At 41.9% G+C, this 60,948-nt stretch overlaps 1 long non-coding RNA gene across 1 annotated transcript; it reads right to left on the bottom strand.

Annotated features, from left to right (window-relative positions):
• Window positions 1-681: 681 nt before the first annotated feature.
• On the bottom strand, window positions 682-36,620 carry LOC149126460 (uncharacterized). Its single transcript, XR_016233712.1, has 3 exons — window positions 36,355-36,620; window positions 22,114-22,214; window positions 682-1,051 (listed from the first exon to the last, which is right to left on the bottom strand). It is a non-coding gene; the product is annotated as an uncharacterized LOC149126460 (long non-coding RNA).
• Window positions 36,621-60,948: the final 24,328 nt, after the last annotated feature.

Genomic DNA, 60,948 nt, shown 5'->3' with positions numbered 1-60,948 from the left:
GAGTTCTAGGAATTTGGTGACTGCCCATTTTAGGAAGTGTCAGAGGTGTCATGGCAACAGGCACATGGCGGGAGTGGGAATGTCAGCCATAACTTTACAATAATGGTGTTATCATGGTCTATGGGTCATCACAGGAGGCAGTCAGCAGCCATTTGGATGTGTTCGGCCATTGCCAGTTCTGCACAATGGCTTCCCTTACGACAGCAATTTCAGATTATTGGCCGTGGGAAGAGTTTCAGAGGCAGCCTAGGGGAGGGTGTGGTGACAGATTTGCTTCTGCTCTTTCTGGGCTCCCTATCTCCTTACCTATAACAGGATGACCTTCGGATACTTTCTGACCCTCTTGCAACAGGGTATGGACCATCCAGGGTGGCTGCTGATTGCATCTCTATATATATGACTAAGAATATGAGAGACAACCTTAGGGAACATCATGAGCTTTGATGGTTTTGAAATGAGCCTCGATAGAGACTCGTGAGTTGCTCAAGGCATTAGCCAACGACCACCCCAACAGCAAAGCCTTCACTGACTTCCTCAGAGAGTATTCGGAACTTGATCCACTACCCCCAGAACTTGGTAGGTGTGATTGTAAAAGTTCAGTATTGTGGTTGGATGGAAAACACCATGATTTTGAAAAAACAGAAACCTGGATTTCAGACTGCTTTGCTGCTCATTTTTTTGTTTTGTTTTAAAAGATTTATTTTATTTATTTGAAAGTCAGAGTTAAAGAGAAAGAGAGAGAGAGAGTCTTCCATCCGCTGGTTCACTCCCCAGATGGCCGCAACGGCCGGAGCTGTGCCGATCCAAAGCCAGGAGCCAGAAGCTTCCTCTGGGTCTCCCACGAAGGTGCAGGGGCCCAAGGATGCAGGCCGTCTTCTATTGCTTTCCCAGGCCATAGCAGAGAGCTGGATTGGAAGAGGAGCAGCCGGGACTAGAACCAGGGCCCATATGGGATGCTGGCGTGTCAGGCCAGGGCTTTAACCCACTGCGCCACAGTGCCAGCCCCTTGCTGCTCTCTGATCGTTAACTTCTTTGGGCTTAATTTCTTCATCTGCAAAATAAGTGTATATGCAAATGTATGTCTTCTATTTTATACAAAGCGAATGAAGGGATATATGAACAAATAGTAGCTCTTATATAATAGGTACTCCATATATGCTAGTTTTCTGTCTCACTAGTGAGAAAATTTCATCTTTGTTTCTTTAGCACCCTGATGTCTGACACTTTGAATGTTTGCTCAATGAATTAATGAGTAAAAAAGGGAAATATAGTGTTAAGTGTCTTGCTGTGAGATAGTTAACAAATGTCATAAATAACTATATAAATGATTCATTTTTATAATGATTTGTGAAGATTGTAAATAAGGATACAATTTGATACATTTTGACATATATATATACTCCAGTGAAACCATCAACCCAGCCAAGATGATGAATATATCCAGACTTCTAAGAGTTTCCTCAAGTACCTTTATATATAGAATATAAAATACCAAAGTATTCAAGTGTTCCCTCTCTCCCTGTCACTGCTTCCTCACATGGTTCCTGGCAACAACCAATCATCTTTCATCACTGTAGAGTCATTTGTATTTTCTAAAATTTTATATATAGTTAAAATCACATAACATATGTTCTTTTTAAAAATCTATCTTCATTCACTTGGCATTATTATCTTAAGATTCATCCATGTAGTTACCTAAGTAAGTAGTGTGTTCCTTTTTATTGCAAAGGAGCATTGCATCCTATGGATATGCCACAATTTGTGTTTCTACTCATCTTTGAAGAGATATTTGGATTACTTCCAATTTTGGCCGATACAAATAAGACTTCCATGAATACTCAGAGGCAAATCTTTGTATGGACACGAACTTTGACTTCTCCTGGGTAAACATAGGGGAGTAGAATGGTTGGGTGATATGATAGGTTATCATAAGCTTTTAAAGAAACCACTGATTGACTTTCTGGAGTGGTTGTACCATTAATATTCTGTTTCCTCCACATCCTTGCAAATACTTCATATAAAGATACTGTGTTTGCTGATGTTCCCATGGCTTCTTTGGTAAAGTGTCTGTTTGAATCTCTGGTCAATTTTTAAGGGGACTATGTTTTATTTTTCCTATTGAGGAGTTCTTTTCAAGTTCTGGATGCAATTCCTTTACCTGATAATAAATTTGCAAATATGTCCCCATTTATGTTACTTGTTTTAATTCTCTTTTTTTAAAAACAGATTTATTTTATTTACTCAAAAGGCAGAGTGACAGAGAAAGAGAGAGATGTCTTCCATCTCTGGTTCATTCCCCAAGTGGCCACAGAAGTCAGGAGCCAGGAGCTTCACCTGGGTCTCCCATGTGGGTGCAGGGGCCTAAGGACTTGGGTTTGTTGCTGCTTTCCCAGGAACATTAGCAGAGAGCTAGATCAGAAGTGGAGCAGCCAGGACTCAGAAACAGCACCCATATGGGGTGTTAGTACTGCAGGCAGCAACTTAACCCAATATGCTACAACACCAGCCCCTCTTCATTTCTCTTTTGAATAGAAGTTTAACATCTTTATGAAGACCAATTTATCAATTCTTGCTTTAATAGGTTGTGTGTTTTTCTATCTAAGAAAATTTTGGCCGCATCAAAGCTCACAAAGTTTCTAGTTTCTAAATTAAATTTTACAGTTTGGAGTTTTTCACATTTATCTTTCTGACACATTTTCCATTTTTTACGTGATATAAGGTTTATATCATAGTTAACTTGATTAATTGTTCCAGAACCATTTGTTGGAAGGGAGGTCATTTCTCCACTGACTGTATCTCCATCTTTATCAAAAGTCAGTTCAGTGTGGATCTGTCTCTGGACGTTCTGTTCTGTTCCACTGTTCTACTAATCCAATCTACCCTAATAACAGTACCTTGCTGTCATCACTACAGCAGCTTCATAAATATTAAAACAAGTAGTGGTATCCTCCAACTGTAGTCTATATTTTCAAATTCTCTTAGCTATTTTAGTTCCTTTGCATTTGCATATGAATTTTAAATTGAGGTTATCAATTATTACAAGTATTCCTTTAAAGAATTCAATTGATATTCTTTTGACTCTTGATCACTAGATCAATGTGGGGAAAACTAACATTTTACCACTGAGTCTTTCAACACATGGACATTATATGTCTCTCCCTTTATATAAGTTTTCTTTAATTTGCTTCAGTAATGCATACAAGTTTTAGTGCCTAGTCTTTAACAACTTTTGGAGATTCAATTGCAAGTATCCCATATGTATTTTGATGCTATGTAAATATTCTTTAACCCACAGATTGTATAACTTACATGTAATTGTATAAAATCATAGAATTTCATATAATTATATAAAATTATGTCATTTACATATTATTTGAATACAGTAGAAAATTGCATGATCTGAAGAGATGTATCAAGTCCATGGATTAGAAGAGCCAGTATTGTAATAAATTGGGAGAGATAATTCCATCACCTCAACTTAATACATATTGAATGTTAACCCAGACAAAATTCTAGCAGCTTTTAGTGAATATTGGCAGTCAGATTCTGTAATTTAAATAGAGATACAAAAATCCTAGAATAGGAGCCAGGGCTGTGGTACAGCAGGTTAAAACCATGGCCTGCAGTGCCAGCATCCCATATGGGTGCCAATTCAAGTCCCAGCTGCTCCACTTCTGATCCTACTCCCTGCTAATGAGCCTGGGAAAGCAATAGAAGATGGTTCAAGTCCCTAGGCCCCTGGACCTATATGGGAGACCTGGAAGAGTGCCTGGCCCAGCCCCAACCTTTGTGGCCATTTGGGGAGTGAACTGACAACTGGAAGGTATCTCTCTCTCTCTCTTTCTCTCTCTCTCTCTCTCAATTTAACTCTGCCTTTCAAACAAATAAAATAAATCTTTAAAAAAAAATCCTAGAAAAGCGAAGACAATCTGAAAAAAAGGATCAAGTTGAAGGACTTACACTCTCTGGCCAGATACTGCAGAAATTCAGAAAGAGAGTATTTCCATAGGTGTAAAGTGAACAAGAGAAGCCAGACTCTAAAGAGTATGTGCTGTTTGTCTGCAGTGATGAAAGTCAGATGAGCAAAACCATTCCATGGTGATGGAAGTCAGAGAGTGGTCCCCTTTGAGGTGAATATTAGCAGGGGTGGGAGAGCGAGAACTGAAAGGGGCTTTCTGAGATGCTGTATTGCTTTATACATAAGGGTGAGGATTATAAGGTTTTATACATAGGTGAAATTTTATTGTGCTATACATTTAAGATTCCCATGCCTTCAGACCTTCATAAGAGAAACTATTTTAAAAAGAAAAATGTGATGGTTATGCAAGATGACCCCTAAAATCCTCCACTTATTATCTTCCCATAGAGACAACGATTTGAAAGCTATTCACATCCCTTCACCAGGGCTGGGAAAAGGCCACAGTCCTTGGTTTTAATATAATAGCAAGAAAAGATGCATTGAATAAGTCAGGAAGGAAAGAGTTGCCTGCACAGTGTGGAGAGCCATATCTCCCACTTGAGGGACAGAGAGGGAATTAAGAAGAGGCCCAGCATCACTCACTATGGTGAAAACCAGTGCTGGGCAGAACCCATACACCCTAGCCCTCAAGCCAATATCCAGTCTCTGAAAGCGCCTTACCTAGGTGGCCAAGGGACTGCCTCCAGCACTCCTTCCCCAACCTCAGGCAGCACAACATAGAGGAAGACCCCACCCATGGGGAGCACAGCAGGAAGGCAAGCAAACCCAGCGGCGCCATGGCTCAATAGGCTAATCCTCTGCCTTGCTGCGCCGGTACACCGGGTTCTAGTCCCAGTCGGGGACTAGAACCGGGGCGCCGGATTCTGTCCCAGTTGCCCCTCTTCCAGGCCAGCTCTCTGCTGTGGCCCGGGAAGGCAGTGGAGGATGGCCCAAGCCCTTGGGCCCTGCACCCCATGGGAGACCAGGAGAAGCACCTGACTCCTGCCATCGAATCAGTGCGGTGCGCCGGCCACAGCACACTGGCCGTGGCGACCATTGGAGGGTGAACCAATGGAAAAAGGAAGACCTTTCTCTCTGTCTCTCTCACTGTCCACTCTGCCTGTCAAAAAAAAAAAAAAAAAAACTTAAAGTGACAGTTTTTTTTTTCTCTTTCTTTCTCTGTGTGTGTGTGTGTGTGTGTGTGTGTGCGTGTGTTAATCTGTTTTTCAAAAAAATATATATATTTTCAAAAATATATATATATTATATATATGTATATCCCTTCTAAGACATGTTATAGTCACACTGTAAAAAAATACAAAGAGAATTCTGAAAACAGCAATATAAAAACATCAAGTTGCTTATAAGGCTATTCCCATTAGAACAACGACAGACTTCTTGGCTGAAGCATTACAGACCAAAAAAGAATGGGATGAAATATTTAAGCCCTGAAAAAAATTACCAAGAAAAATATACCTGGGGCAAGTGTTTGGCCTAGTGGTTAAGACGCCCGTATCCCATGTCATACTGCCTGAGTTCAAAACCATGGCTTAAGTAGTTGGGGCCCTGCCAACATATATGGGAAATCTGGGTTTCGTCCCTGGCTCTTGGCTTTGGCCTGTCTCAATCCCAGCCATTATAGGCATCTGGGGAAGGAACCAGTGGGTGGGAGCTCTCTCCCTTTTTCTCTCTCTCTTTGTATGCCTCTCCAATTTAAAAAATTTCAAATGGGGCTGGCAATTCAGTATGAAAGTTAAGCTACCAGTTGGGATGTCTGCATCTCATATTGGAGTACCAATCAGAGTTCTAGCTGCTCCATTTCCAATCCAGATTCCCACTAATGCACCTGGGAAGGAAGAAAAGGGTGGCCCAATTGCTTGGGTCCCTGACACCCATGTAGGAGACCCAGAAGGAATTCTAGACTCCTGGCTTTAGCCTGGCCCAGTCGGCTACTGTAGGCTTTGGGGCTGTAAACCAGCAGATGGAAGATCTTTGACTCTTTTTCTCTCCCTTCTTTCTGTCACTCTGCCTTTCAAATAAATAAAATAAATCCTAAAAAAAGAAAGAAAGGAAAAAGAAAAACAACACTATACTCAGTAAAGTTATCCTTCAGAAATGAAGGGTTAAGAAAACTTTCCATGACAAGCAAAAAACTGAAGGAATTCATCACTGCCAGACTGGCCCAATAACATAGAATAACTTGGCGGATATTACATTAAGTGAAACAAGCCAAGTGCAGAAACACAAATACCACGTGATCTCACTCGTCTGTGCGCTCTAATGGTTGACCTCGTTGAAGTTGGGAGTATCACAGTGAGTACCAGGGAGTGAGGAAGAGAGAGGGTTGGCGAGTGGGGAGAGGTCAGACAAGTGACACAATGTCACAGTTGGATAGGAGGAACAAAAGCTGATGTTCTGTCGCACACTAAAGTGACTATAGTATTGTGTATTTTTAAATAGCTAGAATAGAATTTTTAATGATCTTGTCTCAAAAAAGCCATAAATATTTAAGGTGATAGATACTACTCAAATTTGAGCGTTGTACAATGTATACATGTATTGAAGCATCACACTGTAGCCCATGGATGTGTATACATAATCATGTATCTTTCAAAAAAATAATGAAAAATACGGTGAATTGTCGCTCCCCCTCTTCGTGGAGGAACGACACTAGACCCTGCGTTGTTCTTTTGTCTGCTCGGCCCTTCCCGGGTTTGCTGCTGGTCCTTCCCGGGTTGGCTGCCGATCTCTCCCACCTCCGTGGAAGGGCGGCTCCCCCTGCCACTTTCCCCACTTCCGCGGGGGAGCAGCACACCATCGGCCGGCTCTCTCGGGGGCTGCTCAGATGTTATCCGGATGTTCCCTTTAGATGTTCCTGGTGCATGTTGTCTCTCTCCTCCTTTATAGTCCTCTTCCACCAATCCCAACTCTGCTACCCACACGCCGAGCACGCTGCTCTCCTCCAATCAGGAGCAGGATCAGCTCCTGCAGGTTATTGGTCGAACTGGAGGCAGCTGTGTAAAAGTTGTTTACTCCTCTCCCAGTGCCATTTTGTGGGAGAGCAGATGCATAGAATAAGTCTTAATTCCAGTAACTTAGTCTAGTCCGAGTTGCTCCCCACAGTGAATAATATAAAAAAGTAGTAAAAATGCAAAACAATTTTTGAATGGAATTTTCATAACTATGTTTGATATGAAAATATAATTTCAAATATATATACAAGTATTTAAATGTTGCTTTTATGGATTCTCAATGTCTTTTTTAAGATATAAATAAAAACTATGAATTTTGATATATTTAGGTTAGAATTCATTTGCAATATATCAATAAATATTATAGATATTATAAGAATACAGTCTCTTTGCTATGTTTTGTTCAAAACAGGCCAATTACTGGTCCATTTAATTAAATTATAATATTTCTGTTGCTGTTAAAATGGTACTACCCATTGCCAGTTTCTTAATATTCATATGTGTTTTGGTAAATAAATTATAGTAACTTCTGTAGTCCATAAGTATCTTCTAAAAAAATAAATGAATTTATTTTTGTCACTAAGAAAATAAGAATGGAAGGGAGAGAGAAGAGTTGTAACTGTGATATAAGACAAAACCTTTAAGAAAAATTCTAGAGTTTTCTAATTAAATATCTAGAAAAAATACGGCTTGTGCTAAAAATTATAAAATGTCATGGCTAGGGACAGATGTTTGGCACAGTGCCTAAGCTGTTGCTTGGGACACACAAATGCTTGGTTCAAGTCCCAGCTCTGCTTCAGATTCACCTTCTTCCGAATGCACACCCTGGGAAGCAGCAGACGATGGCTCAAGTATTTGGGTCTCTGCCATGCATGTTGGAGAGCCAGACTGAGTTCCAGGCTCCCGGCTTCAGCCCAGCCCAGCCCTGGCTGTTGCAGTTATTTGGGAAGTGAACTATCAAATGGAAGATTCTCTCTCTCTTTTTCTTTCTCTCTCACTCTCTCTCTCTCTCTCATAAAATAAATAAAAATTTTAAATATTATCAACAAAAATGTCAAACCTATAAGCATTTGGCTTTATTTGCTTGCTAGTCTTCTCAATTAGCACTATAACTTTCTTTCTCTCTTTTCTTTTTTGTCTCTTTTCTTTGTTTTAAAGCAGGAGTCACCTGAGAGAAAACTGGCAAGATTCTATGAGCAGGTCCTGTACCAGGACAACGCTTTGCATCAAATGACTTGAGGCCATCCAGGAGTTCTGTGTTTGACAGACGTGCTGACAGCACAACTAAACAAACAAACGGGTATTCAGGGAAGCTGAAATGATCTTCAAAGAAGACTCAGTGGGTGATATTTCATTTCTGTGGGGGTATTATGGAGCTTAATGTAGAACATATCAAAACCTTGGGAAGGTAATGGTGGGGTCATGAACTTCTTAAAACAGAGTGATGCCTTACAAGATCAAAATAGAAATCAATGTGTTCTGTACTTAGACATGAACCCCTGAGTGGGGAATCCCAGGAAAACAATGTCACCGCGCAGAAACCTTGCTCCTGCAAAGGTAGGTTCTTTCAACCACCCATCCTAGGCTCTCTGCTGCCAAGCACGTTAGCATGAAACGCAATCATAAACATATTTCAGGAGTTCTTTACACGATTCACTTTTTCAAAAGTTCGTGGTGTCCTAAATGCTCTAGTAATAATTAATCCTCCATTTTAAACTCTTTCAATGGAAACATGTTACTTTCAAAATAGGTCCAACCCCTGAGAAAGACATAGTTCTGCTGTGATTTCATCACTACCTAGTTTCCCACCTCACCTGCCACCCCGTTACCGTCCTGCCCAAGGCATTGTGTGCTGTAGCTCCTGCTTTGATGGTTTCAAGTCCAGCCACGCTCTTCCTGCCCCAGGGTACCAGTACATGCTGTTCTTCCTGCCTAGAAGCCCTTCTACCCTCACACCTCCTTTGTCGCTCATGAGAGGCCCACCAGCATCACACATCCGGTGAAACCCTCCTGCACTCTGCCAAATAAGTGTCCCCTCTCGATGCTCTCAAAGCAACCTTTGTCTGCCTCTGCTATCACACATTTGAATAATGTTCTAAGTGTCTGTGGTTGTTCTTACTCCTCTCCACATCCCCAGCTACATAGAAGCTCCTCAATGGCAGAAACACTCTGGAGTTTTTCTTTTATCTCCAGCACCCCGTGTAGTGATGGGACAAAGCTGGAATAAATAAAACAAATTTCGCTGAGTGTATCTATGCCAAGTAAAATAAATATGTTTATGAGATTTAAAAAAATTATGACTTTGGAGATTCCAATATGAATAGGATTCTGGTAGAAAAAGTGGATAATTCAGAAATAGAGGTTATGAGTAGAAATTTCAAGGGGGCAGGCTCTGTAGTGTAGCAGGTAAAGCCACTACATGTGACATGGGGAACATATATGGGCATTGATTCGAGTCCCAGCTGCTCCACTTACCATCCATTTTCCTGCTAATGTGCTTGGGAAATCAGCGGAAGATAGTTCAAGTGCTTGGGACCCTGCATTCACATGGGAGACTTGGAACAAGCTCCTGGATATTGGCTTCAGCCTGGCCCACTCTGGCCATTGCAGCTATTTGGGGAAGCAGATGGAAGATTCTCTCTCTCTCTCTCTCTCTCTCTCTCTTTCAAATAAATAATCTTTTTTTTTAAAAAAAAGGAAAATTCTAGATTAAAAAGTCACTTTTTTGTGCCATAGCAATTCAGGCTGCCACCTGCTACACTGCCCGCATCTCATATGGGCTCTGATTCAACTTCTGAAAACTCCACATTCAATCAAGCTCCCTGCTAGTTGCCTGGGAAAACAGCAAAAGATGGCCCAAGTCCTTAGGCCCCTGCACCCATGTGGGAGATCCAGATGAAGGTCCTGGCTCCTGGCTTCCGTCTAGTACAGCCATGGCCCTTGCAGCCATTTGGGGAGTGCAGCAGCAGATGGAAGATTTCTCCCTCCCTCTCTCTCTCTCTCTCTCTCTGTGTGTGTGTGTGTGTGTGTGTCTCCCTCTCTTTCTCTCTATGACTCTGCCTTTCAAATAAATAAATATTTTTAAAATCAGCTTTATTTTAAAAATCTGCACACAAAACTTCTACTTGAGTGTTCATAAAAACATTAGTCATAATAATCAAAGAGTAAGAACATCTGAAATAAAAATAATACAGTAGAATATTCTCTCACAACAAAAGGATATAAAGTACTGAGACTAAGCTGCAGCATGGATGGACCTTGTAAATACTATGTCAAGCGTAAGAAGCCATTCACAAAAAATCACGTGTTGCACGAGTCCATTCAAATGAAATGTCCAGCACAGGCAAATCTACAGAGACAGACAGTGGATTCATGGAGGCCAGAGGTTGGGGAGATTGGGGGGAATAGGGAGTGGCTGCTAATGGACAGGGGAATTATTTATAGGGTGTTATTTTTTTCAAGGACTCGGTAAAACTCTCAGATAATCAATTTGAAGATGGAGAGTTTCTGTCACCTAAGAAACCTGGATCCACTGAGAAGCTTCTATATCTTCTGAAACTTGGAGATAGAAAAGGAAAGGTGTCTGGCCCAGTGGTGCTTGACTGTAGTGGTTGCAAGTCACTTGGCTGAAAAAGTCCTGCTCTGCCAGTGCTTAACTGCCTAATCTTGGGCCAGTTGCTTCTCCACTCAGCACCTTAATGAACACAGTGAAAAAGGAAATAGAAAACTTGAACTCTGAAACAGTTCTGAACATTTGAATGGCTGGATTCTCCAAAGCCCTAGCGCAACTCCTCACACACAGACAGCATTCCAGCAGTGCCTGGATTCTTCTCCAGCCCCACCAACAGCAAGGGGACAGGTCTCATCTGGTCCTTGACTGTAGTGAGATGGGGTGCATCTGGTTTGGTGCCTTGAACTGTACACTGCCTCCAGCCATAAGGCTCCCAGAAGTCCTCCCTATTTTGACAACGGATCTCTTGGTCCAACAGAACTTCTAGAACTTTCTTACCCCTTGGTTGGTCCAATGATTCTCTGGTGTTTCGGCTCTGTGCAATAGCATATGATACTCAGAGTCTGTCTTTCATCACTGCTCTTATCCCCTTCCCAGGCACTATCCCATCCTCCTGCCAGACACTCAGCATTGGATTCTGCACTGTGGCAAGTGCAAGATTTTTAGCCTCTCCAAGCTCAAGTAATCAGAGCGCAGCTCTCAATATTCCTGGATTCATCTAATCAATCTGGAAATCTTTGATCTAACTGCCTCCACCCAAGTACAAGAGAACTGTGCTTATTTCTGAACATAGTTTTCTCGTAGAAATAAAGTTTCATTGGACTACCTTGGTGAAAAGATGAAATTCTTATTTTCTGAGTCCATCCTAGTCTGAATCCAAGTTTGTTTGAGGAGGCTAAGTCATTCTAGAATATACAAGCTATCTATTTTGGAATATCATCTTGAGTACTCGCTGTACAACTTAGGGACACATGTGGCTCTTTAGCCACAGGAAAGAGATGTATTCTTGAAACAAACGCTCCAAGGCACAAAGGGACTATGAATGACAAATCCAAAACTGAAGCATTTTTAAATCCCAAGGGAAAATTCAAAGCAAAGAAAATATGCAAATCACATTTAAAACACACGGAAGCATACACATAAAAGGCAGGTTTAACAGGGTAAAATAGGCTCTCACTAGCAGTCACTGAGAGGGGGGACGTGTTGGAGGAATTTCCCTTCTTTTCCCTGTCATGCTCTGGTTTCTCTGGAAAGGGGGGAGATGGGGTATAGTGTCAATGCGCTGTTTAGGATCCTAAATCTGGGACAACTCTGAGAAGATGAAATAATTCAAAGCAAAACCATGTCAACCACTTTGAAATGTTTCTTATTTGATTTTCTTAAGAGAAAGCTGGAAAACAGGAAAAGTGAAAGGGAAGCATCTTTGTTCCTCACCTAAATCTGTGTGTGCAGTGTTGGAAGTTTTGCTCATCTTGGCTATTAGGGTATGAGACAGTCACACCAGGTACTGTCATGTATTTGACCACAAATTTTGTAAGCTCCATTAGCAGTTCTTAAAACAATTATACTAAGAAGAGGACAATTGATATGGATTACTTTTTTTAATAGTTTGGCAAACTTTTTTCATTTTTTAAGCTTTATTTACTTATTCAAAAGGCAAAGATAGGAGAGAAAGAGAAAGAGAGAGAGAGAGAGAGAATCCTCCATCCGCTGATTCACTTCCCAAGTGACCTCAACAGCAGGAGCTGGGCCAGACCAAAGCCAGGATCCAAACGCTTCTTTCAGACCTCCCACGGGAGTAGGGCTCAAACATTTGAACCATCTTCTGCTGCTTTCCCAGGCATATGAGCAGGGAGCTAGATCAGAAGTGGAGCAGCAGGGACTCATCAGTGCCCATACGGGATGCTGGCACTGCAGGCTAAGACTTAACCCACTGTGCCACAGTGCCAGCCCCAAAGGATTATGGGTTTTTGTTGTTGTTGTTGTTGTTGTTGTTGCTTTTTAAACTGAGGCCAGAGGAAGAGACAGAGGGAGATCTTGCATCTGCTGATTGATTCCCCAAATGCCCCCAATAGCCCGGGCTGGGCAAAGCCAAAGCCAGGAACTCAGTACAGGCCTCCAAAGTGGGTGGAAGAGACCAAAATAATTGAGCCATCACCTATTGCCTCCTACAGTATACATTAGCAGGAAGCCTAAATCCAAAGCAGAGCTAGGACTTTTTCCCAGGCAGTCCAACATGGGATGTGGGCATCCCAAGTGGTGTCTTAACAGCTGCCCCAAATGCCCACATCTGATACTGATTACTTTTAATGTAGTTTGAACAGGAGTTATTTAGAAGACTTCGACTCTCAAATTTCTATTTTTCTCAGGAAAGAAATAGTTCAATGTGATTAGTCATATTCTTTTTATTTCTTTCTATTTTTAGACAAGTAGAATAGATATTAGTCCTTTCCAAGTAGAACAATGAGCAGCAATGAGTCCCACAGATTTATCATCACTGAGACGAATTTTTTCTGAGATAGCCACACAGGTGTACCCCCACCCAACATGCTTTTCTGACTTTGTGATGCTGCTGCTTCTCCATTAAGAGATAAAGACACTCTTGCATTGAGAAATATTCCCTCTCCATAAAATTGGGAGGCTCTGTTGTTACTATATTGGAACTTTCTTACAAGCCTACTAAGGCTAAGCCATGAAAAAATGACACATTTTTCTCTTTGGAAGCTCATCTCAGAAGCCAGCCATCATGGTGTCAGGAAGCCAAACAGCCACACGGCAGGGCCAGATGTGGATGTACCAATGGTTTCCCGGCTGAGATGCCAGAAGACAGGCAGCACGTGTGGCCAAGACACACACCAGAACCAGTGCCCGGCCTTCCAGAAGCCCCAGTTAATGCTGTACGACATGGAGACAACCCATGTTGCAGTTTTATGAGCAATTATAAATGCTGACTTTATTTTTCTTATTTTATTTATTTTCTGGTTATTTATTTCAAAGGCAGAAGGATAGAGCCAGACAGAGATCTTCCATCCGCTAGCTCACTCCCTCAAAATCCCTGCAATAGCCCCAGCTGGATCAGGCTGAAGAAAGGAGGTGGGCACTCCATCCAGGTCTCCCATATGGGTAACAGGGACCCAGGGCGTGAGGCAATACCTGCTTCCTCCCAGAGTGCACATAGCAGGAAGGTGGAATAGGAAGCAGAGCTGGCACCCAAACCCAGGCGCTGCGATACAGAAGCAGGTAGCTCAGCAAGTATCTTAACTGCTGAGCCAGGCACAGGCCACCATGAACTTCTTGAAGTACACTCATGCTATTAATTGTGATCATTAATATGACAAAGTTTAGAAAGACTGTCTTAAGTGAGATTTTCTTTTGTCACTAGTCACAATTCTGAAAACTGCCTTCTAGGTATACCATGAATAATTCATTACAAAAGATTTTGTTCCATTCCATTGAAATATTATACTAAAGTGATTTAAAAAGGCTAGCATAGAAAGGACTTGATTCTCTGGAAAATTAATGTTATGCAATTCTGTAGTCCCCACTTTTACTTGTCACCCAACACACTAATTGCTTGGAAGTTTTAAGGAACAAGTATTTTATTCAAAGTGGCTGCTTTTTTCAAAAACCACAGCTCCACAATGAAACTTTTGATAAAATGTCCTCTTCCCTAGTGATGTTAAAGTGGGCCATTTATGATTTTTTAAAAAACAGTACAGTGTTACTTCATCTCAATTGCACTGATAATTGATTTAGACTTATCCTAAGGACTGTACTTCATATTATGTTTTGACTAGTGACTGAGAAAGAAGGCAGGGCATTAAACAGCATGCAATCAATTACATCATTAAGATAGTCCTAATCAAACCTAACAAACAGAACGTTCTCTGTAAGAATAATTTTAATTTTTTAAAGATTTATTTATTTATTTTGAATGACAGAGTTACAGTGAGAGAGAGGGAGAGACAGAGATATAGATCTTCTACTTGTTCACTCCCTAGATGGACACAATGACAGGGGCTGGGCCAGGATAATGACAGGAGCGGGGACTTCATCTGACTCTCCCACATGGGTGGCAGGGGACCAAACATTTGGGCCATTTTTCACTGCTTTTCTCAGGCCATTAGTGGGAAGTGGAGCAGCTGAGAGTTATACTGGTACCCATACAGGATGTCAGCATTGCAGGGGACAATTTAACTCTGGCCTCAAGGGTGATTTTAAACCTTTGGTACAACATTTAATTATTCCCTTCTAATTGTTTTAGAGCAGACAAAAGCTCACACAATTTTGTTCCCAAACTGAAAACATACTAGCATATGTATATGTGTTTTATCTACTCATTTGAAACATTTTTTTTTTGACAGGCAGAGAGGACAGTGAGAGAGAGAGAGACAGAGAGAAAGGTCTTCCTTTTTCCGTTGGTTCAACCCCCAATGGCCGCTGCAGCCGGCGCACCGCGCTGATCCGTAGCCAGGATCCAGAAGCCAGGTGGGTACAGGGCCCAAGCACTTGGGCCATCCTCCACTGCACTCCCGGGCCATAGCAGAGAGCTGGACTAGAAGAGGAGCAACCGGGACTAGAACCCGGTGTGCCACCGCCGCAGGTGGATGATTAGCCTATTGAGCCGTGGCGCTGGCCTTGAAAGTTAAGGAGGAAAAAAAAAAAAAAATAGACCTCCTGTCTGCTGGTTCATTCCCCAATTGCCTGCAAAAGCCTAAGCTGGGGCAAGACAAATCCAGGAGCTGGGGATTCAATCCAGCTCTCTCACAGGAGGCATGGAAACAGCATGCAATCAATTACATCATTAAGATAGTCCTAATCAAACCTAGAGCCATCACCTGCTACCTCCCAGGGTTCACATGAATAGGATGCTGGAATTGGGAGCAGAATCAGGCCTCAAACCCAGGAACTCCAATGTGGAATGAAGGTGTGCTAACCAGCTCTTAACAGCTATGCCAGTGACAACATCTATTCTGGTAAACAAATCAGTACTGCTTTATCCACTACTTGTAGCCTATTGACAATCAATGGAAAAGAAAACAATAGAAAGCTTAAGGGGAAAGTGATCTTGAAAATTATAGTTTTTTAGACAAGGCCATGGTCAAAGTGGAAGTTCTCTCCTCCCTTCAGAGAAAGGTACCTCATTCTTTGATGACCCATTCTTTCCACTTGGATCTCACTCACAGAGATCTTTCATTTAGGTTTTTTTTTCCCCCAGAGTGTCTTGGCTTTCCATGCCTGAAATACTCTCATGGGCTTTTCAGCTGGATCCACATGCCTTAAGGGCTGATTATGAGGCCAGAGTGCTGTTTAGGACATCTGCCATTCTATGGGTCTGCTGTGTATCTCACTTCCCATGTTGGATCATTCTCTCCCTTTTTGATTCTATCAGCTAGTATTTGCAGACACTATTCTTGTTTATGTGATCCCTTTGGTTCTTAGTCCTATCATAATGATCAATTGTGAACAGAAATTGATCACTTGGACTAGTGAGATGGCATTGGTACATGCCACCTTGATGGGATTGAATTGGAATCCCCTGGTATGTTTCTACTCTACCGTTTGAGGTAAGTCAGCTTGAGCATGTCCTGAATTGCAGATCTCTTCCCTCTCTTATTCCCACTCTTACATTTAACAGCGATCACTTTTCAGTTAAGTTGTCTAAATATGATCAGAGTCAGTGAACTCAGGAGGCTTCCATAGCCTCGGCAGCTCATGACAAGAGCCTAGGGTGATTACTGAGGCCATAAACAAGAGTGTCAATTTGTTAAGTCAACAACAGGAGTCACTGTGCACTTACTCCTCATGTAGGATCTTTGTCCTTAGTGTGCTGTACATTGAGATTTAATGCTATAACTAGTACTCAAACAGTATTTTTCACTTTATGTTTCTGTGTGGGAGCAAACTGTTGAAATCTTTACTTAATGTATGCTAAACTGATCTTCTGTATATAAAGAGAATTGAAAATGAATCTTGATGTGAATGGAAGGGGAGAGGGAGTGGGAAAGGGGAGGGTTGCGGGTGGGAAGGACATTATGGGGGGGAAGCCATTGTAATCCATAAGCTGTACTTTGGAAATTTATATTCATTAAATAAAAGTTTAAAAAAAAAGAATGGCAAATGTCCTAAATAGCACTCTGGCCTCAGAATCAGCCCTTAAGGCATTCAGATATGGCTGAAGAGCCCATGAGAGTATTTTAGACATGGAAAGCCAAGACACCCTGGAAAAAAAAAAAAAAGAAGAAGAAGAAGACCTAAATGAAAGATCTCTACAAGTGAGATCCCAGTGGAAAGAATGGGGCCATCAAAGAAGGAGGTACCTTTCTCTGAAGGGAGGAGAGAACTTCCACTTTGACTATGACGCTGTCGGAATAAGATCAAAGTCGGCAAACTCAAAAGGCTTCCATAGCCTTGGCAACTCATGCTAGAGCCTAGGGAGATTAGTGACGCCATAAACAAGAGCGTCAAATTATTAACTCAACAACAGGAGTCACTGTGTACTTACTTCTCATGTGGGATCTGTCCTTAGTGTGTTGTCCAATGTGAAGTAATGCTATAACTAGTACTGAAACAGTATTTTACACTTTGTGTTTCTGTGTGGGTGCAAACTGATGAAATCTTTACTTAATATATACTAAATCAATCTTTTGTATATAAAAATAATTGAAAATGAATCTTGATGTGAATGGAATGGGAGAGGGAACGGGAGATGGGAGGGGTGTGAGTGGGAGGGAAATTATGAGGGGGGAAGCCATTGTAATCCACTCACTGTACTTTGGAAATTTATATTTACTAAATAAAAAATAAATTAAAAAATAGTAAAAAAAAAGAAAATTATAGTTTTTTTTTTTTTAAATCACAATTTGGTTAAGAAGCACAGAGGAAGAGCCAAGCATAGACTGCCCTTGTATTTTTGTCTATTTTATCTTCTCAGCGCTGAACCTAGGAGTATTGACTAGATGAATTCTGTCCTCGTTTTATGGAGATCTTTGCCTCTGCTTTGCTCGTTGTGCTCAGGGAAAAGCACCCTTTGGGTGCATACTGATATTTAAGGAGAGAGTGTCCAAGAAGGAGAGAGATTTTAAAGTTCCTCTTATGCCTTAAGATAGACAGTCTAAAGTAAGAGGTAAAGAGGGAAGTTAGAAAGATAGATGATTGGGAGCCTATGACAGGGCTGAGTTCTGGTGTCCTCCAAGGCACCAAACATTTCCAACATTCGGTGTGTGTCCCAGGGAACCTAAACGGCCCTCTTTCACTGATATCAGCACTGACTGCAGAGAACTTGGCAATGATGAAATTCATGGGAACATGCCTTTGTTTTACTTCTTAAGGAGAAAACTGGTACAAGGTAAATCATCCGGTGTCAGAGTAAACTCGCTTTGCCTGTATCTGTTTGTTTATTTTTACATAGATTTTACTACATAACTTCTAAGTTTCTTTCCAGGTTAACCTTCCATGATACTGGAATCACAGCAACACCAGCATCTTTGAATATAAAACCAGAAAGTACATACAAGCATACAGGGTTTTTCACTAGATCTGAAAACATGAGCAAGTTTCTAGACTTGATACTTAAAGGAATACAACTTGTACAAAGCCAAGAACATGCTGCTGTGACTTCATCTTTCCATAAGGAAATTCTTATAGATCACAACAAATGATATACTTTACTATAGTTGCTGACTTCCCTGTTTAGAAAGTTGTGTGAGGGACTGGTACTGCGACGTAGTAGATTAAGCCTCTGCCTGCAGCACCAGCATCCGATATGGGCGCCAGTTCGTGTCCTGGCTGCTCCTCTTCTGATCCAGCTCTCTGCTGTGGCCTGAGAAGGCAGTGGAAGATGGCCCAAGTGCTTGCCCCTGCACCCGCGTGGGAGACCCGGAAGACGCTCCTGATTCCTGGGTTTGGATTAACTCAGCTCCAGACATTGCAGCCATTTGGGGAGTGAACCAAAGGATGGAAGACCTTTGTCTCTCCCTCTCTCTGTCTGTAACTCTACTTCTCAAGTAAATAAATAAATAAAATATAATAAATAAAATAAAAATGTCTCTTATCTTGATATCTATATTGACAGTTATTTTAGAATTGGAAATTCTGCTTTTAGTATGTTACACAAGTGAAATGAAAGGAACACCATTGTCTCTGTTCCAAAAGTGTTTATAAGGAATATGTTCAAATTTGCACATTAGAATGCAAATATTATGTAGCTAACCAAATAAATGATAGTATTGAAAGAAATGTCTCCTGGGAAACCATTGAAAGGAAAGATTATGAATTGAAGGCTTATTATATTCCTTCAAAATTCTTATGCTAAAGTCCTAAGCCCCAATGTAGTATTAGGAGGAGGGATAGTATTAGGAGGGGGAGACTTTGGGATGTCATAAGTCATGAAGGTAGAGTTCTTATTACAGGGATTAGTGGCCTTATGAAAGGTACTCCTGAGAGCTCTCCAGCCATCTTTCTCCCATGTAAGTACAAGTGCAGATGGGCAGATGGCTTTCCCTGAACAGAAAGTGGGCCCTCACCAGAATGCTGTCTGTTTACACCTTGACATTGAACTATAAGAAATAAATGTTTGCTGTTGAAGCCACCCTGTCTCTGGTATTTTTATGGCAGCCCAAACATAAGACAGAGAAGCATGGAATCATATGATTACAGAGGGCGTGAAGACTGAGAGTTAAGGATGAAGATGATATAAGAGTATAGTATAGGAAAAAATGACTGAATGCCTTGGAGTCAACATCCTAGAGGAGAGAAGACCAAAGGAAGACAGGACTGCTATCATCAAAGACTTGAAGAACCGTCCTCTAGGTTATGGGATCACTTTGATTTCTGTTGCTCTACAAAGGTGGGCATTAAAAAGAGAAGACTTTCTGTTCAATAAGAACACAAAATAAACAAGGTTTTCCAGCAACCAAATTGGATGTTTTAAGAGACAACAAGTTTCTCATGATGGGAAATGTCCTGTTGAAAAAAATTTAAGAACATTTCTTCATTTGGAAGAGATTGCACCAGATGTCCATTTAAGAATTCGTGGAACTCTGTGATATTTTGTTTTTAATTAAATGGTTCTCTAAGGCAAGAAAACATTGCAAGCATAAAATTGAGAGTGAAAGAAAGCTCAGCGTTGGTATAATAATAGGGTTTGAATGTGGAATTAAGCAGAAAAAAAAATAGTATGGAATAGGAAAAAACAAGATCAGAGAAGAGATTTGGCCAGGCATAACACAGCATTTTGACCTTCAGGGTGAAGGTTGAGTCTTTGATCCTAAATGCAACAGGAAGTTAACAGATGCATGAGAAAAGAAAGAGGACAGATCAACAAGAGGATACGGCCCCTAGAGAAGCATGGTTAGTGACTGTTAGAACATGCCCAGGACTGAGAATCGACAAGCATCCAATGACTTTGAGATCATAGCAGTTTAAATGGGAAAGACAAGCATGCGGGCTAACCCCATGACCGGTTGTGTCTGTGTAATTGATGCCAGTGACACACGTGGTAGGGGAAGCCAGGGAAGATTCTAGATGGGGAGAAATGGGTAGGAGGTGAGATGTAAGGGGCTGGGGTGAAAGTGAAGGGGAGAACTTCCCAAAAGGCCTGCAGAGTTCTACATGATGTTCTTGTACAAGACTGCTTGTCCATCCAGCGAAAGGCAATCCCCTCCTGGAAAAGCAGGTAAAATTGGCCCTATATACATTTGTAACTACTAAAGATTGCACACTGTTTCAAGCGGAACAGGTGCTAAGAGCCCCCACTTCATGGTTAAATTTCAAATCAAATAGTTTTATTCTAGTAATCTAAATCCTCTGCAGGTTAATCGAGGGAAATCGTACTTCAGTTAAAAGCTAATAAAGTGGCCGGCACCGCGGCTCAATAGGCTAATCCTCTGCCTAGTGGCGCCAGCACACCGGGTTCTAGTCCCGGTTGGGGCGCCGGATTCTGTCCCGGTTGCCCCTCTTCCAGGCCAGCTCTCTGCTGTGGCCCGGGAGTGCAGTGGAGGATGGCCCAAGTACTTAGGCCCTGCACCCCATGGGAGACCAGGAGAAGTACCTGGCTCCTGGCTTCGGATCAGCACGGTGCGCCGGCTGCAGCGGCCATTGGAGGGTGAACCAACGGCAAAGGAAAACCTTTCTCTCTGTCTCTCTCTCTCACTGTCCACTCTGCCTGTAAAAAAAAAAAATGCTAATAAATTGCAACTGGATTTGTTTGCACTATGATTCTACATGATACAGAGTGATTCTTAGCTTTTTAAATGGCCACAAAACCCTTTATGTAACTCAAAAAGTTGTTAGCATTTTTCCTCAGAAGTAACACTTTGGATCTTTATTTATTAACATATATTAATATAATGTCATGATTAAGAAACATAATGTAACATGCTTTTTCTTATATATAGCAATGTGGCATCGTTTATAAAAGTACACTGATAGGATGCATCTTTCCAACTGTTCTTGTATTTTAAATGGTTCTGTTTGGAATGCTTTTCAGGCTGACCTTAGAAATTGTCAGTTTCTGCTTGCTTCTTTACCTCTCAGTTGTCAGGGCATTTTAAAAAATTCTTTATATTAAGGCAAGACCTAACTTGGCCAGGTTTTGGGAAAATCCTAGCACTATAGGACGGAGGAAACATGGCACTAATCCAACAAACTTTCATGATAACACTCTTTCAGCTTCATTTTGGTGGCTTAATCTGATAACCAAGAAGAAAAGCACCCTTAACAATATGTCAGCTTACTATCTAGTTTGGTTCACACGTCGAAAGCATAAAATTCTATCACCCATTGCTAGGATAAATGTCATATCTCACAAAGACTAATCTTGTTCAACGGATGCACTTTTAAAATGTATAAATCTACTTGAAAACCAATCTGATAACAAAGACAGGCCTGCAGAGGGATGATTCAGTTGTATCAATGTACTTGTCACTCAGACCTCAACCAAAAAAAAAAAAATAATGTGATGGGGCTGGGTGGGTGTTAAAAGCATGCAAAGTCTTGATAATAGGAAAACATTAGCCACAAAAGGAACAGAAGAAGCATTCTTATATGTACCAGGCAAGGGGTTGCCTAATGAGTTTTTTTAGACTTTTTGACATGAGTACAAAGAGACAAACTGTCAACTTGCCTGAAAAATTAGTAAATCCTATTTTTAAGTTGAGATATTTACACGTTATCCTGACTCATTCTCAAGTGAGGTTGGAACTATAGCTCTTGAAATGGGAACATCATTTTTGTGTATTTGTGAATATATTTGTCACATGATTTTCCTTGTAGAAACCACTGACCAAATTCAGTAGCCTGTAATTAAAATTGAAAGCTGTTTTCATAGATTCTTTAATACCTTCTTAGGATCCTTTAACTATGTTCAATTTCACATGTGAAACCATTCCTTTGAAATCTAATTAAACAATTCCAAGGTAGGATATTTGACAAATTTGGAAAGTGTAGCCCTCAAAAGCCATATTTTTCTAATTAATTATACCAGTTCCTCCCTACCTCAGAGAACAGGTTCATGCATGCATAGGCAAACAAAAGACATAGATTATCTGATATTCAGGTCAGGCGCTCTACTAATCCTGAGACCCAACTCATTTTTTAAAATTATACTAAATTAAAATCTCTATTCTTACTTTGTAATAGATAATTATTGCTCTGCACTCTACTTTTCTCACCTGTTCCTGACCTTGAGTTGACTTTACTTCAATACTTGGAGGCAAGAACAGAAGTTTTTTTTCCCCTTTCCTTAACTTTCTTCCTTCCTTTCATCTTCAGTCTGTCAAAAGACAAAATTACAATTCAGTTTTAAGATCTTAGTTGGCTCTGTTGCCCTGGGATGGGCAACTTTTCATTCCGTAAGACAGAGTCAACATTCTGATAAGCCGAGCAGAAGAGGTTGGTTTTATAGACAGAAAACGGCTTGAAGAAACCAGAAACAAAACACAAATGTTGGTTGGTCATTTCAAAGCTGATTTGCTGGGACTGATGTCTGACTCAGCAGTTATGACGCCTGTGTCTGATTGGAGTGCCAGGTTCAATACCTGCTTCCAGCTCCTGACTCCAGCCTCCTGATCACCTGCAACCTGGGGAAAAAAGACAGTGGCTTACCTAGTTGGGTCCCTGCCACCCACATGGAAGACTTGGGTTGTGTTTCAGTCTGCCATCTTCTGCCAGTTTCTTAAACTGACCCAGCCCTGGCTATTGCAGAATTTTGTGGCGTGAACCAGCAGTAGGAGATTCTCTCTCTCTCTATTTCTCTCTCTCTCTCTGTGTGTGTGTGTGTGTGTGTGTGCGTGTGCGTGTCTTTCTCTTCTCTTTCCTTGTAAGGCAGGGACAGGGAGACAGAACGATAGGAAAATAACTGATTAGTTAACAGGTTATTTTAGGTCACTTATTTTGTTTAAGGATTGAAGCAATAGGAAATTCATTATGCCAATCAAACAATTGAAACTTGCCTGTTAGGAAATTTAGTTGTTAGCCTTCTAACCCTTCTTTCTTTCTTTCTTTTTTTTTAAATATTTATGTATTTATTTGGGAGGCAGAGTTATAGACAGAGGAAGAGACAGAGAGAGGGGTCTTCCATTTGCGGATTCACTCCCCAGAAGGCTGCAACAGCTGGAGTTGAGCCGATCTAAAGCCAGGAGCCAGTATTTTCTTCTGGGTCTCCCACATGGATGCAGGTGCCCAAGCATTTGGGCCATCCTCCACTGCTTTTCCATGCCATAGCCGAGAGCTGGATTGGAAGTGGGATTCCAGCATCACAGATGGAGGCTTTACCTGCTAGGCCACAACACTGACCTTAACTCCATTTTTATTTTTGGTCTGATTTGTTGGGGCCCAGGATAGGAACTTAGTCCAAAACAACTATAATTTTTAACTCCTCTTTTCCTTCTTTCTTCCCTCCTTCTTTTCTTCCTACCTGTCTCCTGTGCCTTTCAAATAAATAAATAAATCTTTAAAAATAAATTGGTGGGGCCAGCGCTGTGGCATAGTGGCATCCTATATGGATGCCAGTTCAAGTCCCAGCTGCTCCACTTCTGATCCAGTTCTGTTATGGCCTGGGAAAGCAGTAGAAGATGGCCCAAGTCCTTGGGCCCCTGAATCCATGTAGGAGACCCAGAGGAAGCTCTTAGCTCCTAGCTCCGGATTGGTGCAGCTCCAGCCATTGTAGCCAATTGGGAGTGAATCAGCAGATGGAAGACCTCTCTCTCTCTGCCTCTCCTCTCTTTGTGTAACTATGATTTTCAAATAAATAAATAAATATTTTAAAATAAATAAGTATGTAAAGTAATATTTAAATTTATTTTTGTTTATTTTATTTATTTGAAAGGCAAAGAGAGGGATGGGGGAGGTAGAAAAAGAAACCTTCCATCTACTGGCTTGCTCCTCGAATACCCGCAACAGCTTTGTGCCAGGCCAAAGTCAGGAGCGAGGAACCCCATCTTTGCTTCCCAGGTGGGTGGCAGGGATCCAACCACTTGGGCCATCGCTTGATGCCTCCCACAGTGTTCATTAGCAGATAGCTGTAATCAGGCTTGGAGCTGGAACTCAAACCCAGGCCCTCCAACATGCAACTAGCGGACAGCTGTCCAAGCCGTAGTTTACCCACTATGACAAATGCCTGCCCCCTCAAAATATTTTTTAAAACAAAGATAAAAACCCCATGGTATCATGACTCCCGTGTTCTTTCTGCCTACTTGTTGGGGTCCACATGCACTTTCAGGTCTCAGCTTCAAACCCATTCTTTTTAGCCTGCTTTGCAATGCTGGGAATGAGATTCTCGGGGCACATTTCTTCTTTGTCATGCCTTATGCTCAGGAGGAAGGGTTTCCGCTCCTTCCTGTTGGCCTCCTGCTGTGTTAGCATTGTCTCCGTAAAGGTCAGCTGGGCAGCCGCAACAGATCTTGGGTCCTGAGTTTCCCGGAGTTGGCCCTGTGGTGCCCCGGCACTGGCATCACCAGAGGCCAGTCAGGAAAGCAGACACTCCATCAGCTGTGGCAACAGAGCCACTTACTGTAACGAGTGCACGATGAATCAAGTGTTGCAGAACTGTGAAAGCAAGAAGGGGACCCTGAGGTAACGCAGAGAGAAGGGACCCCCAGGAAGCAGCTGTCACACAGCGGGCTTCTCAGAACCTGGAAGCCTAGAGCGAGGATGCACAGGGTGGGGCTCAGGCCTTGAAGAGGGGCCACTGCCTGGCTGCTGCTGATGCCTGGGAGTTCAAAGGGAGAGGCCCAGGGAGCACGCAGACCTGAAGCAGGTGCTGCTGCCTGCATGGTTGGAGCCCAGACTACATCCTCCACTGTGGTCAGGAATATCTAAGTGATATGGTTGGAACATGCAGGCAGCTAATTTGGCCTGGCTGAACTGGAATCCCACAGCCCCACAACAGAATGCCACCTGTTTGCCTGTCCATCTAAAATGCCCAACTTCCCAGGATGCATCTGTGTCTCATTGGGGACCAGGAAAGGGGAGACACCATGATGACCATAAACTCCATGTAGAGGTGCTGTAAGATTCCCAGATGGCTTCACACAGGCCAAGGCGCCACTCCCTACCCTGTAGAAGTGGCTGAGAACAGGGGAGAGCCATCTTTTGACCCTGTCCATGGTTATGGGTGCTAGTCAGGCTTCTTCTCTCTTTAAGTAACGCTCCGGGCCACTCACGATGGATATTTCTCTGTGAAGGGCAGCCCACATTCATGCACGAATGTGCACTCACTCTTTTAATTGCTAAATGAATCCTGTTCCTACCTGTGCAGCTTATTATGCTTCTGCCTAGAATTCTTATCTCTGTGAGGGCCAAGATACTGGATGAAACATTAAGGTGCCAGGCCCATGTCATGAGGACATGGACTGAGCCTGCACAACTGGCCCTGAAAAGCCAGTTTTTGTCTGGTGATATATTTGTTATTTTGGTTGTTTACTTATTTGTCTATTTGCTTGTTTGTTTTAGTTCAAGAAGGAGGAACAAAGTGATCAATGCCTGGGTAGAAAGATTGGAGAATAAAGAACACAGGATGGCATTTAATCCCCAGCCTGATCTCTGATGAATTGTGAAACATAAATGGAGAGAGGAGAGAGGAGAGAGGAGAGAGGAGAGAGGAGAGAGGAGAGAGGGGAGAAGGGGAGAAGGGGAGAGAGGAGAGGAGGAGGAGAGAGAGAGAGAGAGAGAGAGAGAGAGAGAGAGACTGTAACTAGGCAAAGAGACCATTTCCATGGGGACCTTTGAGAAATCCAAGGCTCTAGGTATATTTCTGAGATTATGTATGACAAAGTATTTCTCCACCTGTGGCAAAGACCTTCCATCCCTCACCCCATTGAAAGCACACATTGTCACATCAGCATGATAAAGGGAAGTTGCATACAGTGGTGTTCAGCAGCCAGGGCTGCCATGCAGTGCTAAAAACTGGAAAAAGCAAATATCCAACATGGAAGAAGCAAAGGCGTAGCTCAGAAGACAAGGTCTTACACAAATGCTCAATGCTTCTCTCATCAATAGCTACCACACAACAGGATTTTGAATTCATATCTCGATTTTTCATTGCCTAGCTGTTGATAGTCCCAACTTGCAGCACAAACTCTTGAAGGAGATTCGAAACTTTTTTAGGTGTCCATTAATAGTACATATACCTGCTATAAAATTTTGATTCAATGAAAATATGTGTTGATTGAATTAGGCATTACTAATTATGTGAGATGTGAGAAACGTAAGTCATAACTATTAAACTAATTTAATACTGTGCTTATATTCACATCAGCCGTTGTTTTTCATGAGACCATCTTTGACCATTCTTCCAACTAGCCTTTCAGATAGGGAATCGGGAGGGTCAGAAACTGCCATATATTAAGCATGTATTTAGCTGTAAAAACAACAACAACAACAACAACAAACTGGTGTACTCAGCTGTCTAAAAAGAAAAAGAGGTTGTGCCACCAAATTTTTGCCATAAATTTTCCTTAAAACCTTTTCATCTTAAATTACATCTAGTGTGCTTTAATGGTTGCTTTTCATAGTGTCTTCGAAAGTTTTACTAATTCTAAAGCATATTAAGCATCTAATCATGCACTGGGATACACACAAAAAGCCATCAAATGTAACAGAATATTTTAAAATGTTCTGAAACATCTCCACCCCCTATGCTGGAGGGCACACTGCAGTAGGAGAGTGAATTGTTGGAGGTGTGATTGCACAGTAACACTGTCCTAACAAAGATATTTAAGCGGACTGTCTGTTCCAAGCTTCTGCCTGCTCAGTTCTTTACCCTCTGAGTCTGATGTAAGTCTGCCACATCTATTTTTGTGAACAGCCGTACTGTACTGAGGAAAGCAGTTATTTGCAAGCTTTGCCACATGCTCCTTAGGATGTTTGAGCACAGTAAGTCCTTTGTAAAACTGGAAAACAAAGGCAATGCAAAGACTAGACAGAAGCAGCGCTGAGCTTTGTATAAAAATGTTTTAGGGATTTCTACATTATTTTTAATTCAAGAAACAGAAGATGGGGGATACAAAGAGGAATTCTATTTATTTATTTATTTATTTTTACATAAAAGCTCTCTGCCTGCAACTTGAAAGTGTGCCTTGGTGTGCACATGCATGCATGTTTGCTTGAGCTCACACATACTTGTATACACACACAGCTCCTGAACAAAGGGTGGAAGATACAGTATTCAAAGTAATAAGGAAATCTCTGATCACTAAGCTAACCTAGCAAAGACTTTGATGATTACTTTGCTTACACTAAAAAAAATACAGATTTATAGAATTGGTTTGGAAAATTAATAAACAAACCATAACGCAACAGCTAACCCTTGGAGGAGGGAGGGAATCTGATTTCCACAGTTGCCATTTGTGTATTTTATTCTTTTTTAAAAAATATTTATTTATTGGAAAGTTAGAGTTACACAGAGAGAGGAAAGGCAGAGAGAGAGAGGAAGGTCTTCCATCTGCTGGTCCACTCCCCAGATGGCTGCAACAGCAGGAGTTGTGCCCATCCGAAGCCAAGAGTCAGGAGCTTCCTCTGGGTCTCCGAGGTGAGTGCAGGGGCCCAAGGACTTGGGCCATCTTCCACTGCTTTCCCAGGCCATAGCAGAGAGCTGGATCGGAAGTGGAGCAGCCGTGTCTCGAACCAGCGCCCATATGGGATGCCGGTGATTCAAGCCAGGGCATTAACCAGCTGCGCCACAGCACCGGCCCCTGTGTATTTTATTCTTATTTACTAATTTTTTTTTTTTTGACAGGCAGAGTGGACAGTGAGAGAGAGAGACAGAGAGAAAGGTCTTCTTTTGCCGTTGGTTCACCCCCCAATGGCCGCTGTGGCCGGCGCGCTGCAGCTGGCACACCACGCTGATCCGAAGCCAGGAGCCAGGTGCTTCTCCTGGTCTCCCGTGCGGGTGCAGGGCCCAAGCACTTGGGCCATCCTCCACTGCCCTCCAGGCCACAGCAGAGAGCTGGACTGGAAGAGGGGCAACCGGGACAGAATCCGGTGTCCCGACCGGGACTAGAACCTGGGGTGCCGGCGCCGCAGGTGGAAGATTAGCCTATTGAGTCGCGGCGCCGGCCCATTTACTAATTTTTAATTGACAACTAGTAATATAAATATTTTTGGGGTACAGTGTGATATTTCTTTTTTTTAATATTTATTTTATTTATTTGACAGGCAGAGTTAGAGAGAGAGGTAGAGACAGAGAGAAGTCTTCATCTGCTGATTCACTCCCCAAATGGCCTCAACAGCCAGAGCTGAGCCAATCCGAAGCCAAGAGCCAGGAGCTTCTTCCAGGTCCCCAACATGGGTGCAGGGGCCCAAGGACTTGGGCCATCTTCTACTGCTATCCCCGCCCATAGCAGAGAGCTGGATTGGAGGAGGAGCAGCCGGGACTAGAACTGGCACACATATGGGATGCCAGGGCTTCAGGCCAGGGTGTTAATCCACTGTGCCACAGCGCCGGCCCCTACAATGTGATATTTCAATGTGTATGTACGCAATGCAATGATCAGATGAGGATAAATGGAATATCTATCACTTCAGACATACATAATTTATTTGTTTTGAGAACATTCAAAATCTTCTTTGTTACCTATCTTGAAATATTTAGTTGATTAATACTGATCCATTATCCTATCATGCTATAGTACATTAACAGTTATCACTCCTATGCAACCACACCCAAAGAATTTAAATAATTACAAACATCTTTTTATAGATTTTGATGATAATGTTTGCATATTTTTCATTAATTCTTAGACATGAGAAATTACTTCCAATTATTTAAATCTGGTCCCAACCTCCAAGTAAATAATTTGTTTGGGATTAAATTGGCTTTATAGGTCAATCTGAAAAGAATTGCTTTGTGGTTTATGATGCAAATGTCTTGCATATATATTACAAATTTATCTCTAAGTATTTCATGTTTTTATACCATCATAATCTAATTGTTTTTGACAAGTTTATTATTAATTAAAAGGCATATAATTTATTTTTATATTAACCTTATATCCTACAGTTTTTCAGTTATTCATTGCAGTTATTAATTGTAGTAGTTTTTTGGTAGGTTTTATTTTACCCTATCAGATAAGATTAAATTTTTAAATTATTAATGCTATTAACTGGCAGGAATGCAAGGAAATTGTATTCAGTAATATGAGCTGTTAAAACTTTTTTGGAAAGAGTTTTGGTAGTATCTATTATAACTTAAGTTAAAATATATACATAAGGGTGGGCATTTTGCACAGAGGTTAGGATACCACCTTGGATACCCACATCCCCATACCAGACATCTGGGTTCAGGTCCTGGATCCACTTCCAGTTTCATCTTCCTGCTAATACCCACCATGGGAGACAGCAGGCTGTGGTTCAAGTACTTGGGTTCCTGCCACCCACATGGGAGACCCAGATTGAGTTCCAGGCTCCCATCTGTAGGCTGGTCTCAACCTGGCCATTGCAGGCATGTGGGAATGGAACCCGTGATGGAAAATTTCTTTTTTTTTTTTGTCTGTTTCTGCCTCCATCTCTATGACTGAAAAATTATAATAAAAATACACATATACACATTTTCCATTCAGCAATCACATTGCTAAGAGTCTATTTTGAAGAAACCTGGAAATGTAGTGGAAGATCACCAATAGGTGGAAATTAAGTGATAGCACATTACCTTTTGTTAAAGCTGGCTTGAACGAACTTCTCAGACTAATAGGCCAAAGGACTGTATACTACATCAATGATATTTCATTTCCAGATCTGATCAGACAGTTGCTAAACTAAGAAAGCTGAAAGATTTATGTTATGCTCAGTGGAATTTCCTTTATTCTGTCTAGAACTGTGTCTTGCTTTGAGAAGAGGAATCCATGTATGCAGTATTTTTTTTTTCCTTGCAAATCTGCATAATGGGCATGCAGCCATAGCTACTCAATTTTTTTCTTTAATAATCACAGAATTTTCATAACATGTTCAACAGAGCTCAAATATAGCAATGCACTCATATTTATTTATTATACTGCTTTTTAAAAAAAACCTTTGATGGTACCTAGCTCTCCTCATTATTACTTCCTTAAAAAGCAAAACAGGGCCAGTGTTCTGGTATAGCAAGTAAAGCTGGCACCTGCAAAGCTAGCACCACGTATAGGGTTCATGTCTCAGCTGCTCCACTTCCAATTCAGCTCCCTGCTAACAGCCTGGGAAAAGCAGTGGAAGATGGCCCATGTGCTTGGGCCTCCTACTACCTCTGTAAGAGACTGGAAAGAAGCTTCTGGTACCTGGTTGCAGGTTGGCCAAGCCCTGGCCTTAGGGGCCATCTAGGGAGTGAACAAGCAGATGGAAGATCTGTGTGTCTCCTTTCTCTGTAACCCTTACTTTCAAATAAAATAAATCTTCCAAAAAAAAAAAAAGCAGCAAAACAAACACACCAAAACATTATTCCAAAAGAGATCATAAGATTACCATGATTTCTAAATGTCTCCTTGTGTCACATATTTTTGTGCGTACTTTTAGTGTTGCATGCAATCTAAAATACTCATTGTGTCATTGTGTGTCATACTATGTGCCTGTTTTTCCTGCTATACAGTACAGACTATATTAGCCTTAGAAGTGCACAATTTTCTCTTAAAAGTACAAGGAAAGAAGCAAAGTGAAGGGGCATGACAGTCAGATATTCTACAAGGCCATCAGCGCCATACCATAGTCATCTTTCTAAGACTTGCCATAGGACAGGAATGATTTATAGCAGATTCTTGGAATAGCTACTATCTGGAGGACCCAGCGTAGAAAAAGCATCACTAAAGCATTTTTTAAAAAAAGCTTTTTTTGAAAAAAGATTTATGTATTTATTTGAAAGGCAGAGTTACAGAGAGGCAGAAGCAGAGGCAGAGAGAGGTCTTCCATCTGCTGGTTCACTCTCCAGACGGTTGCAACGGCCAGAGCTGCGCAGATCCGAAGCCAGGAGCCAAGAGCTTCTTCCAAGTCTCCCACATGGGTGCAGGGGCCCAAGGACTTGGGCCATCTTCTACTGCTTTCCCAGGCCATAGCAGAGAGCTGGATCAGAAGCAGAGCAGCCAGGACTCAAACTGGAGCCCATATGGGATGCCAGCACTGCAGGTGGCAGCTATACCTGTTGCGCCACAGCACCAGCCCCAATAAGGCACTTTTGCATAGTCATTAACTGCAGAGAATATGGCTTTTACTCTTATGAAGAACCAGAATCAACTGAAACATCGGGGGAAGCGGCCAGCCCAAGCTCAGGGACAGACGCTTCCAAAGGGGAAGCTGGTGTTGCAAGGCTAAGAGAGGAACACACAGTGTGCACCAAGGAAAGCAGTCTGGTTATTCCGGCTTTATTATTATTGTTGTTTCTAAAAAAGATGTGTAACCATGATGAATACCTCCCCCCTGTTTTAACCCAATGCCTCCTTGCCCAAGATATCTCTATTCACTATAATGTCCTGAATTCCTACAAGGGAACTCAGTTTTCAGAAATGTTTCTATTATTTTCCCTTAATTTATTGATGGAAGGAGGGAGAGGAGAGAGAGAGAGAGAGAGAGAGAGAGAGAACAGATCTCCCACCCACTGGTTCACTCCCTGGGTGACCACACTGGCTGCCTCTGGGCGGCACCTCCCTCCTGCAAGCCGGGGGCACAAGTGCTCGCCCCATCATCTTTGCTCTTCTTTCTTCCCACCACACTGTTGAGTTTGTTCCCTTGGCGAATTGCAACGCTGCTCAGAACTCCTTTATCCTAGGTGGATGTCATCTCTTTCTTTCGCCTCTGTCTGTGCAGGTGTGCGCTGTGTCCTGGCGCCAGCACTATGATCCGAAGTAGCTTTTCAGAAGGTTGCTCCGGGAAAGCTCCAGCACTCGGGAGAGCCAGGGCCACCACACCTGGAAGCCGCCGGAGTTCTTTAGCCACATGCTGTGCTTTCAGAACTGCTTCTTTGATTTCGTCCATCTTTTGCAGTGATCCAAAGAATTTGCATAGGAAGAAACTGCAGATTAGAGCTAAGGACATTCTTCAGAGGAAAGTAACTTCTCCTTCAGCCATCTCAGCCTGTCAAGTGTTCTTATTAGTGCTCAGAGCTCTTAGAAATACCTATTCAGCTCGAGCCAACTTTGTGGCGCAGCTGTTAAAGCCGCCACCTGTTGTGCCGGCATCCTATATGGGCGCTGGTTCAAGACCTGGCTGCTCTGCTTCTGATCCAACTCTCTGCTATGGCCTGGGAAAGCAGCAGAAGATGGCCCAAGTCCTTGAGCCCCTGCACCCACGTGGGTGACCTGGAAGAAACTCCTGGCTTGGATCAGCGCAGCTCCGGTCATTGCGGCCATCTGGGGAGTCAATCAGCAGATGGAAGACCTGTGTGTGTATATGTATGTGTGTGTGTGTGTGTGTGTATGTGTGTAACTGTGACTTTCAAGTAAAATAAATAAATCTTAAAAAAAATAAGAAACACCTATTCAGCTAACATACAAGGGAACTCTTCAGTCCAATCACCAAAGACATTAACTTGGTTCCAGCTGTTGAGAATATCTACAGTAATGATTTCATTGTCTTCATAATTTGACAAGTTTAGCCAGTTAATTTCAGGGAATGCACTAGGAAGGAAGCGCACATACAGACACAAATCCCAGATTTGCACTTACCAGGTAAGTTTATTCCATTAAACTACTTGTCACTACATTCGGGTTTCCTTGCCTATAAAATGGAGGTGATCCCTCCTTCATTGCATGGTTGTGAGGATTTCACCTCGGTGGGTGAACCGTAAATCTTGGTACACAGTACACACTCAATAAATGGATGCTATTAGAATTAGGAGGGCTCTTTCGGCTGGTGAGATGGACAGTGATTTAGTACCAGATGAGAGACTTAGGATGATGATGCACAATGACTTTGGCTCCTGTGGGAATGGAGTGGTCACAAGAATTAAGAAGTGGAACCTGTTTGCACCTTTATGAAACTCAATGAAAAAGAATGGGCTAAGCTAGAGGACAGAGATATTTGGATTCACACAGCTGGAAGAACTGATGCCAGATGTTTGAGGACAACCATCCCCTTGTGCTTTCTAACCAACAGGCCCTAGAACCGTGTGCTGTCTCCTGTGAGCTTCCCGCCTTCTTGCTTGAGGCAACTCAATTCTGCCACAACAGGTTCCACTTGGCAAATCTACCAACAGCTCTCACCCAATCACCCGGTGTCCTACGCTTTCATCATCCACAAAGATGCACCTTCACTCTGTGTTACAGTTGCTTCGTTCCTCCAGCAAAAGGTGCTGACATCCACATACAGTTGCATTCAAAACCCAAGGTCTGTTGCTTTAAACATGATTATCTGGCTGTGGTTTTCTCCTTGGGGGAATCTTACCTCTGTAAACCATATGGCCAAGGAACAGGATGGAACAGTAGTCACAGCACACGTGGGAACAAACATTGAAACATGAAGGCAGACAGCGTCACAACTCCAGGGGCTGACAGTGTGGGGGCCTCGAAAGGAAAATAACTTCTTTTTTAACTAGGCAAACCACAGCTGCTTGTGTGGTTGGTGTGCAGCTAAAGGCCAAGGCTCTCCTGTCACGTGATCTCGCACAGAGCTGGAGTTCTTCCAGCGAGCAGGTGCTAACGGTTCCTGAAAACCAGTTTTTGAGAGAGCTGGTAGAGGGGGTTGAAAAGACATCTCAGCTGTCACTCCAGTGTGATGTGCTTCTGAAATCAAAAGCAACTCAGCTTTCCCAGGAAATTGCTATCCAAGTTCAACAGAGGCTCCGTTACATGAGCAAACACAATCGACCCACTCCCATCTTTATTGAGTACTCACTGTGTGCCAGATGCTATGCATCTCCCCAACTTTGTCTGTAAATACTGCTGTTCCTTTAAGTCTCCAGCAATCAGTACTTCTTATGTAATCTTTTTTAATTTACTTCAGAAGCAAAGAGACAGAGACATATAGACAGAGCTCCCATTCACTGGTTCTCTTCCCAAATGCCTACAATAGCTGGAGCCAGAACGGGGCCAAAGCCAGGAGTTAGGAATTGAGTCAGGGTCTCTAGTGTGGGTGGCAGGAACCCAATTACTTACACCATCACCTGTTGACTCCCAGGGTCTGTGTTAACAGGAAGTTGGAGTCAGGAGCCAGAGCCAGACACGAAACCTAGATTCTCTGATGTGGGACATGATGTCTTAATCACTAGACCGGCTGGCCTGGCTCATCACTTTCTTAGAAAAGCCTTTCCTGTTTTCCCTAAATCAAATCCTCCATTTACACACTCTGCTAATACCATGTATTGCCCCTTCATAGCTCTTCACAATGGCTGAATTTTACTTTTATTCTTCAATAAACATCTGTCTCTTCCACCACACTGCTTGACTCTGATCATCACCATATCTAAGTGCCCAGAAGCCATTCATAGAGTCATCAATTGCAGATCTTTATGTTGCCTGCGATCTTATATGCACTTGAACTTAGTTGACCTGGCTTATGGCCAGTTAAGACAAAATGAGTAACTCTTAATTGAAGAATAAATTTTTCTTTTGTTAAGATGTAACTTACTCACACCAGTGGTGAGTTGGTAATCCAGCTCTCCAAAAATGAATAAATAAATCACCCTGATTTGTATTGTTTGCCAAATTCCATGGTATAAATACTACCACTCTATCCAATCTCAGATTACCAACAGGAAGTCACTGAACCCAAGTTGGGAAGAAATGAACAGTGAGCTTTCGTGACTCAGTCTGAACCAGCACTAACATACCACGACCTCATACCAATGGATATTCTGTCTCTCTCTCTCTCTCTCTCTCTCTCAAGATTTATTTATTTATTTGAAAGCATAGTTACAGAGAAATAGAGAGGAGAGGCAGCGAGAAGTCTTCCATCTGCTGGTTCACTCCCCAAATGGTTGCTACGACCAGGGCTGGGTTAGGCTGAAGCCAGGACCCAGGAGCTTCTTCCAGGCCTCCATGTAGGTGCAGGGGCCCAAGGACTTGGGCCATCCTCCACTGCTTTCCCAGGAGCATTAGCAGGGAGCTGATTTGGAAGTGGAGCAGCTGGGACTTGAACCAGCATCCATATGGGATGCCAGGGCTGCAAGCTGTGGCTTACCTCGCTGCACCACTGTGCCAGGCCCAGATATTCTCAAATATTGCATAACTTAATGGTTTATCATGACTGTAAACAGAACTGCAACCTACAACACCTTTTGTCCTCTGGGAGCAAGTAACTAGAGATTCCATGGAATAAAATCCCATACAAATCATTCACCCGGAAAAGCCAACCTCACTGGGAATGGTTTGTTAATTTTTCAATCCACGTATAATTAAAATTATATCCTGTTTGGTAGAACATGAATTTATATTTGAGTTCTAGAGAAAAAAATGACCCGGGCACATGTGTTCTTATTTTAGAAGCTTGCCTCAAAGTAGTTTGTAAACCAGCTCAATAAGTAGCCTCAGAATGAAGGCAACTGGGACTTCAAGTAGGAATAGTTTTGGCCTTAGTCTCTCTTCGTGACATCCTACCACTAGAAATGCTATTCTTTGATTTTTTAAAACCTTGTTAGGGTTTTAAAACTACTATAAAAGTGACCACTCCTGGGGCTGGCACTGTGGTGTAGTGGGTAAAGCTGCCACCTGCAGTGCCGGCATCCCATATAGGCACCAGTTCAAGTCCTGACTGCTCCACTTCCCATCCCACTCTCTGCTGTGGCCTGGGAAAGCAGTGGAGAATGGCCCAAGTCCTTGGGCCCATGGACCCACGTGGGAAGACCCAGAGGAAGCTCCTGGCTCTTGGCTTCAGATCAGCGTGGCTCTGGCTGTAATGGCCAATTGGAGAGTGAACCAGTGGATGGACGACCTCTCCCTCTCTCCTTCTCTTCCTCTCTCCCTCTTTTCCTCTCCCTCTCCCTCTCCCCCTTAGCCTCTCCTTCGCTCTGTGTGTAACTCTGACTTTCAAGTAAATAAATAAATAAATCTTTTTTTTAAAGTGACCATTCCCTATGGACAGATACCACTTCATTACCTCATCAGCAAACACCTTGACTATAAGTGAAGACTCAGTAGAAATAGACTAGGTGGGCTCCATGAGATGAGCGCAGAGGTACTGGAAAGGGAAATTTGCATAAACAAACCATCTGCTTCTCATTATGTCATTTTGTTATTTATGCCAAACACAGCTACCTTCTTCTTTTTAGGTTTCTGCAATGCCTACTGTTTTTCAGTCATGTATTTAGAGAGCAATCACATTTATTGAAAAAATCTACCCGAGCCAAGTATTTAGATATCAAAGGTTGTTAGCTTTCGTCACAACTCTCATACAAGTATAACTAAAAGTTAATAGTACTCATTTTTGTTCAATAAAAGTAACAAAAACCAGTTCTCTTAATGACCATTGTTTTCTCAAAAGCAGTTGCCTGTAGAGACTGCACAAACTGTAGTATTTCTCACCTTGACCAGAGACTTCAGCGCTCTCAGTCGACTCCATGTGAGCAAATCTTCAACATTTTAGGAGGATTTGGTATTCTCGGATAGAGCCCATAGCACATGGAGCCAGAGCCCAGACTATAACACGGGTGAGTGTTAACCTGGCAGGAAACAGGTCCAGGAGGCATGCACCCTGAGGATGAAATTCAATATCTGACGCATGTCAAAGCCTCTAGCACTGTTTTCACATGAGTAGTTACCAAGAAAACCTTCATTTGTTTAACTGCAAATTTAAATCTATGAAATAAGACCTCTCGAAGGATTGAGAACATATTATATAATAGGTATGAGACTGAAGCAGTAAATGGGGCAGATGTGACCATAGAACCTTTGATGTTGATAGAAAAAGCAAACTGGAAAATATTCATCCTTCAGAACCTCATATCCACCCACAATGGAAATTGTTGCTAACGTATTCTATCTAGCCTAGGAACAACCTGTATTGTGACTTATAAAGCAAGTTGTCTTGTCCTTTTACAATAGAAAGAAGCCAAGAGGCAAAAAGAGAACCAATTATAGTTCTAACAGAGCTAGGCTGGAAAGCGTTAAGACTTAACTAGGCAAAGCAAAACCAAAAAAAAAAAAAAAAAAAGACACTCAACCAGTTCAGACAGTAAAACAGTGGGAGGTCTTGTAAATGTCTAGCAAAGCATTACTTCTCTCATATTCTGAATCTCTGTCAAGAAAACCTCTTGGAATTTAAATATCTCCTACCCTCTTCGAGAGGGTATGGGATCTGTCCTTCATTGATTTGCACTGCCCAGTTTATGACAAACTCTTCAACATCTTTCTTGGCAATAAATTTTAATATAGCTGCATCTACTCTGTGCTAATTACCTTTTTTTTTTGGGAGGGTCCTGTAAAGTGTCAATGGTTGCTTTGAAAGAAAAACATGGGGCTGTGGTCATTTCTCAAAAGTTGAATTTTTGCTTTACCAATAGAATGAGCAGAATAAAGGACTTTGCAGGCATCCACGTTGTAGTTTCTGGTATTTGGGGATAGATTACATGGAAAAGGGGCCTTTGAAAATATAACCTTAGGACGGGGAGATTATCCTAGATTATCAAGTATATTGAGCCTAATTGCATGAGTTCTTAAAAACAAAAGTTTGCCCACTTTCATTTAGAGTTAGAGGGAGAGGTGCAGACAGCGAAAATGTTAGAGAGCCCCTGATGCTGGCTTTGAAGGTGGAGGAAGAGAATCGTGAGCCAAGGAATATGAGCAACCCCTAGAACCTGGAACTGGCCAAGAAACAGACTCTCCCCTAGAGCCTCCAACATCACAGCCCCGTTAACATTTCATTTTTGCCCCATGAAACCCGTGCCAGACTTCTGACCTATAAAAGTGTGAGATAATAAATTTGTGCTGTTTCAAGCCACAAAGTTTGTGTAAATTTGTTATGGCAGCAATCAAAACTGAATATAACTGATATCAAGTATATGCCTCACTTCTTTGTTTACAGGCTTTTCTCTTTTTTAAGATTTATTTAATTTATTTGAAAGAGTCAGCCCGTGCTGTGGCATGGCAGGTAAAGCCGGCCCCTTCAGTGCTGGCATCCCATATGGGCACAGGTTCAAGACCCGGCTGCTCTATTCCAATCTAGCTCTCTGCTATGGCCTAGGAAAGCAGTAGAAGATGGCCCAAGTCCTTACGCCACTGCACCCACATGGGAGACCTGGAAGAAGCTCCTGGCTTCGGATTGGCCCAGCTCCAGCTGTTGTGACCATTTGGGGAGTGAACCAGCATATGAAAGACTTCTCTCTCTCTGCCTTGGCCTTTCAAATAAATAAATAAATCTTTATAAGAAAGAAAGAGTTACAGAGAGAGAGAGAGAGAGAGAGAGAGACAGATTGTGGTTCACTCTCCAAATGGCTGGGCCAGGCTGAAACCAGGAGCTTCTTCTGGGTCTCCCACATCAGTGCAGGAGCCCAAGCACTTGGGCCATGCTCCACTGCTTTCCCAAGTACATTAACAGGGAGCTGGATCAGAAGAGGAGTAGCCGGGACACGGTAGCTTTACCTGCTACACCACAACACAGACCCTACATGCTTTTCTTTATATGCCCACTTTTACTTTCAAATAATGGCACATTCTTTTCAAAGACATCTTGTGTGACAATTAAATTCAACATATATAGTACTAACAATGCATGTATGAGGTACTTCAAAAGTTTGTGGGAACTGCATATTGTGAAATGCTATACATGGATTTCAAATATTTTCACACCAAATAGACTTATCTTTTAATTCCATTTCTCTGTGAATGCTTTGAAGTACCCTTGTAATTCAGCTGACTAAAATGTAATACAAACAGGTATAAATCAAGGTCATGTACACTCAGGCAGTACAGCACAAGTTGCCACTTCACTGCAATGACTATAGGATGTGCCCCAATTTCAAAAAGGTTGAAATGTGGACAGATAGCATCTATGAAAAATGCAAGACCAGGACTGAGCTGTGCAGGTCACTCCACTCCCTACCACTCCCTATGCTCACTGACCATTTATGCCTGGTCTTTAGGAGCTGTTACTTAACCTCTTGGTTTCTTCTTTTGTGGCCAGGACAATGATATCCAGTTAACTGGTTCATCCTAGGAGTGAAGAGTGAAGTCACATCCTAAAATGGAGAACTTTGCCCTGCTAATGCATCTGGGAATGCAGTGGAAGATGGCTCGGTTGCTTGGGCCCCTGCCACCACATGGAAGACCCAGATGGAGTTCCAGGCTCCTGGCTTTGGCTTGGCCCAGCCCTGGCTGTTGCAGTCATTTGTGGAGTGAACCAGTGGATTGAAGATTCTCTCTCTCTCTCTCTCTCTCTTTCTGCCTTTAAAATAAATAAATAAATATAATTTTTTAAAAAAAAAACATCGAAGAAGGTTCTGCAGATGATGACAATGTCCTCGGGTTTCTAATCACCTGGGCACCCTCTTTGCCTTTTTCCTCTCCTCAGTCTATGTCCAACAGGGCTCCAGAACTTTTTCTTCTGCCCATTCCACATGCCAATGATAAATTATTTTATTTTCTTAAATGTCTATTTATGTATTTGTTATATATATATAGAGAGAGATCATCTACCTACTGATTCACTTGCCAAATTCCCACAAAGGCAGGGTTGTAGGGGGGAGAGGGAGAAACTGAGAGCCAGGAACTCATCTCACACATGTGGCAGGGACCCAACCAGCTGAGCCACTAGCTGCTCCTCCCAGCTTCTGCATTAGTGGGAAGCTGGAGTCATGAGCCTGTAGCAGGCACTAACCCAGGCACGCTGAGGTAGGACATGGGCATCTTAACCACCAGGCTAAAGGCCTGTCCTTGCTCAATTATCTTAATAGACTCCAAGTGGGCCAACTATGGCTGCTGCTTCTCCTCTGTTCCAGTCAGTCTTACAAGCAAGTGGCTAATTTTGTAAAATGAAGTCTTACTCATGTCTTTCTTGGTAGGCAATCCTCCCTCCCCCAAATATTTAATTGTTCCAGATTTTGACTGAAAAGCACAAACCTCTTAGCCTGGTATCCAAGGCCCATAGCAATGTCGTTTCCTACTAAAAGACTCCAAACCCAGCATCCCCGATCTCTCCTTCCTTCTGTGCATATTTAAGTTCTAAGATTCCATTAGACGTGAGATCAAGAGTCACTTTCTCCACCACACCTCTCTAACCAACCAGTCCTCTAGCCCTGTGTCACACAACTAATGTCTCTCTGAGCTTCCTGACACATGTAGCTCCTTGCCCCAAATCACATAAGCTGGCAGATGTTCCTGGTCGTGGAAACCTTTCCAGGCTGTGCATGGTCCCTTGACTTCATGATGTTCACCCCTGTAATGACAATGTGCTAGTGCACTTCGCTTTGTCTGAAATGCCTGCACCTTCCATGTGACCTGTCCAATCTCACTCACCTTTCAAGAGTCAGCTCAGGTTTCTCTCCCTCTCCCAGAAATATAAGGAACACTGTACCTTGGGCTGTAGGCATTCCTTTAATTTTTAATCTGAGCAATTGAATTTGTTTTGGGCCCTATCTCTAGCTATCTGGTGATGTGTGTAACTCTTGGTTTTTCCTCCCACCAAATTTGAAACTGTTTATTATGGTTGTTTTTTGTTTTTTGTTTTTTTTTTTTTCCTTTGGATATTAGCATTCTACTCTACCACATACTTGCTATGTGGCCTGGCCAAGTCACTCAGTTTCCAAGAGCTCCAATTTCCTCTCTGTAATGTGGAGAAATGTTTGAGAAAGGATCCATCAAAGTCCCTGGGACAGAGTAAATTCTCATTAAATGTTTATTATTTATCTAATATTAGTTTATGAGCTTCTATCCCATCCCATTCCCCGCCACTCTGTCCATGGGTACATGAAGGCTACTCGTTACATTAATTATTTCATCTCTGAGCTGCTGTATTCTAATCTTTGGGATGGTTTGTTGCTCACCACAATGACCACAACTAATGATATGCTATCCAGAGGACAGACACTCCCCGGGCTGGGGCTTTGTTAGTGAGATATTGAAGGAAAACACTGTCATCTTTTGATTCTGAACCTTATATTTTCCAGCCTCCTTAACAAGGGTTTCGTGAGGTTCAAATGAGATAAACCATGTGAAAGTATTTTATATGTATTATAAATTACCATACAATGTGTTATTATTATTCCAATGTCCTTATTTACAACTTTGTTTTAATCCCATTGCTTTCCCAAACTCCATAAAAGAGGCTGTAAACCATTCTCAAAGATCACTCAGTTATTCATTCATTCCCTTTGTCAGCAGATACCTGCTGATCTCCTATTCCAGGCAGAGTAATTGTGCTGGCCACAAGGCCAGGATACAAAGATACATCTACCCTCAAAATACATTATGTGTCTACCTTCAAGACTTCATATTCTTTTTTCCTTCTAGCCTTTCACCGTAAGCCATCCTGTTTATCAACTGAACATTTTACGAATCTGCACATGAGACAGGATGGGGTGTGGAAAGAAGCTGAGTAGGTGACACTAAGAGGGACTCATGGGTATGATCAGCCTTGTTGTATCCTGTGAACCACAGGACTTTTATTATTTGTGGTGTAGTGAATCTTCTAGAGATAAAAGTCTCAGCCCCAGAAAGCAATGCCAAATTATGAAAAATTCAGAGGTAGAAGAAAACCACCAAAGGGTATTCTTTAAAAAAAAAAAAATGGTGTACCTTAAAAAAAGTCTACCTCTGACACATATCATTATGACTCATAGTAAAATGGCCCTTGGTGATTCACTCCCACTTATTTTTTTTAAGCATGATAATTATCTTTACTGCTTAAATTAAGCTTTTCTTATTTCCAAAAACAATTTTTTGAAACCCTTGAGGCTTTGTCAGATTTTTATTCCATTGTTTAATGTAAATAAGATTAAATACTTTGAGTCTTTCAAGTCTAACATGAGACTTGGTTACCCTTTTGTAATACAGGATGTCTTCTGAGTTTCCATTCTGGATCACTTTTTGAAAGAATAAAAAGATTTTTAAAATTTCACATTAGCTATAAAGTAGAATTACAAGTGATAAATATTGTATCCCAAACATCGAGCACTGAAAGTCAACAAGGGAAGAGAGAGGTAGGATGGGAACTCTTCAAGAAGTTTCCACTGCCTTAAAGTGTCAACTGATTTTAAAGCCAATACTGCTCTCATAGTAAATGAGCTTTGGCATGTGCATGATTATGGTTGTATTTTAAGTGAAAATGGCCTGGCCTGGGGCTGAGGCTCTCCTGAGACACTAACCACTTCAGCTATTCTCACTACCACATTTGTATTTAATGAGTGAATTCATTTGATGGGCAGATTGGATGCAACTGAACTTCCCATTAAATCATTGAGTTTATGCTTTAAAATCCTTATAATTTCTGAACAAGGAAGTAACCTAGCATACTTGAAAAAACAGCAAAGGCTTATTTCCAGACACCAGACTGTCTCTCCAGCTTGGCCCTTGCTCTCTTTTGTAGTTCTATGCATCTAGTATGCCATTTGGCACATAGTTTGCTGTTCAATCCATTAGTTTTGAATTGCAATGAATGTCACATAAAAATGAAGCAAATTGAGAGGGAAAGTGTTTGCTTGTGTATAGGTATTTAATCTCATCTGATTTAGCGGGCAGAAAACTCTTCTTTGCCAATAATTTAATTAATTAATTAATTAGCATCTCTACTAATTTATCCTATGTGCTTAACCAAGTGACTGACTTCTCTAGGTTTTTTTAAATGTTTCTTTAATAACTTTTTAATTTGTGAACTAGGTCTGTCGTTCCTGACTTTATAAGTACTTGAATATATTCTTCATACTTGTTCACCTAGGTCAGGATACAGAGTCAGAATCTCGTATGATGTTAAGAACTTATTAAAAGACTGCTTATTGCACATATTAAAGTGCTACAACATTAACCACTCACAGAAGTTTGTGAGATTTTAGTGAAACATCTATTCACGTTGTCTTGTATGTCTGGGACATATTTAAAAGAAACAGTGTCTGAGACACTTAAGATACTATCGTGGTATGAGAATTAATACTAGGTTTGACCCCAATTATGACTTTAGTCCTTTTATTTCCCCTTCAATACCTGTATGTACAGAAAGCTATGGAGAAGACAACTGGTTGGTTGATGAACAAAAATGCTAACATAAAATGTTTTCAAACATCATCTTATCATTTAACTTAGCCAATTAATTACTGAGTTTGGTAATATTACTGATCCTGTTTTTCAAATAATGTAGCCAGAGGAATAAATAACAAAAAAGCATAAATCAGCCCAGTATACACACAGGATCATTGCTCAGGAGTAGAAATGTGGCAAGGAAGTACACATGTGCAACATTTGAAGTAGACTAGTAGTTCTATCAGCAAATGCTAACATTCCACAGTCAGCCACTAGATTGTGTAATTTATGTGTGTTGTTTAATAAGCACATATTAACACATTAGCAGTGCCAAATATTGTTCTAAACTTATCACATGTAACTTTTTCAAATTGCCTCAAAAACTTTGACATAGGTATTCGTACTGTACACATTTCCCAGACAAGGAAGCTGGGACACAGAGAAGTTAAAGTCAAGGTCCCACACAGCTAGGATATAAAAGACCTGGAATTCTAACGCAGCGTTCTGAATTCTAGCTTGTAAAGAACAAGTGTTGTCAACAATTGTGTCCTCTTGCTATAACAAATGTCATGGGTTGTACTGAGAAGTATTTACTGAGTAGGATTATGACAGCAGTGGAAATTTGGGAGTCAGTATAATTCAGTGATTTTTTTATTCTGTAGTCTTATAGCAGTAGACCATTGCCTCAAAACTAAACCAAAGCCTCTGCCTTTGCTTGATGCTTATGGGGGCAGTAGGAGCTTTAGTACACCAAACATAGTGGGAATGGCATCACATCTTGCTGGGCAGCGCAGAAGCTGGGGAAGTCAGCAAGGACACGGACTCTCAGCTTCTTCATCAATGAAGAAGGGACATTTAGTAGCCTGCTAAAGAAGTTGTGAGGAGCAGGTGCTGTGGTGCAGAGGGTTAAGCCACCACTTGGAACACCCACATCCCCTATCAGAGTGCCAGTTTGAGTCCTGGCCACCCCACATCTCTGATCCAGTTTTCTGCTAAAGTTCTGGGAGGTAGTGGATGGTGGCCCACATACTTGGGTCCCTGTCACCCTCATGGTATATCCAAGAGGAGTTCTGGGCTCTGGCTGGGGGCTGGACCAGCCCAGGATGTTGTAGGCATTTGAGGAATGAACCAATGAATGGAAGATCTCTCTCTCCTTTCTCTCTCTGCCTGTTTCTCTCTGTGCATTACTCTGCCTTTTAAATAAATAAATAAAATTTTAAAGTGAGGATTAGAGATAATAAAGCACTGCAGAAAGAAATAAATAATAATCATATGATTAATAATTATTATGATGATTCTTATTAGCTCCAAAACACCCCTGTAGCTGATAGAACAAATAGAACTGGAACCCAGCTCTTTGGAACCCTAATGTAGCCTGTGCAAATTCCCAACATTATTCTCCTCTATGGCAAGGGGGTTAATTAACTCACTTTTAAATTCATCGAATCGCACCCACCACCAACTTACAATTTTAAGTTCTGTTTTGAAGCCTGGTTGTGAAAATAATTTTGCGGTGTCACAAGAGAACAATGCAATTTGGTCTCTCTGATTAAGGAAGCCTACTGACACTACACCAGGATTAAATTCTCTCTGGAAAGCAGATGTTATTATATCAAAACCACAACATGTTATCAGGGCGGTTGCCACAGAAGACACTTACTGGCAAACACTTCTGACATTTATTATCAAAACATTTAACATTTTTCTTCTATATAAGAGTTTATGGTAGAAAATTTTAAAGAGGGGTAAAATAAAAGTCTCCAAAAATGCGATCACTGAGAACAGCATAGGTCTGTTTGGATACGAACAGATGGGTTGTTCCAAAGTGCACACCATAGTTATAATCTGCATTTACTTACTTCTACAGTAGACATGTTTTCACATCATTAAATATTCTTGTATACTTGTCATCTTGAAAGACCACGTGGAATTCTATCATGTGTGTGGATATACACTAAACTGACCTCCAAACATATGGCTGTTTACAGGTTTTTCACTGTTAGAAACAAAGTTGCTATGAAGATTCATATGCACAGATAAAATCTGCGAATAAGGTTAGGAAGAGGAATCTCTTGGTCAAATACACTTAATGCTTGCCAAAGAGCTTCTGGCAGTGATTAATCTTATAATAATAAATGCTAAAACACTATTTGCCCGTTTGCTATTGCTTTTCATTACAAGACACCATTGTAAGAAAAGCAATAATAAGTGGGTAAAATATTTTAAATTCTGTATTTCTTTGGTTACTAATGATACTAAATTTTTAAAACATAGCTATCTTTCCTTTTATCTTCTGCTTTTGTCAGATGCCCATTCGTGTACTTCACCACTTTTATATTGGAGATTTTTAAATCTATTTCGTAAGACTCATTATATAATATTCTTTTATTACATGTGTAGCAATATTTTTGCCAGTCCTTTTTCTCATAATTTTTAATTATTGATAATTTTATCCAACAAACTTCAAGGTTTTCAAGTTTATGTAATTTAATTTTTATGATCTGCTACCTTTGGCATCAGACTTAGAAATTCTCACTCTATCCAGAGATTGTAAAACATAGTAAGTTATTCTCTAGTGTTTAAAGGTTTTAGTTTCAAAATCTGTCTGGGATTTGTTTTGGGGCATCACTTGAGATAGGAATACACACACATAGAGACACTCATATGTTGAAGGATGTATAAAATATATCTTTTATATTTTTCCCCAAAAATATAGCCATTTGTCCTAACATCACTTCCTGCATACCTCTGCTCTCCACGTGGATTTGAAATGCCACTGTGTTGACCTTCTTCATACTTTTGTTCTATTTGTGTCTGTTTATGAACTTTTCGTGCTATTGCTCTGTTTGCTCATTCCTGTTTCAATTTCACACTGTTTTAGTTATGACGACATCATACTACTTTTTAAAAATTCAGAGGTGGACTTTTGGCTCAGGAGTTGAGAATCAACTTGGGACTCCCACGCTCTGTATCAGAGGGCTGGAGGGCAAGTCCTTGCTCTACTCCTGAGCCCAGCTTCCTCCTGGTGTGCACCCCAGCAGGCAGCAGATGGTGGCTCAAGAGGTTGGGTCCCTACCAGGTTTAAGAGTGATCCAGACTGAGTTTCTACCTGGCACAGGCCTGGCGCCAGCCTTGGTTGTTATGGTCCCCTGGGAAGGGAACCAACAGATAAGATTCTCACTCTCGCTCTCTTGCTCTCTCCCGTGTGTGTGTGTGTGTGTGTGTGTGTCTATCTCTCTGCCTTTTTTTTTTTTTTTTTTTGGCCAGGCAGAGTTAGACAGTGAGAGAGAGAGAGAGTGTGTGTTATAGGCAGTGAGAGAGAGAGAGAAAGGTCTTCCTTCCATTGGTTCACTCCCCTAACAGCCGCTACGGCCAGCGCTGTGCCAATCCGAAGCCAGGAGCCAGGTACTTCCTCCCAGTCTCCCATGCGGGTGCAGGGCCCAAGCACTTGGGCCATCCTGCTCTGCCCTCCCGGGCCACAGCAGAGAGCTAGACTGAAAGAGGAGCAACTGGGACAGAACCCAGCGCCCCAACCAGGACTAGAACCCGGGGTGCCGGCGCCGCAGGCGGAGGATTAGCCAAGTGAGCCACCGCGCCGACCTATCTTTCTGCCTTTCAACAACAACAATAAAAAATTAAAGTTTTTAAAAATTCAAAAGACAAATTTCTCCCATTGCTTTTATTTTCTAAAATCCTTTAACAAGTCTTGGTTTTTCTTCCAGAAAACTTTAACTACTTTTTACATAAACTTTTATAACTAAGGATCCACTATTGACCAATTTGCGACCTACTAAGAAGTTGTTCTTCCACAAGATGCTTAAAATTGCAATATTTCTGACTCACAGAGGAAATAAGATTATAGATTCCAGAGTGTTATTCTAGAGATAGTTGTGGATTATTTTCTCCAAGCCTAATTGTCAGGTTGTGTCATTTACAGGAGGGAAGTTAAGCAAGGCTCTGGACTCATCTAATTTGTCGTAAAATTCCAGTGCTTTTCCCCACAATGTTTCTGAAAACGGGGGATTAGTATTCAGTCTCCACAGCAGGATAATTTTAAGAGCGTAGTTTTTGAACAAGAATATTTTTTTAAACCCAAAGGTCATGAGAGGGTCATATGAGGTGTGAGCTATATCTGAATAACGTTTAAGTGCAGATGTATTCCCTCACTTATAGCAAGAATTCATCACTCCTTTTAGATCTTAATGTCTTCTCTTCCCTGAGAATTGAGATCAGATGATGGCTTGGTACATGTTGCTTTTTATTGCTGAGTGATGTGTGTGTTTGGTGTCATCGAATTGTGAACATCCTACCAGCCCAGAATCTTCCAGAATCACATGTCCTTTATTTTTTTTAAATGAATGTCAGAGTTACAGAGAGAGAAGGAGTGAGAAAGAGAGAGAGGTAGAGAGAGAGAGAGAGATTGATCTTGAATTTGCTGGTTCATTCCCCAGATGGCCACAACAGCCAGCTTTGGACCAAGCTGAAGCCAGGAGCCAGGAGCTGCATCCAGGTCTTCCACGTGGGTGACAGGGGCCCAAACACCTGGGCCATCTTCTGCTGCTTTTCCTAGGCCGTTAGCAGGGTACTGGATGGGAAGTGGAGCAGCCAGATCTTGATCCAGCACACATATGGGATGCTCAGGCAGTGGCTTTACTGGCTATGCCACAGTGCCGGCCTGGACACGTGTCCCTTGAGAGTTATTTCCAATCCTGTGATTCCATTATTTTTGTTCCCACAAGACCATGCTAGCTATTTAATTGCAGTTGTAGTTTCATTGTAATGTGCAATTGATATTTAGTTATTGAATACTTGCTTGATTTAAAATATCATGGTTCTCATAACTCATCAACACAGATTGCGTTGTGTTGGCAGAGGTAATAAAGGAATCTTTACCGTGGACATACATTTTTAAAAAAGACTTGGGGAGAGGGGGGCGAGATTGTGAATAAGACAGGATCACTTCCAAATGATAAAACTAGGAAAAATGAGTAAATTTGGACTACAAAATTAGAAGAGTGAATAGGAAGGAAAAGATTTTAAACAGATGCAGTACGACCTCGTGCAGTTTCTAGTGCTTCCCCAGCCATAATCAGTAAGGAGTGAAAAAGATGAGGTGGAAAATTGGTAGAGTATTCTACGTGAGGGTGTCTGCCGAGAGCTGTGGGGAAAGGCGAGGGAGATTCCTCGAGAGTAGAAGCATCAGAAATGAACGTAGGACTTGGCTAAGGTCTTTCAGGTGCTGCGCTGCATCAGGTGCGAGCCGACACCTGCACATGGGTGAGTGACAGCACCAGGCATGCACAGCCTCAAGAAATGCTGGACAAACTTTCCCAGCAAGGCCTGCGCCAGCCCAGGTTAAGCCAGCTCTCTTCATTTCCTTTCATCACCTTATCTTTACAGCACAGAGAAAAGTGGATTCAAACAATAAGAGTGCTCTGAAACGTTAATTCATAATGGACAGAACAAATAAGGGTAAGTCACAGAAATAAGTAGAAAGCGAGTTAGGGAGAACGCATTCACACCACATTATAAAAGGTAGAGGGAGGGGTGTGAGTGCTGAGCACAGAGGTTATGACTGCCCACTGCCAGGTTGGAATACCTGGGTTTGAGTCCCCACTGTGTTCTTGATTTCAACTTCATGCTAATATGCACCAAGGGAAGCACCAGGTGATGGCACAAGAAGCGGGGTCCCTGCCACCCATGTGGTTCACTTGAGTTCCTGGCTCCTGGTTTTGGCTTTGGCCTCAGCCCAGTAATGCTTCAAATGCTGCTGTGGGCAGTTGAAGAGTGAACCAGTGGGTGAGAGGTCCCTGCCTGCCTGTCTCACAAATAAGTTTTTAAGAGTACTTGAACTAAGCTAAATTAGGCAAAAGGAAAAGACTAAGTTTACCATGTTAGGTGCATAGTTAGGTGGCATTAAAGGTTCACATTGCTGAACACCCATTGCTGTTATCCATCTCCAGAACTGAAACTCTGCAGCCATTAAACAGGAACTCCCAGTTGCTCCTGCTGCAGCCCTAACTTTTTATTTCTATGAACTTGACTATCCTATCTCCTCCACATAAATAGAGCCAGAAAACATCTGTCTTTTGTGTCTGATGTATTTCATTCAGCATAATGTCTTTGAATTTCATGCACATTGGAATATGTATTAATTTTATTTCATTTTAAGGCTAACGTTCCATGATGTGTCTATACTCCATTTTGTTATCCATTTATCTGTCAATAGATATTTGAATTCTTTTTTTTTTTTTTGGCTATTGTAAATAGTGCAGAAATGAACATTGGCATACAAATATCTGCTCAAGTCCCCACTTTGAATATTTTTATGTATGTATCTAGAAGTGGAATTGCTGTTTCATATGGTAAGTTTATGTTTGATTTTCTGAGTAGCTGTCACACTGTTTTCAAAGTGACTGCACCATTTTAAATTTCCACTAGTAATGCATAAGGGTTCCAACATCTCCACTTGCTTGTCAACACTTCTCATTCTTTTTTATTTTTGTAGCCATTCTAATAGTTGTGAGGAGCTATGTGATGGTGGTTATCAGGTACATAGTCCTAATGATTCATGATACTGAGCATATTTTCAAGTATTTATTGGCCATAGATTTATCTTCTTTGGAGAAATGTTTATACAAGTCCTTTGTCCATTGACCTGAATTGAACTGTTTGTGTGAGGTCCTTTATTTGTTCTAGATGTTCATCTCTTACAAGATATGTGATTTGCAAATGTTTCCTCCATTCTATGGGTTGCCTTTTCACTCTGCTGTGTTATTTGATGCCCAAAAGTTTTAATTTTGATGAAGCACAATTTGTTGAAATTGAATTTGAATTTTTTCTTTTGTGACCTCTGCTTTTGGTGTTATTTTTTAAAAAATATTTATTTATTTATTTGAAAGTCAGAGTTATAAACAGGAGAGACAGAGAGATCTTCCATCTGCTGGTTCACTCCCCAGATGGCCGCAATGGCCAGGGCTGGGTCAAGCTGAAAACAGGAGCTTTATCCAGGTCTCCAAAGGGTGGTAGGGTTCCCAAGCACTTGCGCCATCTTCCACTGCTTTTTCCAGGCCTTTAATGGAAAGTTGGATCAAAAGTGGAGCACCTGGGACTTGACCCAGCATCCATCTGTGTTGCCCGCTTTACCCACTACATAATAACAACTGTCCCAGTGTCATATCTTAAAAAATCATTGCACAAACCATTGTCATGAAGCTTTCTCCCTATTTCTTTCTTTTTTTTTTTAAATTTATTTTATTTATTTGAAAGAGTTACAGAGAGAGGTAGAGACAGAGAGAAAGAGATCTTCCATCTGCTAGTTCACTCCCCAGATGGCCTCAACAGCCAGAGCTGCACCGATCCAAAGCCAGGAGGAGCCAGGTTTCCTCCAGGCCTCCCACATGGGTGCAGGGTTCAAAGGACTTGGGCCATCTTTCACTGCCCTCCCAGGCCATAGTAGAGAGCTGGATGGGAAGAGGAGCAGCCGGGACCAGAACCGGCGCCCATATGGGATGCCGGCGCTTCAGGTCAGGGCCTGAACCCGCTGTGCCACAGCGCCAGCCCCCGTATTTCCTTCTCAGGGGTTTATAGTTGTAATTTCTCTGCTTTGGTCCTTGATCCAGCTTGAATTAATTTTTATATATCCTATAGAGTTGCAACTTGGTCCTTTTGCATTTAACATCTTGACTTCTGAATGTAATCATCCTTTGGCCCTGGAGGCTTACTCAGGAGAAAGCGCAAGGAGAACCTGCGTGCCACGTGCTCCACCACGGCAGAGTGAACGGGGGAGCCACGGAGCCAGTCTTCCCATTGCTCCCATGCGTCACTTCCTGGAAGCTGCTGTAGACGGGTACAAGAGCTGCTTTTCCTTTTTTAAACATCTAGAGGCACCTGTTCTTTGAAGTGGGTGTCAGCTGCAGTTGTAACACCCATCATCACACGACATCTGTTTTCACTGAGTGGAAAATGCTGCAATACTTTACTGACTTGGCTCCTGGAGTGAAAATCCACAAAGTTCAAATTTCCCTCAAGGGATAGTTACTGTTTTCTCAAATAATCCTTTTTTTATGCCATAGTGTTTATCCTATTTTTGAGTCTTTACTATTTTAAGTAGAAATAAGCACAATGGCGAATTTTAAGATAGCATTCTAGGCCGGCGCTGCGGCTCACTAGGCTAATCCTCCACCTTGCGGCGCCAACACACCGGGTTCTAGTCCCGGTCAGGGCGCCGGATTCCGTCCCGGTTGCCCCTCTTCCAGGCCAGCTCTCTGCTGTGGCCAGGGAGTGCAGTGGAGGATGGCCCAAGTGCTTGGGCCCTGCACCCCATGGGAGACCAGGAGAAGTACCTGGCTCCTGGCTTCGGATCAGCGCGGTGCGCCGGCTGCAGCGGCCATTGGAGGGTGAACCAACGGCAAAGGAAGACCTTTCTCTCTGTCTCTCTCTCTCACTGTCCACTCTGCCTGTCAAAAAAATTTTGAAAATTAAAAAAAAAGATAGCATTCTAGATGACAGTGGTCAGACTGGAAACATCAACATTTCTTGGCAGCATTCCAACTGGATGAGTGATCAATGAAAACTGTATGAATGATCGATTTTTTAAAAAGATTTATTTATTTATTTGAATGGCAGAGTTACAGAGAGGCAGAGAGAGAGAGAGAGAGGTCTTCCATCCGCTGGTTCACTCCCCAAATGGCCATAATGGCCAGAGCTGCGCCAATCCAAACCCAGGAGCCTGGAGCTTCCTCTGGGTCTCTCACACGAATGCAGGGACCCAAGGACCTGGGCCATCCTCCACTGATTTCCCAGGCCATAGCAGAGAGCCAGATTAGAAGTGGAGCAGCCAGACATGAACCAGTGCCTGCATGGGGTGCCGGCACTGCAGGCAGCAGCTTCACCTGCTACCCCACTGCGCCAACACTGAATGATCGATTTTAAAGCCATCAAAGTAAATAGGGAACATATTTCAAAAACAAGTCAATTAAGATGCTAATATGATTTTTAAGTGGGTGTTCTATGAATTTTTCTCTGAATAGAACAAACTGTAAGACTGCACGTTCCATTGATCCAGAAATACTTTCATGATTTACAAGTAATTAATATCATGAAATATTACTAGATTGTTTATTTCTGTTTCTAATACAGCTCTAATTATCTGAAACAAGAAAGCCGCACTCTTCATTGAAATAGACCATGGGAAGGCCATAAGAACTCCTTAGTGATCCAGCTCTATGAAATATGTTTCTCTCATTCTAAATCCTTAATATTTTTTCCTCTTTCTAAACTGCAGTGAGGAACTACATGGTGTACTTGGCACTGGCTACACAATTTGTGGAGCTCAGTGCAAAATGGAAAGGCATAACTCCTTGTTCAAGACTTGTCAAGAATTCCAAGACAGCAATAGATTCCTGAGGACTCACCTGCGAATACTGATTCCCCAGTGCCACCCACAATGCATTTTCATTTTCACTCTAACATGACCATCTTGTCTCCCCTTTTTGTCACTCGATGAACATTCCACCTTCATGAAACTATCCCTTAACTGCTCCATCTAGCTTTTGTTCTACACATATATCAAGAATCTACTGTAATTCATTCAGAAATAACATTGGCACAGTGGGTTAGGGTACCACATCAGACACCCACATTCCAAATCCAAGTGTCAATTTGAGTCCTGGCTCCCTTGCTTCTGCGACAACTTCCTGCTAATGCATCCTGCAAGGGAGGCAGCAGATGATGGCTCAGGTACTTGGGTCCTTGCCACTCACATGAGAAACCCAGACGGAGTTCCCAGCTCCTGGCCCAGTCCCAGCTGCTACAGTCTTTGGGGGAGTGAGACAGCAGATGCATGCTCTCTCTCTCTCTCTCTCTCTCTCCCTCCATCTTTCTTTTATTCTGCCTTTTAAGTAAATAAAAAGAAATAAACATTTTAATAAAAAATATTCAAATATTTGTAGTCTTGGTTTAGATTGCTCCAAGATAAGGATTTGAAGGTAAATCATTTACTTGAGAAGCTTTAACTAGTAGGGAGTTAGGGAATGATAGAAGAGAAGGCAGCCAACAAATGCATATGATTAAGACAGATACCTCAGGCCGGCGCCGCGGCTCACTGGGCTAATCCTCCACCTGCGGCGCCAACACACCGGGTTCTAGTCCCGGTCGGGGCGCCGGATTCTGTCCCGGTCGCTCCTCTTCCAGGCCAGCTTTCTGCTGTGGCCCGGGAGTGCAGTGGAGAATGGCCCAAGTGCTTGGGCCCTACACCCCATGGGAGACCAGGAGAAGCACCTGGCTCCTGGCTTCGGATCAGCGCAGTACGCTGGCCACAGCACGCCGGCCACAGTGGCCATTGGAGGGTGAACCAATGGCAAAAGGAAGACCTTTCTCTCTGTCTCTCTCTCTCTCTCACTGTTCACTCTGCCTGTCAAAAAATTAAAAAAAAAATATACTTCAGTTTCAGAGTAGCACCACTCCCTCCCAATCCCTTACTCCCACTCCCCTCCACTATAGCACAAGAGAGCTGCAGAATTGTTGCACTGTATGATAATCAGTTGAGGGCTTCTCTGTTCTGGGGTGAGTATAAGTCCTCAAGCCTGAGGTATATGATGGATAGACCTAGCAGCTAAGATCCTGAGCCCGCATAGGAGTACCTGGGTTAGATACCCACCTCTGGCTGCCGACTCCAGCCTCCTGATAATGCGGACCCTGGGAGGCAGCAGTGACGGCTCAAGTAACTTGTTCCTGGCTACCCACATGAGAGACCTAGATGGAGGTCCAGGCTATCACAGGCACTTAGGCAGTAAACTAGTGGATGGGAGTACACTCTCTGTTTCAAATAAATTATTTCAAAAGTAAAGGTAAAAGGGAGAGTAAATACCAAGGCCCTGAGAAAAGAGAATGCCAGAATGTTCAGGAAAGAGATGGAAGCTGAGGTTGCCTCCTGGATTATAAGGGAAAAGAAAACAAAATGGCAGTAGATGGAGTCGGAATGTTAGATAGGAGTGAGTAGATCAGAATAAGGACTGATTGCACTGCATTAAAGTATAGCCTCTCGTGTAGCGTTGTGAGCTGGAAAGACAATTGAGGCTTTGAGCAGAGGAGTGATTCGACCTGCAAGGTCACCAGTCGAAACTGTGGCTGCCACGTTGGTTCTGTTCTTCATCCTGTAACAGGGATGAGTTGCAGACATCTGGAAGTTAAAGGCTATTTAACCTTTTTTTATGCCGCCTACAATCTAACTTCAAAAGCAAAACAACCAAAATCAAGAGTGGGTGTTTAGCCTAACAGTTAAAACTCGTGTGTCCTACATCTGAGTGCCTGGGTTCAGTATGCCGCTTCAGTTCCTGACTCCAGCTTCCTGCTTACCCTGGGAGGTACTAGTGGTGACTCAAGTAACTGAGTCTCTGCTACCCACATAGGAGAACCATGTGGAATTCCAGGCTGCAAGCTATGGCCTCTCCCAGCCCCAGCTGTTTCAGGGGTTTGGGGAGTGAATCAGTGGACGAGAGCTCTCTGTGTCTCTTTCTCTGTCTGCCTCTCAAATAAAATACAGCTTAAGAAACACCAAAAATAGTAAACTGAACACATGATCACCCATCCATTCATCCATACATTGAGAAAGTCTTTCAGAGTTGAGTAATTCTGGCTTCCCAACCCCCACTGCCATCTGGAACAAGCTGCATGGGGTGTTAACCATCGGGAGACAGAGCACACGAAGGAGTATAAGGCAGATGAGAGGAAAGACAAAGATGGCAGTGAACCTAATGCTCACTCTCCTTTATTTTTCTTTTCTCCTTCTCTTCCCTTCTCTTCTCTTTGAGTCATTACCATAAGGAGCTCTACCGTAGCTCTTGACATAGAAGGAAACACTATCACTCTTAACACACGAAAGTTAATCAGTAAATGTTAATGGATTAAAAACTCTGTATTGATTTATGTCAGTAACTAGCACAAGTTTTTTTTTAAAGACAAGTAATTACATAAAATGTGCATTAAAATAAGCAGCAGATTATGCACAGGTTGGACCACAACATGACACAGAGAATTTGCTTATGCCACGGAAGGCTAAGGCCACAGGCCAGGGCTGATCACAGTGAGTAAGCTGTGTAAGCTGCCCTCCCTTTTGCTACAAAGTTAGACCACTGTGAGTATTGAAAATTGGGGAGGAAAATCAGGATAGATAGTTGAGGCTCTTCCTATGGCAATGCAAGGTGTCTAGAGAGTATTACTCTCTGGTGGAACAGGTGGTGGATCAGAAAGAACAGTAAACACTTCTGCTAGGAGAGCTGCATCCTGGCAGTCAGATTTCTGTGGTGTAGCGTGAAAGAAAGGAAAAACTTGCTTCGAGTCTCTACCTATAAGAAGACAGGAGGTACGTGTTAAGTATTTACCCTTGAGACAGATTTTTTCCCCCTGCTTTTAATCATTCTGGCAATGGGAGGAAAGCAGAGGAATCATCTCACCTCTTAAAGAGAATGTCTACTGTGGCACTGAGGGAGGGCAGCTTTGTCCAGAGCAAAGGGAAGGCATTGGGGCAGCACTTTTGGAAAAGGGCAAGGGAGAAGGTCAGAGAGCTTCAAGGTCATGTGATGACTGGGACCCTGGGGCGTGGCCAAGGCTGGGCCTGGTAGCAGGAAGTGGGAAGACTTCAGATGGCCTTTCCAAGGCTCTGGGACTGGGGACAGCTGAACAGCTAACACAGCAGTAGTGAGAGGAGAAGGAAGCCTTGTCTGACTGTTGTCAAAAGGAAGATCTTGTGGGGGACAGCATTCTTCTGAGTAGTTTGCAAAAATGTGAGATTAAAAGAAAATTGCCCTCTGCTCAGATTAACTGAAGAGTCACAACTGAACTGATTATAAAGTCTTGGGAGAGAGCAATTCTTCAGAGTTTAGTAACCAAGTTAACAGAAAGAAGAGTGACATCTCCTTTGAACGTTTTGGCCTTCTATTACCAAGAAAAAGTGTTCATATATAGTCACACCATAAAATAAATTCATCAATAGGATCTTCGCCTTTCTTTAAATGTATCATTCTGAATCTTATTCAGAGCTGCAAATGGTTTGGTTTTTCTTGGCTCCTCATCAGTCTGGTTTTACTAACTTAAAAAACTTTCTGCTTTGTACAGAAAGCAATTCAGCGTGTTTACCCCTCAACTGGAGATTCTGACTGAAGGTGACTCTTTGAGTGAGACTACAAGGATATTTCTCGTTGGAAGTTTCAGTTGGGGCCACCATTTGGCCTAGTTACTGTTTAAGTTGACCATATTCCATATTGAAGTGCCTGGGTTCAAGTTTTGCCTCTTCTTCTAATTCCAGCTTCCTGCTAATGCAGAGCCTAGAGACAGCCAGTGGTGGCTCACGAAGTTGATTGAGTTCATGAAGGAGGCCCAGATGGAATCCAGACTCTCAGCATCAGTCTCACCCAACCTCAGCTGTTGCAGACATATGGAGAATGAGCCAGAGTACAGGAGTTCTTCCTGTATGTCTAAATGTCTGTCTGTCTGTCTCTCTCTCTCTCTGCTTATTAAACAAGTTTTTTTTTTTTAAATTGCAGTTGTAACACACATAGATTACTGATACTTTTCATGTGCAAAACTATCTCTGTTCTAGGAAATAAGATGAAGGTATGTGGGCAATGATCAGGTTAATTTTTAATCCAGGTTCTTGCCCATGCAGAGAAAAAAATTCTAAGTGGAGACTGGTAATGCACTCAAATAAGAACGGGGTTTACTTATCAGGGAGGGACTAACCATGCATTCATATGCTAGTGTGGGCTGCCCCATCTACAGCAATACCCATGAAGAATGTTAAAGAGGGTTGCACATGAAAGAGACAAAAAAAATGAGAGTAGTACCTCTAAGTGTGGTCTGTGGCAAAAGAAACCTCTCCTCTGTTCCCAGCCACTTTTGATGAGGAAGTGGGTGGTGCCTTACTTGGATATACAAACAGATGAGGTCTTAGCATGAGCCCTGGTCTTGGATGAAACACTTGCATCCTGGGAAGGTAGGCATATCAAGCCAAGAGTTAAGGAGATAGTGGCATATTGCAGAGTTTGTAAGAATTCCAGCTCAGGCCGGTGCCGCGGCTCACTAGGCTAATCCTCCACCTTGCGGCGCTGGCACACCAGGTTCTAGTCCCGGTCGAGGCGCCCGATTCTGTCCCGGTTGCCCCTCTTCCAGGCCAGCTCTCTGCTGTGGCCCGGGAGTGCAGTGGAGGATGGCCCAAGTGCTTGGGCCCTGCACCCTATGGGAGACCAGGATAAACACCTGGCTCCTGCCTTTGGATCAGCGCAGTGCACCGGCCGCAGTGCGCTGGCCCCGGTGGCCATTGGAGGGTGAACCAACGGCAAAAGGAAGACCTTTCTCTCTGTCTCTCTCTCTCTCACTGTCCACTGTGCCTGTAAAAAAAACCATGTCAAAGGTAGAAGTGGGGGAGAAAACTAAGATGATAAATACAATAAAATAAATATGGCTTGACTGCTTTGGTAGAAAGTAGAATTTCTACTGGAAACAATTAAATCCTGGCTAGCAATAAGTTTTAAAGGGCACTGATCATTCAAGAGAGGAAGAACATTTCTGAAATAACCGTGGCTAAGTTATTTGTGTGCATAAATAACCTGTCTATATCATAGCCAGTCAGAATTTTTCCTTTTATTTTTCACTTTCACGAAAACTAAATTACTTGAATACTGTGACAACGGCCTCTGCTTCTTTCCCAGAGAGTTCTAGAGGGAAAAAATGGATTCAAACAAGAAATAGAGAGAGAAACATCTTCAAATGTGCTCTTTAAATTCAATTTTGTGTTTAAAAACTCCTCAGAAAAGCCAATTTGCCTCTATATTAGCATTTTGTGTAAGAAATCTCAGCTAGCCGTAAAACATTTTCCCTTCTTCAAATATCAGGAGAAATAAATAAGAATCGTTTTTATTTGTATAATGCAAGCAGAAGCATCATTTGTTTAATCAAGTGCCAAAAATTTCTCCCCTGATTTGTAGTCAGTAAGCAGCAAAACTGCTAATATTGTTGGAAAGAATGAAAAGGAATTAGGGGGAAAGTCTTTAGTTTTGCCTGTGGTAGGGAGACCAGATAATTGGGAAATGTGGTAGACGTTGACTAAACTGTACGCTTCTGTAGCACAGGGACTGGGTCTTGCCCAGCTTGTTGCTCGCAGACTCCCACAGTGCAGGGCAGTGTCTCATGGACAGCAGACTCTCGCTATCAGAGGAGAACACATGTGACTTGAAAGAGGGTCTCTTGGAGTGAATCTACTTAAATAGGGAACAAGTGTCAGAGAAATGGTTCCGGTCTTGGCACCTCTGCTTCCAATCCAGCTTCCTGCTAAAGCATCCGGGAAGTAGCCCCTGCCACCCAGGTGGGAGACCTGGACGGAGTTCCAGGCTCCTGACTTTGGCCTGCCGCAGCCCTGGCTGTTGAGGGCATTAGGGGAGTGAACCAGCAGATGGAAGTAATCTCTCTCTCTCTCTGCCTTTCAAGTAAAAGAGAATAAACATTTAAAAAGGTTATTCAAGAGCTTTATAATTTCCCAAAATATTCTCATCCTACCTTGATATGCACATAAGTCTCTTGGAGACCCCATCAAGTTATTATTCTTATGGATTATTTTTTCTTGGGCTATTAATTGGCCTAATTCTGCTAGATCTTCATTTATCAATGGCTTTGTCTACTAATTGGTTATTGTAAGGTTTCCAACTTCACTTCATAATCAATATACATTGTATTTCATTCTTTTTCTTAGATATTTTATAACAACTAGAAAGTAATTAAGAAACTCATCACCAAAAATGTTGATGTGATAAAGATCTGATTATAAGTAGGGTGACCTATTTATAGAGAATATATTGAATTTTGATTACTTCAGAATCTTAATGCAACTTTCCTTACTTTGGATTATCAGATACCAAAAACAAGAGAATAAAATCTCCCTTTACATCTTTAATAAGTGTTTGCTAAATTAATAACTGACAATGAACAAATATGAATCAAATGCTCAACAATGCATTGATACAGAATATGACTTGTACTAGTTTATGGAATTTGTTATACAAGGGTATTCAAAAGTTTGTGGAAAATGGACTTAAAAGATAAGCTCATCTTGGGGCAAAAGCTTTTTGAAATCCACACATACAAGCAGCCTTCAAAAAAGTTCATAAAAATGAGTATTATGAAAAATTTGTGTAGATTTCAAAAGTTTTGCACCAAAGTAAACTTGTGTTTTAATTCCATGTTCCATAAACTCTTTGAGGTTCCATTGTATGTGAGCTGATTCATAAAATAATTCAAGGTGTAACTTTTGGAAGCTTTTTTATGTTGAAATTTCATCATCAGCAAATGTACTCATGAAACTGCACACACTAAAGCCTCTGGAACAAAAGCTACTGTCTTAAAGTTCTATGGATTGTATCTCTCGGGCTTAGAATCGGTAGCATTTTGCTTTGATAGCGGTTATTTTCAGCCAGTGGATAGTCCATTTTCTCTTCACTCTGAAGAATATAGATCTTTTAGCATCTTTCTGCGTATTTTAATGTTCTAATGGGAGAGCAGTCTGGGAATGCCTACTGGTTTGTTTCTCAGAAAGTACTCAGGCTGTTTAGAAATGGATCAAACCATTTGTGTGCTAGCCATGGGCACTCAAGCGATCTGAGGCAAGCATAAAAAGCCAAACTAAATCTGGGCGATCTGAGCACAAAGAAGGAGGATGTGCTGTGTGAGTAGGAGTGAGCAGCTATTCTTTGCAAGACAAGTGATATATTAGAGAATGTACCCACAAGGGATGTTCCTGGTTACACCTGAGACTGAAGCATGGCAAAAGATGACTTAAATGGTAAGCAAAGTGGGTCACCGTGTCTGAATGCACTTCCATAGACCCCTCTGTGGGCACTGCACAGATAAATGAAAGGATCCCCATTTATCGAGGTTCTTACCACCCTATTTAATGCACTAATGCAGTTAGAGATCCTCTGACTTCTGCTTTCCAGTTTGTTTGCTTTGTATCTAGCCTGTATTCCCTCTCAGATTTGGATATGTTTCTGGGTTTATGGATGGAGGTAGGGTGTCTGGTCCTACTTTTTCCAAACCATTTACTAAATTTTCCAATAGTATTTATGACTCTTCCCCTTGTATTTAACTTATTATATTCATGACATACTTTATAAATGGTGCTGACTTCTGGGCTGTTTTTCTCCTCTTGATCTTTATGTCTACCTCAACTTCAGTATTACACTATTTTCATTAGGAAAGCTTCATATTTTCATAAATAGTTGTGCAAGTTCCAATGACTGTGAACATCACTCAATCAATTATAAATATTTTTTCATATTTTGTCATTTAATTTTGGAATCATCTTCTAGAGGAATTTCAGAATTAAACTTTCTTTAAAATTCTGGTAGCATTTTATTTATGATTGCATTAAACATATACATTAATTGTAGAAGTAAATTTTTTTAAAATATTAAGTATTGCCATCTAATCTCCATTTTTTTTTTCAAGTCTTCTTTGAGACTTATAAGACAAGTTTGGTATTTTCCTTTATATGGGTTTTAACATTTCTTACTATAATCATTACTAAATATTTAAAATGTTCAGATTGTTGCTATTATGAGTGGAAAGTTTTCTCTTTGTATATTCTTATAGCAGGCATATAAAATACTATTATCATATGTTAATCTTGTGTCTGGCCATTGTGATAGATCCTTATTATTGTAGTTTCTCTACTGATTGTATTTACATCCATATAAGTGATTCTATCTCCTGTGAATGACAATTTTAACTCTTCAATTTTTTTAAAGATTTATTCTATTTATTTGAAAGACAGAGAGAGAGGTAGAGACAGAGAGAGAGGTCTTCCATCTGCTGGTTCACTCCCCAGATGGCCGCAACAGCCAGAGACGTGCCGATCCGAAGCCAGATTGGATCCAGCTCCCTGCTAATGTGCCTGGGAAAGCA

This window comes from Oryctolagus cuniculus, chromosome 5, assembly GCF_051225735.1.
Source record: "Oryctolagus cuniculus isolate XC-2025 breed Fujian yellow rabbit chromosome 5, ASM5122573v1, whole genome shotgun sequence".
Lineage (NCBI taxonomy): Eukaryota > Metazoa > Chordata > Mammalia > Lagomorpha > Leporidae > Oryctolagus > Oryctolagus cuniculus.
The sequence above is the reverse complement of the archived record's forward strand: the minus strand, read 5'-3'. Positions and strand labels throughout refer to the sequence as shown.